Source organism: Gorilla gorilla, chromosome Y (assembly GCF_029281585.2).
Source record: "Gorilla gorilla gorilla isolate KB3781 chromosome Y, NHGRI_mGorGor1-v2.1_pri, whole genome shotgun sequence".
Classification (NCBI taxonomy): domain Eukaryota; kingdom Metazoa; phylum Chordata; class Mammalia; order Primates; family Hominidae; genus Gorilla; species Gorilla gorilla.
In genome coordinates this window covers 51,224,457-51,293,997 of record NC_073248.2, presented here as the reverse complement: position 1 = coordinate 51,293,997, position 69,541 = coordinate 51,224,457, and the positions used below count along the sequence as shown (strand labels likewise).

At 57.4% G+C, this 69,541-nt stretch overlaps 1 protein-coding gene and 1 pseudogene across 1 annotated transcript; one reads left to right on the top strand and one right to left on the bottom strand.

Moving 5' to 3' along the window:
- Positions 1 to 10,072: 10,072 nt before the first annotated feature.
- LOC134757964 (mitochondrial proton/calcium exchanger protein-like) lies at positions 10,073 to 39,898 on the top strand. Its single transcript, XM_063703396.1, is given in 13 exon segments — positions 10,073 to 13,616; positions 18,457 to 18,600; positions 20,039 to 20,176; positions 22,070 to 22,273; positions 27,183 to 27,302; positions 29,030 to 29,161; positions 29,691 to 29,834; positions 30,510 to 30,641; positions 33,355 to 33,489; positions 35,891 to 36,078; positions 37,050 to 37,188; positions 38,280 to 38,377; positions 38,379 to 39,898. Coding segments are annotated over 13 exon segments (1,794 nt in total). The 5' UTR covers positions 10,073 to 13,562; the 3' UTR covers positions 38,545 to 39,898.
- A 5,603-nt stretch (positions 39,899 to 45,501) lies between these two features.
- On the bottom strand, positions 45,502 to 59,468 carry LOC129530303 (fibroblast growth factor receptor 3-like; annotated as a pseudogene).
- Positions 59,469 to 69,541: the final 10,073 nt, after the last annotated feature.

Sequence of the window (69,541 nt, the reverse complement as noted above, 5' to 3'; positions counted from 1 at the left end):
ATGTACTCATCTATACCACTGCCGTATGACTCCGGAGCCGCTGAGGGTCCTCAGGGTGCGTGGCTTTAGCCCCCCTAGCCTCAGGTGCTGTCTGGAGTGAATGCTGTCCCAGGGTGTGCCCACCTCCTCTCTCTCTCTAATTAACCAACTTATTTGAGTTTATGTCCTTATTTGTAAAATTGGAATAAACATAAAACTTGCTAAGAGGGACTCAAGTAAAATAATTAGTGCAGTGGTGTGATCATACTCACTGCACCTCAAACTCCTGGGCTCAAGCTATCCTTCTGTCTCAGCCTCCCAAGTTGTTAGTTGTGCCACACAACACCCAGCTAATTTTTTTTTTTTTTGTAGTTTTTTTGTAGAGACAGGGTCTTGATATGTTGCCCAGCCTGGTCTTGAACTCCAAGGCTCAACTGATCCTCCTGCTTTGGCCTCCCAAAGTGCTGGGATTACAGGAGCCACCATGCCCAGGCACCCAGCTTCAATATTCTTGTCTCTATTCCCCACCCCCAGAGAGATAGATTGAAGTTGCCCTGAATGTATCCTCCCAATTCTTGTATTTTTTTTTTTTTTTTTGGAGACAGAGTCTCAATCTGTTGCTCAGGCTAGAGTGCAGTGGTGTGATCTTGGCTCACTGCAACCTCCACCTCCTGGATTCAAGTGATTCTCTTACCTCAGCCTGCCGAGTTGCTGGAATTATAGGCACCCGCCACCACGACTGGCTAATTTTTGTATTTTTAGTAGAGACTGTTTTCTCCGTCTTGGCCAGGCGGGTCTCGAACTCCTGACCTCAGGTGATCCACCCACCTCGGCCTCCCAAAGTGCTGGGATTACAGGCGTGAGCCACCGCACCCGGCCCCCAATTCTTGTAATTTTTTTTCTTTTTTTTTTTTTTTTTTTGAAATGGAGTCTTGCTCTGTCATCCAGGCTGGAGTGCAGTGGCATGATCTTGGCTCGCTGCAATCTCTGCCTTCCAGGTTCAAGTGATTCTCCTGCCTCAGCCTCCTGAGTAGCTGGGATTACAGGCGCCCACCCTCATGCCTGGCTAATTTTTGTATTTTTAGTAGAGATGGGGTTTCACCATGTTGGTCAGGCCGGTCTTGAACTCCTGACCTCGTGATCCACCCACTTCAGCCTCCCAAAGTGCTGGGATTACAGGCGTGAGCCACCTCGCCTGGCCAATTCTTGTAATTTTTAACAATAATGGCTGGTTAGCCACTGAAACTTTTGGAGTGGTGAGAGGATGTTGAGGGGTGGAACTGCACAGTCTGAAGGGGGAGCTCAGCATTTGGTCTTTCCAGTTGCTGTGTTAGATGTTAGAGCTCTCTCTGGACCTCTTGATGGTGATAAAAGTACTTTTAACACTTCGTGCTTATGTAGCAGATTTTTGATAAATAATAATAATAATTAGCTTTTTATGTGCGATTCTGTCATTTCAGGAACACAAATGTCTTCTGTAGTTACTACTGTGCTTTGTGACAGGGACACTGGCAGGTCTGCTGTAGAAACAGTAGGGATTTCGGAGCCAGCGAGACCCAGGGCTGGACTGTGGAGGAGGTCCCTGAACTTATGAGTGACACACCGAGTGGAGTGCTGCAGGCCCCTGCTATTAACGTCTTAGATGAGTAGGGTTCGTTGTCACAGTTAATGAACTGACATTGATCTGTTACTGTTCACTAAAGTCCATAACATATTCAGATTTTCTTTACTCTCCCGTTCTTCATTCTGAGGTCCTTTTTCTGTCCCAGGACCCATCTGTACTACCCTTCTTGATTGCCTCTCAGGCTTTCCTTGTCTGCAGTGACCTTGACAGCTTTGAGGAGTACTGCCCAGGTGGAGTGTAGGGTGCTGCTCTACTGGTATTTCTTGATGTTTCCTCATAATTAAGCTGGGAAAGATGGTTTTTCAGGAGGAAGACCACAGAGGTGAAGCATCCTTATCACATCACGTCGAGGCTCCATGCTGTCCAAATGATTGGTCACTGTTGATGTTGACCTTGATTAGTAGGCTGAAGTGGTGTTTGTCAGGTTTTTCACTGCCCAGTTACTCTTCTCCCACCTCTCCATATTGTCCTTTTTGGGAGGAAGTCGCTTTATGAGCAGAAGCAGGGTTGACTCTAAGGGCTGTGTGGGAGAGGTGACCTCTGGCCTGAGCCGCCTGGGGACAACAGTGCCATTTGTTGAAACTGGGGAGGACTTGGGGAGGAGCAGAATGAGGAGGGGCGCTAGTTGAGAGTTCTTGGAGGTGTGGACTGTGCCGTGCCCATCAGACCTGTGGGGCGTGTGTATTCAAGTCAGGGAAGAGATTGCCTGGGGAGGAGGTGGAGGTCAGGTAGGGAGGATCTCCCAGGAGCGGCAAGGGTGAAGCCAGATGAAGAAAGGTTTGTTTGTTCTTTGACCTGATCCTGGCACCAGCACTGAGGGCTGAAAACCCTGGAAGTTTCCTGAATGATGGGAGTGTCTGTTTTCATTTGTTTGTATTTTGAGACAGGGTCTTGCTCTGTCACCCAGGCTGGAGTGCAGTAGCTTGATCATGGCTCACTGCAGCCTCTAAGCGATCCTCCTGCCAGCTGATGTTTTAAATTTTTTGTAGACAGGGTCTCTGTTGCCCAGGCTTAACTCCTGAGCTCAGCAGCGATCCACCCGCCTTGGCCTCCCAAAGTGCTAGGATTACAGGCGTGAGTTTGGGAGTGTCTTCTGTTATTCGTTATCACTGCACCTGAGTTTATGCTGATGAGGTGACTCCAGGCAGGCCCTGAGATTGAGGTGCTGGCCATGCTGTGATTAGAGGGTGGGAACTTCCTGCCCCTTCCGGGGAGGGGAGAGGGTTTGGAGATTTAGTTCAGTCCCCGTGGCCAGTGGGCCAATACTGTAATCAGTCATGAAGGCTTGATGAGAACTTCTGGGTGAGGAGGCTGGCGAGGCTTCCCACTGGTGTCCACCCAGCTCCGCAGGACGAAGGATCCTGTGCTCGGGACCTCCCTGGCCTTGCTGTCTGGTTGTTCCTAGGTACCCTTTATAATAAACTGGGATAGCAAGTAGAGCCCATTGCTGACATCTGAGTCTTTCTTGTGAATGATCAAAACCAAGGCGGTCATGGGAACCCTCAAATGTGTGGTCAGCTGAAGTTGGGTAAGCCTGGGCACATGGAGTGGGGGCAGTCTTGTGGGACTGAGCCCGTACCCTGTGAGGTCTGCACTAACTCTGGGTAGTGTCAGTATGGAATTAAATTGTTGGACTCCCAGTTGGAGAATTCGTTGGTGTTGGAAAAAAGAACAGAAGGGCTCCCAGCAGGGCCTGGCCACAGATGACAACTGTGCTCGTGAGGGACACAGAGCAATGATCCCCATCACCCCGAATGGCCTTGACTGGGGGTTCCTTGGAGAGCTGGGGACAGAAGCCGTCAGAACAGGTTTTGGGGAGAGCCTAGTAAGGGAGCCAGTGGGACAGGCAGTGTTAGAGAGAAGGTAGGGTCACTGGGGGACAGACCAGGGAACTCTGGGAGACCTGCCAGCCTGCCTGCTTGCCGGGCTGAGCCCTTGAGGCACAGGAGCTGGCCGGGGCAGGGGTGGAGGGGCTGAAGGTGCCATGGTGTGGGGAGGATAGCGGAGAATGTGCTGGGCCCTCTTCATGTGGAGACAGGTGGGGGCCAAAGCTAGTCTCAGCTGGAGTGAGAAGGGCCTTGGCATGCTCACGTGTGCTGTGCTTTTAATTTTAACTTAAAATGTAACTTGCTGTGTATGAGAACATAGCCAACATTTTCCCCTTAACCCGGCTCCCAGTTCACAGACCGGACTGTTACAAGCCCTAAATGTGGCACGTAGTAGGAATTTCCTTCCCCACAGAACCAGGAGAGTTGCCTCCTGTTAAATGAGGTGAAGTGACGTATCGGTCCACTAGGAGCAGGGTCAGTGCCTCCCCTCCCCATCTTGTCCCTCCTCTCACGGTGGCTCTCGTTGCCGGCTGCAGTGGGCTCCCCCCATCTTAAAGCTGCACTTGCTGCTCCCTGGCTGTTGACTCATTGCAACCCCACTGCCTGGAGGTTCAAGGTCACTGGGCATCTCAGGGTGCTACCTGCTGGCTCCCGGCACCGCCTAGCCTCTGCACAGCCTGGCCTGGCACCTCCGTGGGCTGGTGCCTCTGGCCCTGCTGCTCCTATTCCTGTCTTGTTCCCAGCATGAAGTTTGATCACAATGGGCTCTGAATGTCAGTAGTATGAATGAACTCTGACTTTATGCTTATAGGAACTAGAGCAAGTTAGGGAAAGCATCAAAAACATGTTGAAATCCTAAAAATGTGCTGTACACTTATCACTGTTGTTTATACAAGAAATGGCTTACTCTTGGTGTTTTTGTGGTTCTTCTCTTTTTTTTTTTTTTGAGTGCAATGGCGTGATCTCAGCTCACTGCAACCTCTGCCTCCCGGGTTCAGGTGATTATCCTGCCTCAGCCTCCCGAGTAGCTGGGATTACAGGCACCTGCCATCATGTCCGGCTAATTTTTTTTTATTTTTGTGGAGATGGGGTTTCACCATGTGGGCCAGGCTGGTCTTGAACTCCTGACCTCAGGTGATCCACCCGCCTCAGCCTCCCAAAGTGCTGGGATTACAGGCGTGAGCCACTATGCCTGGCCTGTGGTTCTAGTAATTCTTTTTTTTTTTTTTTTTTTTTTTGAGACAGAGTCTTGCTCTGTCGCCCAGGCTGCAGTGCAGTAGTGCGATCTCAGCTCACTGGAAGCTCCGCCTCCCGGGTTCACGACTGTGCTGGGATTACAGGCGTGAGCCACTGCACCCGGTCCGGTTCTAGTAATTCTTACAGCTCTTGCCCCTTGGGATCATTGCTTGCTCTATAGGGCTGTCTGCATAGAGGTCGTGTTTCCACCACAGCCAGCTGAAGTGAGTGGGGATGGTGCCACCGGTAGGAGTGCTCCCTCCCTAGGGCTGGCCTGCTTGGCTTCCCTCTTGGGGTGTCTGGAGTCAGGATCTACTTGAGGCTTCCCATCTTTTTTTAGGACTACTTTGAGATACTGTTTTCATAACTGGGGCAGACCCTTCACTTAGCAGTGCTCTGAAACCTTCCAACACTCAGAACTGGCTTCCAGAAACTTACAGAGGTTTCTACAAAAGAGATCTGTACTCTTTCAGATTTTTTTTTCTTTTTGAGACGGAGTTTCACTCTTGTTGCCCAGGCTGGAGTGCAATGGTGCGATCTCAGCTCACTGCAACCTTTGCCTCCCAGGTTCAAGCGATTCTCCTGACACAGCCTCCCAAGTAGCTGGGATTACAAGCATGTGCCGCCATACCCGGCTAATTTTGTATTTTTAGTAGGGACGAGGTTTCACCGCTGGTCAAGCTGGTCTTGAACTCCTGGCCTCAGGTGATCCACTCGCCTTTGCCTCCCAAAGTGCTGGGATTACAGGTGTGAGCCACGGCGCCCCGCCTTCTTTCAGACTTAAAAGAAGGTTTCAGGCTGGGCGTGGTGGCTCACGCCTGTAATCCCAACACTTTGGGAGACCAATGCAGGAGGGTCGCTTGAGGCCAAAAGTTGGAGACCAGCCTAGGCAACAAAACGAAACCCCGTCTTTACAAAAATTAGCCTGGCATGATGGTGCACACCTGTAGTCCCAGCTACTTGGGAGGCTGAGGCAAAAGGATCCCTTGAGCCCAGGAGTTCAAGGCTGCAGGGAGCCGTGACTGTACCACTGCATTCCAGCCTGGGCAAAGTCAAATAAATCAAAATGAACAAAAGGCTGGGCACGGTGGCTCATGCCTGTAATCCCAGCACTTTGGGAGGCCAAGGCGGGCGGATCACCTGAGGTCAGCAGTTTGAGACCAGCCTGGCCAACATGGTGAAACCCTGTCTCTACTGAAAAAAAAAAAAAAATTAGCTGGGCATGGTGGTGGGCACCTGTAATTCCAGCTACTCAGGAGGCTGAGGCAGGAGAATCGATTAAACCCAGGAGGTGGAGGTTGCAGTGAGCCGAGTTCACGCCATTGCACTCTAGCCTGGGCGCAAGAGCGAAACTCCAAAAACCAACAACAAAAAAAGGTATCAGTATAAATCCCTGATTTACTACTCATTTATTTTCCCCTGTTCCTGTTACAGGTAGTCCAGGGGATCTTGCTCATCTCAGCTGTGCCAGCACCCTGGGGTTGAGGAACTGCCTGTGAGTAAATCAGTATCACTCTGCACCTGTCTGTTTGAAAACAGGGTTTGAAAATGGTGGAGAGTCACGAGTGACTCTTGATTTTTGAGGGAAACAGTGTATCCTACTTTCCTGTTCTTTGTTTCTTTTAAACTTTTATCTTTCCATTTTGAAAATGATTGTCGCATGCCTCAGTGAATCTATAGGCAGTATAGAAACATTCCTAACCTCAGTGCCCAGTTGCACTTGGAGAGCTGGGGACAGAAGGCTTCCTGTCCCCTAACAGGAATTAAATGGAATTTAATTGTTGGACTCCCAGTTGGAGTGGGCACTGGCCACTGTGCCCTCAAAGTGCCCAGTGTCAGTATTTTGATGTACAGCAAGTCTCATTTAATGTCTGTAGGTCCTTGGAAACTGCAACTTTTTTTTTTTTTTTTTTTTGTTGAGACAGAGCCTTGCTCTGTCACCCAGACTGGAGTGCAGTGGTACATGCTTGGCTCACTGCAACCTCTGCCTCCCAGGTTCAAGTGATTCTCCTGCTTCAACCTCCCGAGTAGCTGGGATTACAGGCATGCCTCACTGCACCTGGCTAATTTTTTTTTTTTTTTTTTTGAGACGGAGTCTCGCTCTGTCACCCAGGCTGGAGTGCAGTGGCGCAATATCAGCTCACTGCAAGATCCGCCTCCCGGGTTCATGCCATCCTCCTGCCTCAGCCTCCCAAGTAGCTGGAACTACAGGCGCCCGCCACCACGCCCGGCTAATTTTTTGTATTTTTAGTAGAGATGGGGTTTCACCGTGTTAGCCAGGATGGTCTCAATCTCCTGACCTCGTGATCCGCCCGCCATGGCCTCCCAAAGTGCTGGGATTACAGGCATGAGCCACCGCGTCCGGCCGCACCTGGCTAATTTTTGTATTTTTATTAGAGATGGGGTTTCACCATGTTGGCCAGGCTGGTCTTGAACTCCTGATCTCCCGTGATCCGCCTGCCTTAGCCTCCCAAAGTGCTGGGATTATAGGTGTGAGCCACCATGCCTGGCAGAAACTGCAACTTTAAGGTCTACGAATAACGTTTTATTATAACTTTGGATGAGAAAAGAAATTGGTTTTCTTATGTCTTTTTGCTTAAGCTTGCATTTTCTTTTTTTTTTCTTTTTTATTTTTTTTGAGACAGAGTCTCGCGCTGTCGCCAAGCTGGAATGCAGTGGCGTGATCTCCGCCCACTGCAATCTCCACCTCCCGGGTTCAAGCAGTTATCTGCCTCAGCCTCCCGAGTAGCTGGGATTACAGGCGCACACACCACACCCAGCTAATTTTTTTTTTTTTTTTTGAGACCGAGTTTTGTTCTTGTCACCTAGGCTAGAGTGCAGTGGTGCGATCTCGGCTCACTGCAACCTCTGCCTCCCAGGTTCAAGCGGTTCTCCTGCCTCAGCCTCCCTAGTAGCTGAGATTAGAGACTCCGCCACCACACCCAGCTAATTTTTGCATTTTTAGTACAAAAGTACAAAATTTTCACCACATTAGCCAGGCTCATCTCAAACTCCTGACCTCAGGTGATCCACCTACCTCGGCCTCCCAAAGTGCTGGGATTACAGGTGTGAGCCACCATGCCTAGCTGCTCCCGTTATTTTCTTTAGTGAGTTCTCCAGCAGTTGTTCCTCCCTGGGGACCAGTTCCCCCAAACCTCGTCCGTCTGGACCTTCCTTCTAGATGAGCTGAACCATTTCACTTCTAAAACAGTCTTTTTGGGATTGTATCTGAAGTGTCATTAAACCAGTTGGGAAGGAATATTACTTTTTTTTTTTTTTTTTGAGACAGGATCTCATTCTGTTCATTGCCCAGGCTAGAGTGCAGTGGTGCAATCATGGCTCACTGCAGCTTTGATCTCCCAGGCTCAAGCCATTCTCCCACCTTAGCCTCCTGAGTAGCTGGGACTACAGGCATTACCAACATGCCTTGCTAAATTTTTTTCTTTTTGGTATTTTTTGTAGAGACGGGTTCTCACTATGTTGTCCAGGCTGCTCTTCAACTCCTGGACTCAAGCAGTCCTCCTGCCTTTGGCCTCCCAAAGTGCTGGGATTACAGGTGTGAGCCACTGCATCCGGCCTGTTTTCTTTGTATAGGCCACATGCATTGCATTTTAGATAATTCCCAGATGTTTATTATTTTCATTATTTCTTTTCATTATCTTTTCTAAGTGATCATTGCTGTCCCGTAAGTTGCTAAGTTGTACAATTTTCTTGTATCTGGCCCCTTTCCTGTTATTTGTTCAGCTCTTGTAGCAGCCCAGGTTTAGTTTATGGCTGTGATCTTAGTACATAGTAATCATCTGCCTCTTCTTTCCCAGGGCTTCTGCTTCTGAGGTGGTTTCATTTCTTAGCTCAGTAGCCAGATCTGTGTCAGAACAGCTGTAGTCAGTCATGCGGTATCACAATAGCAGACAATACAGGATCTAGTGTTTGTGACATATGATGTTAGCTTTTGGGTTTAAGTAATCTTTGTTCTGTCTGTTACTCTTTTTATTAGGAATGGATGTTGAATTTGTCAAGCAACTTTTTAGCATTTAAATTTCATACTAAAACATAAATGCTGGCCAGGCACGGTGGCTAACACCTGTAATCCCAACACTTTTGGAGGCTGAGTCGGGCAGATCATGAGGTCAGGAGTTCAAGACCAGCGTAGCCAACATGGTGAAACCCCATCTCTAATAAAAATACAAAAATCAGCTGGGCATGGTGGTATGTTCTTGTAATCCCAGCTACTCAGGAGGCTGAGGCAGGAGAATCACTTGAACCAGGACCCGGGAGGTGGCAGTTGCAGTGAGCCGAGATGGCACCACTGTACTCCAGCCTGGGCTAACAACAAAACATAAGAGCTGTACTTTATTCACGTAACTTTTTTTAAAGTTCCCAATTTTGAACATCTACTTAAAAATTTAAACAATGAGGACTGTACGGCTGTTTTAATGGACTTGTCTACTTATCAAGAATTATGGATGAGGCCGGGCACAGTGGCTCACGTCTCTAATCCCAGCACTTTGGGAAGTTGAGGTGGGCAGATCACTTGAGGCCAGAAGTTCAAGACCAGCCTGACCAACACGGTGAAACCCCGTCTCTACTAAAAATACAAAAATAACTGGGTGTGATGGTGCGCACCTGTAGTCCCAGGTACTTGGGAGGCTGAGGCAGGAGAATCGCTTGAACCCAGGAGGTGGAGGTTGCAGTGAGCCCAGATTGTACCACTGCACTCCAGCCTGGATGACAGAGCAACACTGTGTCTCGAAAAAAAAAAAAAAAGAAAAAAGAATTATGGATGGTGGTAATGTTTCAGCAGCCAAAAAATTTTACTTTTTATTTGGTCACACAATATAAACACCTTTGCATTTTTAGTACAAAAATACAAAGTTTTCACCACATTGGCCAGGCTCATCTCGAACTCCTGACCTCAGGTGATCCACCTACCTCGGCCTCCCAAAGTGCTGGGATTACAGGTGTGAGCCTTGTAGTCACCAGATAAGTAGCTATAAATGGTAACCATTTACATTAGTTTTTGTAAACAGTTATTTTACAGATGCAGGTAATCCTCAGATGAAATGGCCCAGATCTCTGAGGGTGAGTAGGTGGATCATTTTTTTGGGGGGGTGCGGGGGACAGAGTCTCACTTCATCGCCCAGGCTGGGGTGTAGTGGCACAATCTCGGCTCACTGCAACCTCCGCCTCCCAAGTTCAAGCAATTCTCCTGCCTCAGCCTCCCGAGTAGCTGAAATGATAGGCGTGTGCCACCATGCCCAGCTAATTTTTGTACTTTTAGTAAAGACGGGGTTTCACCATATTGGCCAGGCTGGTCTCAAACTCCTGACCTCGTGATCTGCCCACCTCGGCCTCCCAAAGTGCTAGGATTACAGGCGTGAGCCACTGTGCCTGGCCTTTTTTTTTTTTTTCTGTAGAGACAAGGTCTCACTATGTTGCCCAGGCTGGGTTCGAACTCCTGGACTTGAGCAGCGCTCCTGCCTTGGCCTCGTGTAGTGCTGGGATTACAGCTGTGAGCCATGGTGCCCAGCTGATAGAGCATTTTTTTTTTTAAGACAGTCTCACTCTGTCACCTAGGCTGGAGTGCAGTGGCACAATCTCGGCTCACTGTAGCCTCTGCCTCCCTGCAGCCTCCACCTCCCGGCTTCAAGCAGTTCTCACGCCTCAGCCCTCCAAGTAACTGAGATTACAGGTGTGTTCCACCACGCCCTGCTAATTTTTGTAGTTTTAGTAGAGACAGGGTTTCACTATGTTGGCCAGGCTGGTCTTGAACTCCCAGCCTCAAGTGATCCACCCACGTTGGCCTCCCAAAGCGCTGGGATTACAGATGTGAGCCACTGCGCCCTGCTGGAGTATTTTCGATCCAAGAGAACATCATGGACGTTATGTAGCAGCTTCCAGCCTTCTTTCTCATAGAAACAAAGGCAGAGAAGCAGCACCCAGACTTTGGGTAAGCAAACTGTAAGACAGCAGTTGTGAGACCCAGCAAACTTGAATCTCACTCAGTGGGGAAACCTCAGCTGATGTGAGGCTATTTTTATTTCTAAATCTGTACTTAGCGTGAATGCTGATGGGATTTGCCGGGGGATGTTACTGTGGTGAGGACCAGGCCCCTGTAGGTGTGCCCAACTCTGGATGGCTCCCTGCCTTCACTGAGTCCGCCGTGTGCTTCTCTGCCTGGTCTGTTTTTCCGAGTCTTCGTCTTTGCCTGTCGACACCCCATGACTGCTGGCATCATGCCTTCTTGTGGAAGCCACCATCTTCCTTGCTAACTGAGGGTTGTGGAGTTGTGTAATTCAGCTTGATGCAGGGGGGAGGTGTATTCCCATGTGTGGGCACTGTCATCACCCACACAGGGAGGTGAGCCCACCTCACAGAAGGAACACAGCCTGGCCAGGGGGCAGTCTGAGCCTGCGTGGGCTCTGCTGCATTGTGTGTGGCTCGGCTCTCGGCACGCCTTGACTCAAGACTGCGTGGATTCAGGGGCCCCTTCCTGGCTCAGAGGTGACCCCAGAGCTGAGGAGAACCTAGAGACATGGTGGCTGGGGCTGGACCAGCACCTGGAGAGAGTCTGAAGCTGCCCTCACAGGGATTGGGGAGGTGACCGAGGTGGGGTGCCTGTCCCCCTTCCCACCCCTCCCAGGCCTCATTGGTGTCCACCAGGCACCTTCGATGTGTCTATTTCCCGTATTCTTGAGAACCTCTCTGTGAGGTCAGTGTTGGGTTTGCATGTCTGTAATTGAGGGAAGATTTTGAGCCTGGGAGAGTCCTTGGGGGAGGTCCCCAGACCATTACTGGTGCAGAGTGGAGCCCCTGCTTCTCGGGCTTCCGATCCTGGTGTGTGCTCGCTCTAAGCTGCCCTGGGCTGACAGTGCCCTGCACCAGCCGCACTGCCCTCTCTGGGCTGCAAGCCGAGGATCCCCATCTGAGAAATTAGCAGTGGGTCCACAGAGTTCCCCGCCTGGCTTCCAGCCCTGATTGGTGGCTTCTCCGAGGCTGCAAGGCGGTGGTAATCACGAGAGCCACGTCGTTGGTGGGTGTTCCCACGTTGCAGGTACCGTCCTGGTACTTAGTATCTGTTAACACACAAATTCACGAGGAATGCTCCCAAAGCACAGAGAGGTTAAATTACTCAGTCAAGGTCACGCAGCAGTAAGTAGTGGAGCTGGAATTTGAGCTCTAACAGTCTGCTCCGGAGCTCGGGCCTTGCTGCGGGTGTCAGGCCAGGCACAGAGAGCTGATGGAAGCAGGAGGAGCTGATGTGAAGTTATGCGACACACATGGCCTTTTAGGTGAGCTAGGGCCACCCAGGGGGATTTGTGTCCAATCAGCAGGGGAGTTTCTAGTGTGCCAAGCAAGACACGCAGGAGATCGTGAGGCTGAATGGGCCTTGCGCAGGTCAGCTGTTTGAATTTTGGACTGTAAATGGTGGCGTGGCACCACGCTGCGGTCAGATGATGGTCTCTGTGTTGGCACACAAACCGTAGGTTCTGGGCCAGGCACGGTCTATGCTGCAGAAGCTTAGGCTGCAGTGGCCTCCTCAAGGCCTTTCTGTGGGTGGATATGGCACAGGCGGCCACTGGGGCCGATGCAGCATGGACCGAGATGGGTCTGGGTTAGTGCCAGCCTCCCACTGCTGCCTGTGAGGCCTGGAGCCTGCTCTCTGGCCCTCGCTGGCCTACATTCCAGTTGGGAGAAAGCAAATGTGCACACAGTGTGCGCCTGGTCTCTGAGACGGCCAGATGTCAGCAGGGCACCCGCTCGGAGGCAGCGCTGTGGATGAGAGGTGAGAGCGGTGGAGTGGTCAGGGAGGTCTGAGTGAAGCAAGGGCATGAGCTAGGGATGTCCAGGCGGGCGGGCAGGTGTGAGGCTCTGGGCTTGGAGCCTGCTGGTGCCGGACAGAGTGGGCAGGCGAGTAGAGGAGGAGGAGATGGGCCTTGGCCCTTATTCTTTGGATTTTGTTGTTTTGCTCTGGTGCCTGCGGGCAGCTAGTGTAGAGGTCTGAGGTCAGCGAGCACCCTTACTGATTTGCAGGACTTGTTCAAGAGCCACGGGTCTTTCCAGAAAGTCACTCGTTGGAGGAGAGGACCTCCAAAGTCAACAAAGTCTCTGCTCTGCACTCCATTCCCCCATGAAGTGCCAAAGCAATGCACCCTACCTCCCCAAGTCTCTGGGAGTGGGCCTGGGAGACCCACCCAGGGATCCAGCCTTTGCTGATTGTGTTTGTGTCTGACCTGCCTGCCTTTCTGTGGGGATCGCCAGCCCACGCTCCTGTCCGACGTGGTGTGGGGCTGAGGGGGCTGCACACTGTCCTGGCCTCCCTTCCGAAGGGCTCCCCAGCGGGCAGTGCAAACATCAGGAAGTAGGTGGGATTGTGTGTGGTTGTGACATGGCAAGGCACGGGGCATGTGGGTTTTGCTGCTGTTGGTGTTCGGTGCTGAGCTGTCAAAGGCTAGTGCTGGCTCTTACTACTGTTTTCCACTCTTCCCTTTTCAAGGAATGTTCCGTTTGGCTGCTGCACTCCCATCCAGCCTGTGTCCTCATCCTCCAGAGGCGATCACCTTGGCTGCTGGACTCTGAGGCCCCAGTGCCTTCGCATAGTGTCGAGAGCGCCATGGACCTCTACCTCTGTGGGTTTTGTGGCTGTGGGACCTCAGTGCCTCCCTGTGCGTGGCTGGCACTCTTCGCGCCCTGTTCGCGATGACTCAGTAGTAGAGAAGTCCCTCAAGTCCTTGAAGGACAAGAACAAGAAGCTGGAGGAAGGCGGCCCGGTGTACAGCCCCCCCGCAGAGGTGGTGGTGAAGAAGTCCCTGGGGCAGAGGGTGCTGGACGAGCTGAAGCACTACTACCATGGCTTCCGCCTGCTATGGATCGACACCAAGATCGCGGCACGCATGCTCTGGCGCATCCTCAACGGCCACAGCCTGACCCGCCGGGAGTGCAGGCAGGTAATGGGGACATTTCTAGTCCTTTCTTTTCTTTCTTGCTCTATCACCCAGGCTGGAGTGCAGTGGCGCAATTTCCTGGGCATGGGCGATCCTCCTGCCTCAGCCTCCCGAGTATCTGGGACCACAGGCATGTGCCACCACACCTGGCTAATTGTTTTTTATAGATCCAGGGTCCCACTTTGCTGCCCAGGCTGGTCTCAAGCTCCTGGGCTTAAATGATCCTCCCACCTCAGCCTCCTAAAGTGTTGGGATTGCAGGTGTGAGCCACCGTGCTGGGCCGTGCCCAAATTCTTTTCACTCTGTAGACTGCTTGAAAACTATTTTTAGTGCTTGCTTTCTGTTTGGTAGAGAATAAAAATCGGTAAAACCTATTGCCTACGAAAAACTCGGTTTACCTGTGTATTTCCTCTACCCTCCACCACAACAGTCATCAACATGGAAGACCACGCAGCAGACACCAGCTGGGTGTCCTCTGATTCAGTCCTGATACCGTCTACCCAGAGATAACATCAGATCCCACAGGGTGAGGGCTCTGTCCCCAAGATGCCCCCTACCAGTCTCAAGTCCAGGCCTCTCGGAACTTCTGACAGACTGGCTTCAAGTTAGGTTCCCACCACCCCCGCTTCGTTTTTTTTTTATTATTATCATGATTATTTTTATTTATTTATTTATTTATTTATTTATTTATTTATTTATTTATTTATTTTTTGAGACGAAGTGTCACTGCCGCCCAGGCTGGAGTGCAGTGGCGCGATCTCGGCTCACTGCAGGCTCCGCCCCCCGGGGTCCACACCATTCTCCTGCCTCAGCCTCCTGAGTAGCTGGCACTACAGGTGCCCGCCACCACACCCGGCTAATTTTTTGTATTTTTAGTAGAGACGGGGTTTCACCGTGTTAGCCAGGATGGTCTCGATCTCCTGACCTCATGATCTGCCCACCTCAGCCTCCCAAAGTGCTGGGATTACAGGCGTGAACCACCGCGCCCAACCTTATTTTTATTTTTTGAGGCAGAGTCTCACTCTGTCACCCAGGCCTGAGTGCAGTGGCACAATCTCAGCTCGCTGCAACCTCCGCCTCCTGGGTTCAAGTGATTCTCCTGCCTCAGCCACCTGAGTAGCTGGGACTACAGGCATATACCATCACACCCGGCTAATGTTTGCATTTTTAGTAGAGAGGGGTTTCACCGTGTTGGCCAGGCTGCTCTTGAACTCCTGGCCTCAAGTGATCCACCTGCCTTGGCCTCGCAAAGTGCTGGGATTATAGGCATGGGCCACTGTGCCTGGCCCCCTCTTTGTTTTTAAATTGTTTTGTTTATTTTTGTGGGTACATAGTAGGTATATGTATTTATGGGCTACATGAGGTGTGACACCCACCCCCGCCCCTTTGGGTTCGAGTAGTTTGCTGGAGCGGCTCACAGAACTTAGAGAAACACTTAAATTTATCAGTTTACTATAAAGCATAGTGCAAAGGATGCAGGTGAAGAGACCGTAAGGCAAGGTATGTACGGGGAAGAGGCATGGATCTTCCATGCTTCCCAGGGTGCAACCCCCGGTGAACCTCTACCGTGTTCAGCTTTCTGGAAGCTCCTTGGACCCAGTCCTCTTGGGCATTGCTTCCCTCAGGGAATAGGACGGAACCCTCTTTAGGGAGGGTCTTAAAACCCATAGTCAGGAAGTTGGGAAGATTAGTGACCTGCCTTAGGGCAGGTGAAAGGAGGGTAGAGAGGTCAGAGGCCTGCCCCCAAGGCCTGACACACCTAACATTATCACAAGACTGTAACAAGGGCAGTTGAGCCAGGAACCGATACCTGTCATAACGCCACACCTATGGAAAGGTGCACCTCGCCACCGAATTGAATTGCAACACCGTCTGCTCCTGCTTCAACTCTTTCCCACCAGCAGTTTCCAGCACACACCTCCAGCCACGCTCGATGCCTTCACCCTCTTGATGCCCTGCCCTGGCTCTCCACTGCTGTTTCCTGGGAGGGGCCTGCCTCTGCGCAGTTGCACCTCTGGTGCAGGCCCTTTCTGTCTTAATTGCTTCAAGGCCTGTCTGGAGGGGCTGCGTGCGTCCCTCTGGGTGAGTTGTTTTTATTTTTGGGATCCGTGCTTCTGACCCCAAGGTTCCACATCTGCCATCTGTGATAGAACCTGCTTGCTCACCAGTGCCCAGGCTCTCGGGGCTCCTGGTTTGTCCTCCGGTGCACCAGCTCCTGCTGTCCTTCACGGTTCTAAAAAGATTCTCCATTTTCTGTCTTTGTCTCGGGGCTGCAATCTAGATGTTTTCTTTCTATTTTATTCATTCTCTTTTCAGCTGAAGTACTCTTGTTTAATGCAGTCACCAAGGTTTTATTTTCAGTGCCTATGTTTTTAACTCTAGAAGCTCAATTAGTTTATTTTAAATTAATTTTTTAATTTAAAAGAGATGGAATCTCACTTCAGAGGGGTAAACCTTGTGTGATGTAGGTGGTGAGCTAGTTTCTTCAGCACAGATACTGTTTGCTTCTGTGAGAGCCATGGGACACCATGGGCCTCAGAGAGTGCAGCCCTGTGTGGGAATCGAGTCCACTCTCTCCCAGGTGCAGCCTCATCTCCTGTCCGCTCCATCCTTTCCTCCCAAGAACACCTCATGGTTTCTAGCTCTTGGGGTTTATATTACGTTTTTGTGGCTCTACTATTTATTTACTTATTTTTATTTTTGAGACAGGGTCTCGCTCCCCCACCCAGGCTGGAGTGCAGTTGCAACCTCATGGCTAATCAAAGCCTCAGCCCTCCCGGGCATAAGGGATCCTCCTACCTCAGCCTCCCATGTAGCTGGGACCACAGACGCACGCTGCCATGCCAGGCTAATTTTTAAATTTTTCGTAGAGACTGGGTCTCACTATATTGCCAAGGCTGGTCTCAAACTCCTGACCTCAAGCAGTCCTGCTGCCTCGGCCTCCCAAAGTGCTGGGAGGCTTCCCAAAGCCACTGCAGCCGGCACCAGCCTTCCTTTTTAAAGATAATCCTGGCCGGGCGCGGTGGCTCACGCCTGTAATCCCAGAACTTTGGGAGGCCGAGGCGGGCCGATCACTAGGTCAAGAGATCGAGACCATCCTGGCCAACACGGTGAAACCCTGTCTCTACTAAAAATACAAAAATTAGCCGGTCGTGGTGGCGGGCGCATGTAATCCCAACTACTCAGGAGGCTGAGGCAGGAGAATCACTTGAACTCAGGAGGCAGGGGTTGCAGTGAGCCGAGATCGCGCCCACTGCACTGTATCCTGGAGACAGAGTGAGACTCCATCTCAAAAAAATAAAAAGTAAAAAAAAAGATAATCCTGTGCACTGAAATGTGCTCTAAAAGGTTGGGATTTGTAGTTCTGCTTTTGTGTTTACAAACATTTAAGAAGTTATTTTCTTGGTTGGGTGTGGTGGTTCACGCCTGTAATCCAGCACTTTGGGAGGCCAGTGCTGCAGATCACCTGAGGTCAGGAGTTTGAGACCAGCCTGGCCAACATAGTGAAACCCTGTCTCTACCAAAAATATAAGAAAAAATTAGCTAGGCGTGGTGGCGCATGTCTGTAATCCCAGCTACTCTGGAGGCCGAGGCAGGAGAATCGCTTGAACCAGGGAGATGGAGATACAATGACCCAAGATCGGGCGATTGCACTCCAGCCTGGGTGACAGAGCTAGACGCCATCTCAAAAAAAAAAAAAAAAAAAAAAAAAAAAAACTTGTAAATTTGGATTTTAGTGATGGTTTTGCAATGTATAAATTTACCAAAAATCATCAAATTTATTTAAAATAGTTGAACGTTATGGTATGTAAATTACACCTCAGTAGAACTGCTAAAAAAATTAATGAGGCATATCAAAAAACACATGTGCCAGCTTTAAGGATATGTCCTGCCCAAATATGGCACCGTTTGGGAATAAAGACAGCCGTAAATTGTAAATCAGTCAAAAAATACAGGAGTCCATGGGTCCAGTGCGATAACAAACAGAAAAATGAATGTATAGGAAGGCAGGGTTCTCCCCTCCTGCAGATGACGAGATAGGAGAGTTAGGCAGCCCCTGTTTTGTGCCCATGAGAGTGGAGGCTGGCTCAATGAGTGCGGGGTCGGGAGAGAGGCTGATGAGGAGGAGGACATTGCTGCTCTCAGGGTGTCTCCCTGGGAACGCTCACTTGTTGCCAGTGGAAACGCAGGAGACGGAGGAACTACATGGAACACCTTGGCCAAGGGACCCCTGTGAGCAGCACCAAGGAGGGGCAGCATCACCCGCGCTGTTTTCCAGCAGTTGTTCAGGCTTCACAGGGATTTCTGATTATTTCAAATTGGATGTTTCTTTAATGGCATCAAGTACTAGTTTGTTTATGTCAATGAAATACTCGGGTTTTTTCCTAATGATAGCTTTGTAGTATAGTCTTAGGAAACACAAGAGAAGCCCTCCTTATAGAGCACCCTCCAAGAGAACGTGTGGCTCAGCCTATCCTGGTGACTCTCCACCACACTAGTAATGCCCAGTCCTCAGCCTGCAGCCCTCACTTGCTGGCCCCCGAGCCCAGAGTGCTGGCCGGTGTCCTTGGAGGACTCGATCGCTGGGAGCACCCAGTGGCCCTTGGTGTCAGCACCATACCCTGCTTTTCTGGAGGCTGCTGGCACCTGCTTTGGACCCTGAGGAAGAAGTGGGTTTTGGGAATGGTCTGCTAAGTGGTTCTGGAACTTAGAGTCCTCAGTGGGTCCTGTGAGTCGCTGCCTGAGGTTGTGCCTATAAACCATTATAGGAGAAATGCTCACACCCCTTGCCCCTGTTCCCACATGTGCTCTGCTCCCCTCTGATGGATTCCGCCCCTTCCAGTTTCTCCGGATCTGCGCCGACCTTTTCTGCCTGGTGCCATTCCTTGTGTTCGTGGTGGTGCCGTTCATGGAGTTTCTGCTGCCTGTTGCTGTGAAGCTCTTCCCCAACGTGTTGCCATCCACATTTGAGACTCAGTCACTCAAGGTAAGGGCAGCATCCCAACCGCTTGTTTTAGAATGAGTCTGAAATTCATTGTGATAGCTTCCTTGTTTGTGACTTTTCAGGTGCTAGATATTTTTGAGACTTTATGTATCTTCATATTGTCCTTGTGCTGTGCAATAATTATTTAGTGGATGCTGGGTTTTGGATTTGTTTCTCTTTATTTCGTTATTTATTTATTTATTTTTGAAACAGGGTCTTGCTCTGTCACCCAGGCTGGAGTGCAGCAGTGCGATCTTGTCTCACTGCATACAACCTCTGCCTCCCGGGTTCAAGCGAATCTCCTGCCTCAGCCTCCCAAGTAGGTGGGATTACAGGCGTGTGTGCCACCATACACAGGTCTCGCCCTGTCACCCAGGCTGGAGTGCAGTGGTGCAATCACGGCTCACTGCAGCCTCAAGTTCCTGGACTTAAGTGATCCTCTTGTCTTAGCTCCCGAATAGCTGGGACTACAGGCTAAGCCACCACGCCTGACTAATTTTTTTTGTTTGTTTTTTATAGACAAGATCTGCTATGTTGCCCAGGCTGGTCTCAAACTCCTGGGCTCAAGTAATCCTCTTGCCATGACCTCCCAAAGTGTTATTATGGGTGTGAGCCACTGCTTCCAGCTCAATGTATTTTAAAATACAGGTTTTCTAGACTAGGAACACTCCCTACCTGTGCTATAGGGGAGTCATGAGGTCCTTCTAGGGCAGGGTCAGCCAGCTGCAGCCCACAGGCCAGATCAGGACCCTGCCTGTTCTCAGTAGAGCCCTGTGGGGACCTGCGATGCCCAGTCGTGTGTCTTGTCTGTGAGGCACCAGCAGAGTTAAGCATTTGTTTTAGACCACACAGCCATGAAGGCCAGATGCTTTCCTGTCTAGCCCATTACGGAAAGTGTGCCGATCCTTGCTTTAGGGAATCACACGAGTTTGTTTGGTTTTTTTGGTTTGTTTGTTTGTTTTTGTTTTGTTTTTGTTTTTTTTGAGACGGAGTTTCGCTCTGTCACCCAGGCTGGAGAGTGCAGTGGTGCAATCTCAGCTCACTGTAGCCTCCACCTCCTGGGTTCAAGCGATTCTTGTGCCTCAGCCTCCCAAGTAGCTGGGATTACAGGTGTGCATGCCTGGCTAATTTTTGTGTTTTTAGTAGAGACGGGGTTTCACCGTGTTGGCCAGGCTGGTCTCAAACTCCTGACCTCAGGTGATCCACCCACCTTGGCCTCCCAAAGTGCTGGGATTACAGGCATGAGCCACTGTGCCCGGCCCACACGGGTACTTTTTAAAACCATGAAATAAAAGAGTTTGAGAATGTATTGCACTTAGATGAGAGTCAGTGTTTTGTGAAATGTTTCTGGGAGTGGGGGTCCGGCACAGGCGTGAGATGTTTTCCTTGCCCGAACCACAGTCTGAGCAGTTGGAATGCAGTGCCCTCTCTGCCCTTGCAGGAGGAGAGGCTGAAGAAGGAGCTTCGGGTCAAGCTGGAGCTGGCCAAGTTCCTCCAGGACACCATCGAGGAGATGGCCTTGAAGAACAAGGCAGCCAAGGGCAGCGCCACCAAAGACTTCTCTGTGTTTTTCCAGAAGGTGCTGTGATACATCTGAGTCCCTGTGACCTCACCAGGGAGACTTCCCTGATTTTCTGTTTCCCTTTCTCTGTGCTCAGCAGAGTGGAGATCCCCCAGGTGCTGGCTGGTGCTTGAAAGTTTACCCAGGAGGCTCAGTCGGGGGCCAGTGGAGTGTCAGGAGTCTGGCCCCCATGAGCTCCCAGTGAGTTGAGCTGTGGTGGCTGCGCCTCTTCAGCCTTCGGAATTATGGGTGTCTGTGTCTCATCACCCTGCAGCTGTCCAGGAGCAGTAGAATCTGACCCATGAGGAGCCTCAGACCCTGATGGTGTGAGGTGTGGGTGGCTTGGCCGGGCTCCTCTGCTGGGCATTGCCCTCTGGCTGGAGTCAGTCAAGAAGGTCCCAGGTCCCAGGGGTTGGTCAGAGGCCTGGACTGTGGGAGCAGTGGGGGCTGGAGAGGAGGAGCGGCCCTTGAGGTTTCCTGCGGTCATGTGGTGAGTGAGGTGAGGATGGGGAGAGGGCAGCTGCCACGGATGAGATCCCTGAGGACTAGATGGGGTTGACGAGGCCAGTGTTGTTGGCTTGAGGGACTTGTGCCACTTTGGAGTGAGAAGGATGTGTCTGAAGTGCAGGAAGAGCTTAAACCAGGGGCTAGAAACTCCAGCCATGCGTGTGCGTTGTCTCTGGGGTTTTCCCGCTGCAGCACAGAGGCGAGTGGTTTCCATGGCTGCAAAGCCAGAAATACTTGCTGTCTGGCCCTTGACAGAAAAGACTGCCAGGCCGAGGCCTAACCATGGAGAAGCCTCTCGGGAGGAGGCGACACAGCCATGGGGCTGCTGAGCCCCCCAGGGAGTGGGTGGTGGTTCCACCAAGATGTTTTAGGGGGAGCCATGCTTTGGGAGCCTCACCCAGGATGTCGTGCCTTGCAGAGCAGGAGGAGGGGCCCGTCCCAACCTTTCCTGGGCCGCCCAGCTGCCAAGAAGGATGTGCTTGCAGTCACCTGCATTGGGGTGTGCTGCGTAGGGCTGCCCCCAGGAGCACACCTGAAACAGTGTCTCAGAGCTGGCATCCTGCATGTTACAATTTGAGTTGGGCACCAAGTCAGGCTCGTCCTCCCTCATCTGTCACCTCTGCTAGGTACCCTCCTAGCCCAGCTCTTGGCAGAGACTGAGCTGGTGGCTTGTCCCTCAGGTGGTAGGAACTGCAGAGGATCACCCAAAGGGCCCTGAGTGATCCACGCCAAGGGACTCTAGCTCTCCCTAAAGAGCTAGATGGCCACCCCTCCCCCAAGGCTCAGGCAGTCATCCGTGGGAGATGCAGGTGCACACAGGTGCACCTCTTCCTGCCCCAGAGCAGCAGGGTCCCGGCCACTTCTGTGGCAGAGAGAGGATCACAGGACCTGCATGCAGCAGCCTGTGGGCCCGGGCGTCTCCCCCAGCAGACAGCAGCCTCAGCTTTGCTGGTTCAGGCAGGAGAGGTCCACAGGCCAGATGCCACCTTTCCCCAGGCTAGCCCAGCACCGGAGTCAGAAGTCAGTGGTTTGAGGCCAAGCTGGGCAGGTGACTTGAGGTCGGGTATTTGAGACCAGCCTGGCCAACATGGTGAAACCCCATCTCTACTAAAATACAAAAATTAGCTGGGTGTGGTGGCGCAGCCTGTAATCCCAGCTACTCGGGAGGCTAAGGCAGGAGAATCCCTTGAACCCAGGAGGTGGAGGTTGCAGTGAACCGAGATCACTGCATTCCAGCCTGGGTGACAGAGCGAGACCCTGTCTCAAACAAACAAACAAAAAAAAGAAGTCAGTGGTTTGAGTCCCTGAGGATGAGAGGCAGCACCCTTTGGGAATGTGATTGGTCATGGGAGGGAGCCGGGTGGGCACGTGTCCCGGGGATGACCCTTGTGACCACTTCCGCAGATCCGGGAGACAGGGGAGAGGCCCAGCAATGAGGAAATCATGCGTTTTTCCAAATTATTTGAGGATGAGCTGACCCTGGACAACCTGACACGGCCGCAGCTGGTGGCCCTGTGCAAGCTGCTGGAGCTGCAGTCCATCGGCACCAACAACTTCCTGCGCTTCCAGCTTACCATGCGGCTGCGCTCCATAAAGGCAGATGACAAGGTGAGCCTGGCCATACTCCGCACCACAGCTCTGGTGTTTTACCTTTTTTTTTCCTGATGATAAAAGCAGCATGTCCTCATTGTAGAAACTCTGGACGATGCTGAACGATCGAAAATAAGCTCACTAGGAGTCTTGCCACTTGCAGATTGCAGATCCTTTGAAGATGGATGTCTTTTCTCTGGCAGCTTCTCGGATGATCTCTCTGTTTGGATTTCATCAGATTTATAATAACTTGCTTAGGTGTGTCTGTCTTTGTGATCATCCTGCTTATTGATGACAGTGCCTCTGTGCCTCTCTCCTCACATCAGGGTCTTCATCGAGGGTCCGTTTGCCCCTTTGCCCTGTCCTGTCCATCACACATGCTTGCCTGTGTGCTTCACGCCCTTTTGTGCTTTCAGGGCGCTGCCCTCCTTCTAGGTCTGATTACTGCTTTTTTTTTTTTTGAGACGGAGTTTCGATCTTGTTGCCCAGGTTGGAGTGCAGTGGTGAGATCTCGACTCACTGCAACCTCCGCCTCCTGGGTTCAAGCGATTCTCCTGCCTCAGCCTCCAGAGTAGCTGGGATTACAGGCTCCCGCCACCATACCCGGCTATTCTTTGTATTTTTTAGTAGAGACAGGGCTTCACCACATTGGCCAGGCTGGCCTCAAACTCTGGACCTCAAGTGATCTGCCCACCTCGGCCTCCCAAAGTGCTGGGATTACAGGCATGAGCCACTGTGTCCGGCTGGTTACTCTTTTATTCATACTAGGAGCTCTTAAGATTTCAGTTCTCAGGTAAAACTGTTCATCTTGTCATCTGTCTTTTTGAATGCACTAACCCTAGTTCACATTGATTACTCTAATAACTCGGCGGTCCGTAGGCCTTTTTCTTTTGCTCTCCCTTCTGATTTTGTTTGTAGTGTTTAGTTTTTCCTGAATGCAGGCATTGTCTGTGGAAGACAAAGAGGTTCAGGGAAGTGTTGAACTCTTCCAGGAAGAGCCTGCCTGCATCTCTGGTGAGCAGGTTGAGGGCCAGTCATTTCCATGAATCAAGGCAAGGCCATGTGGGGAGCCTGTATCCCGCCCTCGCCGGGACACAACAGGCACCCCAGCCCTGGTGGTGATGGTATCAGAGAAGGCTGAGGGGGCCAGCCCCTGTGGTGTCAGTGGAGACCAGGTAGGGGGCTTGAGCTTTCCTCTCATCTGACAGTGTATCTGCCACACTCCCCCACCGCTGGGGTGGCCTTGGGGACCCAGCGGAGAGTTGGGACTTTGACCACTGCCCAGCAGGAACAGGGTCACATCTACCATGGTGCCAGTGGGAGCCAGGTGGGAAACAGTACTGAGATGCTTCTGCCCTCCTGCTGGGGGAGACACCTGTGAGAGCCAGAACTCCCACCCACCTGTTCCCAGCGGCAGCAAGCCGCACCGCTGTCCCGCAGATGTCTGTGGAGGCAGGATGGGGAGCCTGCACTTCTTACGAGGCAGCGCTCCCACCACTTCTAAAATATGCCTGGGATTTAGCTTATGGATGTGAGTGAGTGACAACATGGAGAGGTCAATGCCATTGAGAGAAATGTGTTACCCACAGCTCCCCTGTCACTCAGCGCCACAAAACCTCCACACCCATGGGGAGCAGGAAGCTGGGGGGACGACGCCTGCCTTCCTTGTCGGCAGTAGGTGGAGACATGTCTGACTGGGCAGGAAGGGAAACACAGACGTTAGGGTTTGTGGTTGGCCCGTGAAAGCTGGACCGTAGGGAAGTGGAAACAGCTTTGGCCTTGTTAGCTTGGTCCTGGGATTGGTAGACGCCAGATCATCAATTGCAAACTCTGCAAATTAGAACACCTACCGCCCATGCCACCATGCACCAGAGGAGGTCAGCTGCGGCACACTGGAAGTCAGATCTAGATTCAAGAAGCAGGAAGGTATCAGTGAATGAGAAAAACAGCGCCTGGTACCAACCCTGAGATGACAGTTAGAGACCCTGCACCTGGGCCTCAAACAGCCACCAGCGCAGAGCTCCAAAAGCCACAACAGAGTAGAACATGTGAAAAACAGATCTGGGCAAAGAAAGAGAAGAAATATGTTATTAATAATATTAAAAGATATTGAGAGAAGATATTAAGGCCAGGCACAGTGGCTCACATCTATAATCCCAGCACTCTGGGAGGCCAAGGTGGGAGGACTGCTTGAGCCTGGTAGTTTGAGACCTTCCTGGGCAACATAGTGAGACCCCCCCACCTCTACAAAAAAATTTAAAAATTAGCTGGGCTTGATGACTTGCGCCCATAGCTCCAGCTACTCAGGAGGCTGAGGCAGGAGGATTGCTCGAGCTTGGGAGATTGAGCTTGCAGTGAGTTGTGATTGTGTCACTGCACTCAGCCTGGGCAACAGAGGGAGACTCCATCTCTCAAAAAAATTTGAAAAAGAAGAACCAAATGAAAAATTACAACTGAAAAATACAATATCTAAAGTCAAAACCTGGGTGGGCTCAACAGCAGAATGGATAAGATAAAAGACAGAACCAGTAAACATTAAGATAAAATGATAGAAATTACCTGTTTGAACAACAGAGAGAAAATAGTAGAAAACATTGTACAGAGCCCCACAGCCTGTGCTGTAGCAAGTGTCGACCATCTGTGTTATCTGATGTTCCGGGGGAGAAAGGATAGAGCAGGGCTGAAAAAGTACCTCAAGAAATAATGGCTGGCTGAAAACTTCCCAGGCTCAGTTAAAGATGTAAATCTGCAAATTTCAGAAGCTGAGTGAACCCTGAGTAGGATAAATCCAAATAAATTCACAGCAAGTCACGTCAGAGTCAAACTAATGAACCCTGAAGACAAAGGGTTTTTAAGGCAGTGAGAGAAAGGCATCGTGTGTGTGTGTGTTTCATTTATGAATTTATGAATGCCAGGTCTTTTTTTGGGTTTTCGGGGAGACGGTGTCTTGTTCTGTTGCCCAGGCTGGAGTGCAGTCCACTGGCACAATCTCAACTCACTGTAGCCTTGATCTCCTGGACCCAAGCCATCCTCCCACCTCAGCGCCCCGAGGAGCTAGGACCACAGGCCTGTGCCACCACACCAGCTAGTTTTGTTTATTTTTCTTGTAGAGATGAGGTCTTACTATTATGCTGCCCAAGCTGGACTGGAACTCCTGGGCTCAAGTGATTCTCCCACCTTGGCCTCCCAAAATGTTGGGACTACAGGCGTGAGCCACTGTTCCTGGCCAAGAACGGCATCTTTACCATTAGGGGAAAATTTGAATGACAATGGATTTCTCATCAGGAACTGTGGAGACCAGAGGAAGTGGAGCATTATTTTTCAAGTGTTAAAAGAACTGTCAATCCAGGATCTATAACCAGCAAAAATATAGCAATGATGCGGAGCCAAGGCAGTATCAGAGGGAAGGAAGCTAAGACTGTGTCACCAGCAGACCTCCCCTAAAGGAAGGGCTGAGGGAAGCTCCTCGACCAGAAAGGAAACAGTAAGAGAAAGTACCTCGGTGCAGCAGGAAGAGTTCCCAGCAACCAGAGCGAGGGTTGGCATGGCGAGCTGCCCTCTCCCTGCGCCTTCTGCAGCGAGCGGGGCTGAGGGACGGGCTCCACAGTGTGGGTGGAGGCGACGATGCGAGTGGAGGCGACGGCTGAGACTCAGAACAGACAGAGGGGAAGCTTCAGCACTTGCCTTCGTGGGTGGAGCGCCGACTCCACTGCACTACAGTGAGCTGCGTCCGTGGATTGTGTATCGTGATCCCCAGAGCAACACTGAAAATGCTGCACAGAGACTCCAGACCACCAGAGCGAAATCAAACGGAGGCCAGCCAGTCCCCAGGAGGACAGGGAGAAGAAAGCAGACAGAAAGCATCTTCATTCCTGATCAACTGGCGGAGCCCAGCTTAGTAGGCGAAGGGTTCGGCTAAGGAGGGCACGCATGCCGCAGAATGCCGCATGGCAGTGAGAGGCCTAACCCGGCACACCCATAGCACCCCCAGTGGGTCCTCAGGGAACCCCAGAGGTGACTCCTGCATGATCCTGTTCAGAGAGCACTCCAGGTGACAGCAGCAGACATGGAGACAAGCGCATCTGTGAACGGGCAGCACCGGAAGCTGGGGAAGGTGGCCTCTGTCTTGACTGGGTGGGTGGCATGTGCTAATTGCAGTGCTGCTGGTGAGACATTATGCTAGGGGAGGCATCTGATGCATGGGAGCTTTGTTACTTGTTAAAACTGGATGTGTGTCCACAGTTACGTCAAGTTTGGTTTTAGAAGTGGAGGTGGTGGTACTGTCTACCCCACAGGGTGGTTGTGATGTGGAGTGAACTCTGAGATGGTGGGCCCTGCTGCAGAGTCCTGGCGTGGGAGCCCTGTTGCCGGCATCTGCCTAGCAGTAGCTGTCATTACTTCTCCGTGTCTCTCTTCACCTGTTGCTCCCTGTATGCCTTGGTGTCCTCTATCTCTGGGACTCCTGTTTGCTTTTCCAGTTGGTGTCACAGTGACCTTGGGCTGAGCGGAAGAGAGGGGCCCTTTGGGTATGAGGTCAAGATGTGTCTTCAGAGTGTCTGGTTCCCTCGCCTTCCGTCCCTCCTTCTTTTCCATCCTTGGCACACTTTGGCAGATGGGGGACTGGGGGATCAGGAGAAACAGCAGGTGGCAGGAGTGGCCAGGGTGGGGCTGGTTCTGCCATCAGGACAGAGGGTTGGAGGTGGACTTCTTTGTCTCGGGGTTGATCGTGGCCGCTCTGCACTTCCCAAGATCCTGACCCTCCGTCACAGGCTTCCAGTCACTTCTAACCTAGAACTGGGCTTTGGTGGCAGTGGTTTGATTCTTGCTTGGCAAAATCTGTTAGCCACTTACTCTGGAGGGTGTTCACATAGACACTGTCACCCACCAGCAACTGTCCCAGATGATAATTCACTGCTTTGTTTTCTAGCTGATTGCTGAGGAAGGGGTGGACAGCCTGAATGTCAAGGAGCTGCAGGCAGCGTGTCGGGCACGAGGCATGCGGGCCCTGGGCGTCACGGAAGACCGCCTGAGGGGTCAGCTGAAGCAGGTGCGTGAATTCGCCTTGTGCCAGGCCGGTATGGGCTCAAGGGAAACATCAGCCTTGAAAGGCCACTTGGAGGCTCTTCCCAAACTCTGGGCCGGCCTGGCGAGGCGACACTGTGACTTCTCTGGGGACGGCTAGGATGTTTGGGCTGTTGCTCACCCTTCTGCTCTTACCACATTCACACCCCTGCATTCTCACCTTTCATTGCCTTTTGAATATTGCTTTGATTTTTCTTGTTTGCTTTTAGTTGATTTTAAAGACCTTAATAACTTACTATTTTGGTTATCTGTAGTCAGATGAGGACTGGAGTTCACCTCTGAGATGTCGGACGTGTTCACATTTTGATTCTTTCTGAACTGGGGCCATGGAAGGTTTGGGTGGCATGGCACGGTCTGACTTTGGAGCCGCCCCTTCTCTTGGCCACGCCCTGAGCTGGTGCCTGGTTCCCAATGCCATCAAACTGAGTGGCTTGTAGGTCGGAAAGTGACAGCCCCAGCCCCTCACTCTTACATGGAAAGGTTAAGGGGTGCAGGGCTCCAGCCGGTTTCCTCCCGGTGCCCTGGCACTGGCATGCCCTTGTTGGCAGTCATCCTCCTCCCGGGTTTTTCACACAACCTGCAAGTGTAGATGAAGGTGTGTGTACACACTTCTCCTCTCGACACAGACAGTATTTATGGCGTGATCCTGTGGCACCCCCTGCCTTCCACAGCTGCGTCTTCCATTGGATTCCCCAGCAGAGCCTTCTCTGTGTCTGGCATGGGTGCTGACCTCCCTAGCACTCTGCCTAGCCTTCTGGAGCTCCGTGGGGACATGGGCCACACACACAGGGGTGTCTGAGCAGGGGAGCAGGTGCTGTCCCTGCCCAGGCCCCTCGGCCCCCAGGGGAGTGTGGTGCACTCGGGGCCCGAGTGTCATGTGTTCACACTTTTCCTTCTCTACCCACCTCTCGGCGGTGCCTTTCTTCTCTTAGGGTTTGTTCTCATGTTTTGCCCTGTGTTCAGTTTGTCTCTAAACATTGTCACGGTCTTTCTTGCCCATTTGGAGATTGTCTTGGTGTCACTCAAGCAGCCAGCCCCGGAACCTGGCCTGTGCAGAGCCTGCAAGGGCCCGAGTGCTGACCGGCCTCAGTGACACTGCCTCTGTGGGCCCGTATATGTTGACCTGGGCTGGTCTTGTTTCTTTGTTTGAGACAGAGTCTTGCTCTGTCACAGGCTGGAGTGCAGTGGCGCGATTTCGGCTTGAAACAACCTCCGCCTCCCTGGTTCAAGCAATTCTTGTGCCTCAGCCACCCAAGTAGCTGGGACTACAGGTGCTCACCACTATGCCTGGCTAATTTTTGTATTTTTAGTAGAGATGGGATTCGCCATGTTGGCCAGGCTGGTCTCGAACTTCTGACCTCAGGTGATCCGCCCACCTTGGCCTCCCAAAGTGCTAGGATTACAGGCGTGAGCCACCGCGCCCAGCCCCTGGGGTGTTTTTAAGTGAAGAGTTGGTGCCCTGTTCTGAGGCCCTTGGGGTCCTCGCTGTGGGGGTTGCTGACCCCCAAGCCTCTCTGGTGTTTTGTTTACTAAGGCCGTCATCGGGTCACGCAGCACAGCAACAAACAGACCTTGCAGAACTTGAGACACCATCTTCTCTGAGAGCTATTCTGGTGATGAGATGGGCGGACCTGCTGTGGTGCCAGCAGGGTTGGGGGGCTGCCCATCTGCTGAATCTGGCCTTGGTTGCAGTGGCTGGACCTGCACCTGCATCAGGAGATCCCCACATCGCTGCTCATCCTGTCCCGGGCCATGTACCTCCCGGACACCCTCTCTCCAGCCAACCAGCTCAAGTCCACACTGCAGACCCTCCGAGAGATTGTGGTACGTGCTGTCGGAGACCCCTTTTACCTCATCTCTTCATAGGTGTCTCCGCTCTTCTGGGGTGGGGGGAGGTGTGCAAGTGCACTCATTCCTCAACCATGGGCGAGAATCCCCCCATCCACCCAGCCTGCCTCCCACCCCCTCGCTAGTACCCCCACCCAGCCACCTGTCCCCTTCCTTCCATCCCTCCTCACCAGCCCCTTGCCTGCCATCCCCCGTGTGGCACAGTTACCAGTGGTCCCGACCTGGCCACGTGTTGGCTGCTGTGGATCTGGGCCGCGGCCCTTGGAGCTGTGCCAGCAGCACCTGTGCTCCTTCCCACACGTCAGGAGTCATCGGGCGAGCACAGAGGGCGGCCCAGAGGCCTCCCAGCAATTGCAGGCAGCACCTCGGCAGTGCCTTCTGTCCTGTGTGTGTGAAGCCCAGGTGGTGACAGGGGCAGGGGACACAGGACACAGGACAGAGGTGAGGGGCAGCAGGGGCCTCTGGTGGCTTCTGGGCTCACCCACAGATGTACCCTCTTCTGAAGGCAAAGGAAGCGCAGGTGAAAGTGGCCGAGGTGGAGGGCGAGCAGGTGGACAACAAGGCCAAGCTGGAGGCCACGCTGCAGGAGGAGGCGGCCATCCAGCAGGAACACCGTGAGAAGGAGCTGCAGAAGCGCTCGGAGGCGGCGGTAAGCGGTGGTCCTGCTCCGTGCCGCGTGGGGCTGTCCTGAGCTAGCCTCCCCAGAAACCCCCGCACGCCCACAGTCTTGGCCTCCCGCGTGCTTGCCCTGCAGCTCTGTCCTGCATGTTTATTTCCTCCTGGAGTGGTCAGGGAGGCAGGGTCCCCAGATGTGAGGGCTGCAACTCTAACATGGGGACTCCTCGATGGCCACAGTGGTGCTCATGGGAGATATACCTTAGCCGTCTCAGAGGGGCAAGCTTAGCATATGGCAGTGCCCACCCTCTCCTCAGGGACTTGCTGTGAGGGGCGCTGGCAGAGGAGCCTCAGGCTCCCCCAGCCTCTGGGCTCCTCTTCAACGCGGGCCCTGTGGTCCTCTTGGGTCACATGCATGGTGCCCACCCACAGGCTCAGCCTCCTGCTCTGCAAGTGACAGGGCAGCTTGGGGGAGTCTTGGGGAGACCAGAGATGGATAAGGTGCTCTAGCCTGTTCTGGAGTGGGCCCCAGGTGACCTGGCAGCTGCATGGAGCCTCCCTAGGGACCTTCTGTGGCAGGTGTGCTGCCCGATGTCACCTGCAGGCCTGCTCCCAGTGTGGCCTCTGCCATATGTTCTGAGCTTCGGAGAGCGAGAAGACTGCTTCTGTGTGATGGCGGGCCCTGGGCCAGTGTCGCCTTGCCTTTCAGAAGGATGTTGAGCCCGAATGTGTGGTAGCTGCTCCCCAAAGGCCGGGGACCAAGCCACAGCCAGAGATGCCTGACACAGTCCTGCAGTCAGAGACCTTGAAGGACACTGCCCCCGTGCTGGAGGGCTTGAAGGTAATGAGGCAGGTTCTGGGGCCCTGGAGGCTGAGGAGGGCATGGCCTGGCTTTGTGGACAGTTGTGGGGCAGGGATGGGGACAGGTTAGCTGGGGCACCTATAGCCCTCAGTGAGAGGAGATGGTGCAAGGGGTTGAGGATGAGGCCACTGGGCCCCTAGGAGGCTTGGTGGTTAGGAAAAGAGTGAGTCTGGCTGAGCTCTGCACTGTGCCTGGGTGCACAGCAGCTGACGCTGCCATGGACTTAGCACCCTGGCCCACAGTGTGGCAGGTAGAGATGCCAGTCGGCAGGTTTCAGGGCCCTTTGCCAGCTTGCCCAGAGAGTGAAGGGGTGTGGAAGCCAATGTGGCCCCTCAAGGTGGAGCCTCCTCCACAGGCCCAACCTGCTGTCACCTCCTGTGGGGTGATCTGGGCTTGGGGCATCTTCAGACTCCCCATGCGAGCCTGTGAGGTGCAGCCTCCAGGCGCCTGTGCTGCCCACCTGGGGCACCTCCTGGTACCTTCCATCTTGAACTCGCGGGCTGAAGTGCAGTGGCGCCATCTCGGCTCACTGCAGTCTCAGCCTCCCAGGTTCAAGCAACTCTTCTGCCTCAGCCTCCCAAGTAGCTGGGAGTACAGGCGTGTACCACCAGACCCACCAAATTTTTGTATTTTTAGTAGAGAGGGGGTTTCACCATGTTAGCCAGGCTGGTCTCAAACCCCTGACCTCAAGTGATCTTCCCGCCTCAGCCTCCCAAAGTGCTAGGATTACAGGTGTGAGCCACCACGCCCAGCCATAAAAAAAAAATTTGGACAGGCGCAGTGGCTCACGCCTGTAATCCCAGCATTTTGGGAGGCCGAGGCGGGTGGATCACGGGGTCAGGAGATCGAGACCATCCTGGCTAACATGGTGAAACCCCGTTTCTACTAAAAATACAAAAAATTAGCCAGACATGGTGGCATGCACCTGTAGTCCCAGCTACTCAGGAGGCTGAAACAGGAGAATAGTGTGAACCTGGGAGGCGGAGCTTGCAGTGGGCGACAGAGTGAGACTCTGTCTCAAAAAAAAAAAAAAATTTCACTTTTTAGCAAATCAAATAGAACTATTCTGTGAAAAGAATCATGATCACATGGGATCTGTCCAAAAAATGCAAATTGGCTTGAATTTTTTTTCTTTTGTGAAGGGATCTCACTCGGTTGCCCAGTCTGCAGTGCAGACATGACCTTGGCTCACTGAAGACTTGACCTCCCAGGCTCAAGTGATTCTCCTGCCTGAGCCTCCCGAGTAGCTGGGATTATAGGTGCCCACCATCACACCCAGCTAATTGTTGTATTTTTAGTAGAGATGGGGTTTCACCATGTTGGCCAGGCTGGTCTGGAGCTCCTGACCTCAAGTGATCCTCCCACCTTGAACTCCCAAAGTGCTGGGTTTACAGGCTTGAGCCACTGTGCCTGGCCAAAATTTTTAAAATGTAATTTCCATATTAACGGACTAAATTAGAAAAGCTGGGAACGTTTATCTCGGTAGCTGCAGAAAGAGCCTGTGGCAGAACCCAGTATCCGTTCCTGATACGCAGATGTCCTGCACATGCAGGCAGCTTTCTCAGCCCAATCAAAAGCATCTGCAGAAACACCTCCAGCTGCCATCACCCTCAGTGGTGAGACGCTGATGAGGTTGTCTGTCCTCACTCTGAGCTCAGCATCAGCCTGGGGGTTTCAGTCAGGGCAGCTGAATACAGAAAACAAAACCATATAGATCAGAAAGGAAAAAGGAAAACTCTTTATTCACAAATGGAGTGAAAAATCAACTGTGCTTCACTATGGTAATGAGTAGTCAGAGAAGGTTTGAACAGTATGGCACCCCCCAAAATGAACTACTTAGGGATAAATTTGGAAAAAGATATGCAAGTGCTGTCCACAGAGTACTGTAAAATGTTGCTGAGGGAAAGAAAAACCAAACAGAGAGGCTGGGCGTGGGGCCCACACCTGTGATATCAGCACTGGGGGAAGCCGAGGTGGGAGGATCGTCTGAGTCCAGGAGTTTGAGACCAGCCTGGGCAACATAGTGAGACACCGTCTTTACAAAAAATAAAAAGTTGGCCAGATATGTCAGTGTGTGCCTGTAGTCCCAGCTCCTGGGGAGGCTGAGGCAGGAGATTGCTTGAGCTTGGAAGATCAAGCCTGCAGCAAGCCATGATTGCACCACTGCACTCCAGCCTGGGCAACAGAGTGAGACCCTGTCTCAAAAAACAAGACAAGAAACACACGACCACAGGGGCAAATCTCAAAATAAGTGAGTGAGAGAAGTCAGACAAAAAGAGTGCTTGCTGGATGATCCGTCTATCTAAGATGCTAGAAAGTGCACCCGAGTCTGCAGTGGCAGGAGGTGGACCTGAGGTTGCCTGGGGGTCGGTGGCGGGACCCAGTGGGGACACAAAGATGCATTTGGAGGTGACTCTTTGACTGTAGTGAAGGTTTCACAGTACATGTGTCAATTCATAGATGACATGCTTTAAACAAATGCGGTTTGGCATATGAGGGCAGACAGTGACTGCGTGCAGCAGCCAGCGTAGCAGTGAACCTGAACCCTGCTGGTCTCTCATTACCAATGACTGTCCAGTGAGACTCTTGCCCTGGGCTGCCCGTATAATATGAACAGAGCAGCTGGTCACTTGGGAACAGGCCAGTTCTTTCCCTTGGCTCAGGCTCTGTTGTTTGCCCATTTTTATCCCAGGAGGAAGAGATCACGAAGGAGGAAATTGACATCCTCAGCAATGCCTGCTCTAAGCTGCAGGAGCAGAAGAAGTCACTCACCAAGGAGAAGGAGGAGCTGGAGCCGCTGAAGGAGGACGTGCAGGACTACAGCGAGGTGGGTGGGATTTGCTCCCTGGACTCTGAGACTGCACGAAGAGTAAAATCGCTGTACTGGCCCCATAGGTATTACATAATACTTCCGTCAGATACTTGATAAGCTGGCCTAAGAGTATTTGGAGAGGAAAGCACATTATAAATAAACCTTATTCAGTAACCTTTCCACAGCCATTCCGGCTGGACCAATCCTCTGTAATGTGGCTGTGTGCCGTTCTGGCCACAGATGTGTGTGCACCTTTTTTTTTTTTTTTTGAGAGAAGGTCTTGCTCTGTTGCCCAGGCCAGAGTGCAGTGGCACAATTTCAGCTCACTGCAACCTCCATCTCCTGGGTTCAAGCAATTCTTGTGCCTCAGCCTCCCGAGTGGATGAGACTGTAAACATGTGCCACCATGCCCAGCTCAATTTTTTGTATTTTTAGTAGAGACGGGGTTTCACCATGTTGACCAGGCTCATCTCGAACTCCTGGCCCCAGGTGACCCACCTGCCTCGCCCTCTCAAAGTGCTGGGATTACAGGCGTGGCCACCGTGCCTGGCCACATCTTTTAGTTTCTAAACATGGGAAGGTGTCTCATGAAGAGTTTGGTCACTTGACGAGATCTTATTCATGATTACGTGAAAGTGGCTTTTTTCTTTTCTTCCATGGTGATTTTTTTCCCTTTTTTTGTAAATATTACTTCCTAATAACGATTTTTTTTCTTTCTTTCTTTCTTTTTTCTTTTTTTGAGACGAAGTCTAGCTCTGTCGCCCAGGCTGGAGTGCAGTGGTGTGATCTCGACTCACTGCAACTTCCGCCTCCTGGGTTCAAATGATTCTTCTGCCTCAGCCTCCTGAGTAGCTGGGACTACAGGCATGTGCCACCACGCCTGGCTGATTTTTTGTATTTTTAGTAGAGACAGGGTTTCACCATGTTGACCAGGCTGATCTCGAACTCCTGACCTCATGAGCCACCCGCCTCGGCCTCCCAAAGTGCTGGGATTACAAACATGAGCCACTGTGCCCGGCCCCCAGTACGATTTTTTAAAAACTGTTTTCATAGCTCTGTTGGGAATGATAACTGATTTTTCAATTGGCAAAAATAATTGGCCATTTCTAGATTTATGACAGCCCTCATGCCATGTGGGTTCTCCACTGGATGTGAGGTGCTTATCACCAGCTCAGCCTGTTCCTTCCCTCCCCTCCCCTCGCCTTCCCCATTCTTCCTCATGGTGTTTACTCGTGGGAAAAAAACAACTTGGAATTTAAAAGGACGCTTAAGGTTGGGCACTGGTGGCTGAGGCCTGTAATCCCAGCACTTTGGGAGGTCAAGGCAGGAGGATCACTTGAGCTCAGGAGTTTGAGACCGGCCTGGGCAACATGGTGAAACACCATTTCTGCAGAAAATACAAAAATTAGCCAGGCACGATGTTGTGTGCCTGTACTCCCAGCTACTCCAGAGACTGAGGCAGGAGGATTGCTTGCTGGGAGTTGGAGGCTGCAGTGAGCTGAGATCATGCCACTTTACTCCAGTCTGGGTGACAGAGCAAGACCCTATCTCAAAAAACAAAGACACTTAATTTCCTTGATTAATTAGTTCACTGAATTTTTCTTTCACAAGTGTGAAGGAAATTGAGATTCAGAGTAGATTATGTCTTTTGCTTGCAAAGCAGTGTACGAAAATAAGAAATTTGTATGATAGAAATACAATTTTATAACTCTCTGGTTTGAATTAATGGGTTTAATTACCTTTACAAGTTAATTTATTACCTTTTTTTGTTGTTGTTTGAGATAGGGTCTCGCTCTGTCACTCAGGCTGAAGTGCAGCGATGTGATCTTGGCTCACTGCAGCCTCCACCTCCTGGGCTCAAGCCATCCTCCTGTCTCAGACTCCTGGGTAGCTGGCACTACAGGTGTGCACCACCACGCCTGGCTAATTTTTTGTTTGAATTTTGGTAGAGATAAAGTCTTGCTATGTTGCCTGGGCTGGTTTTGAACTCCTGTCCTCAAGTGATCCTCCTGCCTTGGCCTCCCAAAGTTCTGGGATTACAGGCATGAGTCACTGTGCCCAACCAGATTCTTTTTTTTTTTTTTTTGAGACAGAGTCTCGCTCTGTTGCCCAGGCTGGAGTGCGTTGGCATGGTCTTGGCTCACTGCAGCCTCTGCCTCCTGGGTTCAAGCGATTCTCCTGCCTCAGCCTCCCAAGTTACTGGATTACAGGTGCCTGCCATCATGCCCAGCTAATTTTTGTATTTTTAGTACAGGCGGGGTTTCACCACATTGGCCAGGCTGGTCTCGAACTCCTAACCTCAGGTGATCTGCCTGCCTTGGCCTTGCAAAGTACTGGGATTACAGGCGTGAGCCACTACACCTGACCCCCTTTTTCTTTTAAGACAAACTTTTTACAACCAAAATAATTTTATTAGGACTTGCAGGAGATCAAGAAGGAACTTTCAAAGACTGGTGAAGAAAAATACGTGGAAGAATCTAAAGCCAGCAAGAGATTGACAAAAAGGGTGCAGCAGATGATCGGGCAGATCGACGGCTTGATCTCGCAGCTGGAGATGGACCAGCAGGCTGGCAAGCTGGCCCCGGCCAACGGCATGCCCACGGGGTGAGTGGGGTGGCGGGCGCGAGAGAGGGATTGGAGACTCACATAGGGAGGCTGGTCCCTTTGCTGGATCTGAGCTGGGCCCTTCTGGCTCCAAAGGGCACATTGTAGCCTCTGCCTGGCTGCCTCTCCACCTTTGACCAGCAGTCCCAGCCAGGAACCCTCTGGCATGTCAGTCTCTGCCTCTCCGAGAGCAGTTCGTCCCTTCCTGGCCCCTCTTCCTCTTCCCACAGCCCCCTCTCCTCCCGCTCCAACCTCCGCCTCTCTTGGCTTCTGTTTCCTCTAATTACCAGGCTCTCTCTTGCCTCTCCCTCTTCCTGACCCCACCCACGCTCAGTAATGACACCAGCTCGGGCAGTCGGCCTTCTCTGTGCCCGACATGTCCCAGATTCCTGCGCAGCAGTGGCTGAGGGAGCTGCCGTTTTGTGAGTCCCTTCTGGGCGAATGAAACAGCTGTTGGGTGACAGCTGGTGCCCTGCAGGTTCCAAATCTCCACCCCCACACCCACAGTGTTGTAGGTGGGCTGCACGTGGCACCCTGCTCATGCTCTCGTCCCTGCTCTTGGAGGCCCTCATCTGCCCAGGGCACCACAGCCCCCATGATCATGAAAGTATTGCCAAGTGGCCACAGGCCTGAGGAAAACAGCCCAGCAGCCATGGCCCCAGAGGGGTGGCCACTGAGGGGCAGACATGCCCGTGGAAACCCTGGACCTGGTGGTGTTTCTGTGTTTGTGTCCACGCTGGCCCTGGGAGCTCTTGGCAGTGTATGCAGGATGGGATCATACCTTGGGGGTCCGTGCTGGAGGTTGCCTGGCTCACGCAGAGCCGCCTGTGTCAGTGCTGACCACTTGCAGCCACAGGTGTGGGCAGTGAGGCCCCGTGTAGTGCTGACCACTTGCAGCCACAGGTGTGGGCAGTGAGGCCCCGTGTAGCAGGACGCCTGCCCGTGGCCACATGCAGGCTGTGCTTCCACAGGGAGAACGTCATCAGTGTCGCTGAGCTCATCAACGCCATGAAGCAAGTCAAGCACATTCCCGAAAGCAAGCTCACCAGCCTGGCCGCAGCACTGGATGAAAACAAGGATGGCAAGGTCAACATTGACGACCTCGTCAAGGTGGGCCTCGCTGGGGACCACGCAGGCCATCCGCCACCTGCTCTGGAGTGGGGTGGGGCAGGGGGACTGTTCATTGCATGTCCGGCACCCTCCTGGGCAGCTACCCTCTCCTGTCAGGGGTTTGGGTCTGTCACTGAGACTGCTCCTTTAAGCGGCTGCTCTCATTTGAAACATCAGAAGTGAGAAATTATTGAAGTTACAACTCAAGTGTTGAGACAGAAAACGCACCTAGTGGCTACGCATGTCACTGGACCCCGCCCCCAGCTGGTGGCACTGGGGCGCCGGTGGGGGGAGCGGCAGACACCTCTCAGGGGCCCCCGAGGCGGAGAGGTGACTGCACAGGGAGCCTGGGGGCACTTCACACCTGCCGGGGCCCCCCGAAGCTGAGAGGCAACTACACAGGGGAGCCAGGGGGCAGCTTGGGCACCGCCCCGAGGCTGAGAGGTGACTGCTGGGCTGAGCTCCCAAGTGCAGCCACTCAGGTTCCAGGGTAGCCCCGGAGACCCTGGCCCAGGATCCAGTCTCTGAAGGGAAGGCAGGGCTCTAGCCTGAATGCGCACACCAATTTTCCCGATCACTGACATCTCTGAGGGGAAGCTGCCTCGTGGCTCCCGGTGCATGCGTCAGGTTAGTGATTTTCCAGACGTCTAACAGAAGTGTTGGCTGGTTTCTTGCAGTTCAGTTTGGAAGCAAGGATCATGTATCTACTGCACACTGCCCTTCCCTTCCCTGCTAGTCTGGGTGGCAGAGTGGGGACAAGGTCCCTGCATGTCACCCCACTCTGCCCTGGGAAGCCATGGCCCAGGTTCCTGGCCAGAGCAGGAACTCGACCCTGGCAGCCCCGTTGTGCCGTCTGCCACCTGTCAAGGCAGCCCCCTGGCTCCTTTGTCCTCCCACTCTGAGCCCCTTCCCCAGGGTCTGTGGCACCCCTTGGGGGAATTGGTGCTCTGAGGACCCCGGGGCCCGCAGGCAGTGATGGCGTGCATGCTGCTGCCACCCCAGCCGGGGCGGCTGACGGCGCTGGCCCCGCCTCCGCCTCACTGTGCCGTAGGGCGCAGCCACCTGAGCATCTCCCTTTCCCACGTGTGTAGGTGATGGAGCTGGTGGACAAAGAAGATGTTCACATCTCCACCAGCCAGGTGGCTGAGATTGTAGCAACACTGGAAAAAGAGGAGAAGGTGGAGGAGAAGGAAGGCAGAGAAGGAGGTCGCAGAGGTGAAGCTAGAACCACGGGCCTGGGCACCTGTCCTCCTGCTGTGCCGCCACCCTGGCAAGGGCCGTGAGGGCGATTGCTTTGTGGTGATTCTCAGTGGCTCATCTAATATTTTGGCTGGAATAAATCAGAGACTTCCATAACCAAGTAAATTTTAATTTTCATCATTCCACGGAGATTCAGTCTGTCTGGAATCCAGGAACCCCTCCACAGAATCGTGTCTGGATCCACGCTGTGGTGTGGCTGCCACGGCCTCCTGGCTCCAGAGGCAGCTGGGCCGGGCCAAGGCAGGAAGGCGCCCCCACGTGTGTGGCCTCACGTCTCAGCATCTGACTGTGCTGCCCTGTCCCCAGGGAAGAGAATGAGGACCACGTGGACTCCGCCCACACAGAGCTGGCTGCTGTGCCCACCCTCAGGGGCGTCAGGAGACACAGCCTGGCCTCCTCAGGGCTGAAGATGCCTCCATTCGCCTGTGGACCTTGATTTCTAGATTTCAGTGTCAATAGACCTGTCTTCCTGCACACTTTCAGTTGGATGTGGGTCAGTGTGGAGACGGAGGTGTCTGCCATCTCTGTGGCCTCTGGAGAGTGACGTCTCCCTGCTGGGAGTGCTGGTTCTCACGTGCGGTTTCCCTTGTGTATTGGAGCTCTTTCTCGGCTTTCTATTTCCCCCAGTTCTTTAAGCAGTCAATTGGCACAGAGTTTCCCACGCTGGTCTGCCTGCCCCAAGAGCCGCGCGACTCCGACGCAGCCCTGGCCATGGGGCTCCCTTGGGTGGTGCTTGGGCTGCGTGCCACGGGGGCTGCAGTGGATTCACTGTGTCAGGGATGAGCCTGGCTTGGGGGTTGGTGGGGCTCTGAAGCGCATTTGGGGTTTTTGTAGCTTCTAATGTGAGGTTTGGGTCCAGTGCGCCTACAGCAGCATGCCCTTCTCACCCCTTGCGGTGTTGCAGGCTCAGGCCCCTGGGCTCCTTCAGCAAGCAGGCTAGTCAGTGAGGCATGAGGATCTGGCACAGGGCATCCCCTGGGGCTTCAAGGGCAATACCCCCGTGCTTAGGGTTTGCCCTGTGCCCTCTGGGTGGGGCGGCCTCCCCGCACTCGGCACTCGGCAGCATGGCCAGGCTGGCCAGGGCGTGGGCCTGTGGTGTCCTGTGGCACCTCCACCCTCCTGCCCAGCCGGCTGTGTCACACTCATCTTTTTAAGGTCAGGTTGGTTCCTGGCAAAAATGTCCCTCCAGGGGCCTCCAAGCATAGGATTTGGAAGACAGGAACGGCACAGGCGTCCAGGAAAGCAGCTGCGCTCAGACGATGCCTTCTCCATTACTTGAAGCTTCTTTCTGTTCAGCCATTAAAGAAACTTGACAAAATAGGAACAGGAGATATTTCTCAATTGTAAACCTTTGTGCAGGGACAGTTGGCTTCCAGAGGCTTTCAGATTGCAGTTATTTGCGAAGTTGGTTTTAGATCCTTAACTAATATTTATGAATCCTCTCACCCTGTGTAAGTAGCCTGGTGTTCGTTTGTCCAAGTGTACTTACCCTCGAGAACAAGCCTTGCAGTTGCCAGGTGTGTGCAGACGCCTCTCCTGTGAGCCGCATCGCGGGCCCAGTCAGCTGCCCCGGCTCTCATCTTCGTCCTCACCGCCTTGGCTGAGCACTGTTGACGTGAACAGCCACTGCCACAGGCAGCCCATCCCACCGTCCCCTCTGCCCTGGACTCCGCGTGGCCTCCGAAAGCCAGCTTGCCCTCCGGGTGCTGCAGGGGCTTGGCAGGTGGGGAAGGCTCTGGTGGGTGCCTTTGGTGGCTTCCGTGACATCAGCCGTGCTCTGATGCAGGCTTGCTCCCTCGTCATCCTCCCTCATCGTTCTGTGTGCATTTTTCTCTATGTCCTGACCTTTCTTCTTGCACCTAAAAGTGGTGTCTGGATGCAAATGTAAGCAGTGGTGGATCCAGAAATAAGAGCTTTGTGTAATAAGCTTCTTAAAACAGTCCTTTCTTACACCTGCCCAGGGCCAGACCCTCGCTCTTGGCCTTTTTCAGGAGCTAGGACACCTGCGCCTGGTGAAAATGAAACGAATTCCTGATTTAGGAATTCAGTATTACCTCCTCACTCCGGCTAAGCACTCACTTTTTTTTTTTTTTTTTTTTTTTTGATACGGAGTCTCGCTCTGTCACCCAGGCTGGAGTGCAGTGGTGCGATCTCGGCTCACTGCAACCTCCACCTCCCGGGTTCAAGTGATTCTTCTGCCTCAGCCTCCTGAGTAATTGGGATTACAGGCATGCACCACCATACCCAGCTAATTTTTTTTTTTTTTTTTTGAGACAGAGTCTTGCTCTGTCTCCCAGGCTGGAGTGCAATGGCGTGATCTCGGCTCACTGCCAGCTCCGCTTCCTGGGTTCACGCCATTCTCCTGCTTCAGCCTCCTGAGTAGCCAGGACTACAAGCACCTGCCACCACACCTGGCTAATTTTTTTTGTATTTTTATTAGAGACAGTGTTTTACCGTGTTAGCCAGGATGGTCTCGATCTCCTGACCTCGTGATCCGCTCACCTCGGCCTCCCAAAGTGCTGGGATTATGGGCAAGTTTTTATTAGAGACGGGGTTTCATCGTGTTGGCCAGGCTGGTCTTCTACTCCTGACCTCAGGTGATCCACCCGCCTCAGCCTCCCAAAGTGCTGGGATTACAGGCGTGAGCCACCACGCCCGGCCTGAACTCTCAGTTCTAACGCAGGGATTCAGGAATTGGGCTTTCAGACTCCTTCTGCAGTGTCACAATCCAGACTTTTTTAAAATGAAGGGCACCCCGCAGTGGCTCGCAGTGGGTCCCGGTGCTGGCAGGAGCGTGCTGGCGAGCCGGCTCTGTCTTTGTAAATCCTCCGGGGGTCCTAGGGCTGACTCCACCGGACAGCCCGTCCTGGGCCGTGTTAAGCACCTTTTGTAGAAATTGTATTTTTATTAAAACATCAAATCTGTGTTCCTGTAACAGTGCAGAGTAATAATATTTCTGAACCGTTGGGCACGCAGGAGCGAGTGGAAGCCGGCAGAGCTGTCCACGTGGCTGCAGGGGCTGGACCTTGGGGCGCGTGTGGCTGTGAGGCCAGTTCCAGAAGGAGCCTCACCATCCCTGGGGGTTTGAGTGCTGGGCCGCCCTCCATGGGTTCAGCCCTTGGCTTCACACTTCCCGCTCTGCAGGATGAGCCTGCAGGGTCAGGAGACCCACGTCCCCAGGTCCTGTGACAGCGTGAGCTGCTCATGGAACAGTGTGGGACGTTCTCCAGGCCAGTGGCCCTGCCACCTGGTCATGCTCTCCCTGCTCTGGGGACCTCAGTGACTGCTTGGGAGTCCTGGGGTTAGGGGCTGGGACCCTGGCCGAGGTGTCACCCAGGAGGGCCAGCTCTTCTGAAAGACTCCTCAGGCAGCTGAGGGGAAAGAGCACCGAGTACTGCCCTAGGGAGTCCTGGATGAGGCAGGGCCTTCAGCCTGCAGTCCAGCCCACAGGCAGGGCCCAGACGCCCTGAGGGACGTGTGATGGCCTGGGGCCATGGAGGGCAGCCCCCAGCCCGGACCTCTGGGTGCCTACCTGCCTCAGCGTGGCCCGGCTGCAGTAGTGCGTGGATGGTTCCAGCGCCAGGATAGCAGTGTGGTGTCTTGGCTCCCGACCCTTCTCAGTGGACAGAAGCCATCCCTTAGGTGCTCTGCCCACACTGGGACCAGGCCCTGTGGGCACCTCACGGGCTTCTCTGCGGCCCTGGCTGCTGGTTTGTTCACACTGAGGGTCCTCCCTCGGGGCCTCCCTTGACCCCTAGGCCCTAATTAATCAGACAAAATGATGGACCCACAGCTGGGGTGGGAGGTGCTCACTCATGGGGACAGCATCCCAAAGAGCTGTGAACAAAGCAGGTGCCCTTGGTGACCCCAGGAGCCACCAGTTGTGTCCTGGAAGCCGGGCCTCCCATGAGACACGTCCCCCTCAGAAAGCCATCAGCAGACAGCAAGGGCAGGGACCCTGCCAGCCTAGACCACACCCAACCACTAGAGGGCACCCTGGTGGTGGAGGTTCAGTTGTGCTGACAGCTGGGGTCTCTCATGGGCTCACCTTCTTATGGGACAGGGGGAGGCAGCCAGGGAGCCCCTGATGGGGCAGCTTCAAGGACTGTGCCCTGCCATCTGGGGTCGCTAAGGAAGCACTCTGAGGAGGAGGGGGCTGGCCCACCAGCGCCCTCATGGGCCACTGTTCTCCCGGTGGCCCAGCCCTTTGGTCCCCAGCACCCATTCAGGATCCCACTGTGCCCACCAGAGGTCCACCAGAGCCCTGACGGGAGAGGGGCCTTAGGTTGTAGCAGGGACACTGCCCAGCCAGCGCTGGGGGGCGCTCCCGGCCTGCGCTTCGAGCCCCATGCTCTGCCTGCCTTGGTGTGGATGCTGGAACTGCCTGCCTGTTGGCCTGGTCCCCCCACTGCCCTGCGGGCCTCAGCCTTCAGGCCCATGTGGGCCTCCCCATCCTGCCACTGTCACCAGGCATCCCATGGCCAGGCCTGCCTCTGGGGCCCAGCATGGGGTTTCTGGGCAAGTGGGGGCATTAGGGATGCAGTCCCTTGTGAGGCTACTTCCACCAGGCCCGCGCCCACACGTACTTCCCTGAATGGGGTTGAGTTAAACCCTTGCCTGCCCAGGAAACGGGCCAGGAACGCCCCCTGACCTGAAAGGTGAGTTTGTAGCCAGAGTATTTTAGAAGCTAGAGTTCATGCAGCTCATGGTTGGGAAACCCTGCTCTTGAGCCAGCAGAGGGGAGGAGAGACAAGGAGGATGGCAGAGGGGAGAAGTGCAGAGGGAGGACAGCAGAGAAGAGCAGAGGGAGGATGGCAGAGAGGACAGCAAAGGTGGGCAGAGCAGAGGGGATGGGGTGAGGAGAGCAGAGGGAGGACGACAGAGGTGGGACAGCAGAGATGGGAAAAGCAGAGGGGAGGATAGCAGAAGGGAGGACAGCAAAGAGGGTGGTGGGGAGTCAGGAGAGATGGTACACCCCCTCCAGGAAGCCTTCCCAGACTTGTTCTCACCATGTTGTCCTCCCACCCTGCTAGGGCTATGAACTTGGGCAAGGGCCTGGTTCCATCTCTGGGTTCTCAGCACCCCCATCAGCACCTCATCTGCCCAAAGGTGCTTTATCACTGTGGGGGACCCTGATGGAGCCCAAGGCAGTGGGGGCACTGGTTGCCCGGCCTGGGAGGGCAGAGAGCTGATCTGGAGGAGAGTGACCGCCTGTGTAGCCCCCAGGGCCCCATGAGGGCTTTGCTTACTTTTGGCTCCATAGGGGGATGCCCAGAAAGCTCCCCAGCTGACTGGGAAGGTGGATGCCAGGAGTGGGGTGATGAGGGAAGGTCTGCCTCAGAGCTAGTGAGACAGGACCCTCCCCACCACCACCACCTCAGGAACCCACAAGCTGGGAGCATCCAGGGCAGTGCACCCCCCCAGGCACCCTGCTCCCTTCCGCCAGGCCCCTCCCATAAACACTCCTTGCTCTTGGGGCTCCCAGCCCACCAGTGATTTTCGGTGATGCTGCCAGCATCCATCCCGCGCAACTGGGACCACCTGGCAAAGTGACCCCTCCCTCCCCTATCCCAGAAGAACTGGAGACAGAAAGAACAGGGCCAGGTTAGCAACCAAGTGTCTTTATTTTTTGGAAAGTTCGTCGCTGGGTTAACAAAATCGCACCTGCCGGTTTGGGTGACGCCTCTGGCCACCATGCACTGGGCCCCAAGAAGAGACCACCCTGAGCCATGGCCCTGCAGGCAAGCAAGGGACAGCTGCCCGGACTCAGGGCCCAGTAACAGTACAGAACGAACCAACTGAATTCACAGCTTCCCTCCAAGCTTTGAAAGGTAGCAGTCCAGGCTATAAAACTCTAGAAGCATTGCATAAGAAGTGTTAAGTCTACAGCAAATACATCTTGTAAAAACTCAATAAATTATATATATAGATATATATAAACTTGTAACATCTAATAACATCGGAACCTGCACGCAGGGCCGGCCCCTCCCTGGAAACCGTCTCCCTGCCTGGGACACACAGCAATTAGAAGAATTTGTATGAAAATACCAGCTTGCTTTGAAGTCCAAAAAATAAATCTCCTAAAGGAAAATCCTATAGAAATCTAATTCTCCTGAAAAAGGACAAAGGAAATAAAATATCTTCACTGGAATCACCTCCAACTATTAACAACCTTTTAGGCTTGGAGGGGATCCTCCAGCTCCGGGGCAGGCTGGACGTACATTCTTGGCCGTCCCTCTATTGGTGGGATAAACCTTCTCGGTTGTCAATAAGTTAAAAATTAAAACTCTCCGCCATGTGGCTGGCTAAATGCTGGAAGTGTTGGGGTGTGGGAACAAGAGTGCCAGGGGCCCATAAATAGCTTTACAAATATACAGGTCCAGTTTTAAAACAAAACTGCGGTGCCAGAAAAGGCCCTGGTCCTCTGCTTGCATGGGTGAGACCCCCTGGGGCCTCCCTCCCCACCCGCCCCGCCCAGGGCCATGCCTGCCTCCTGTGCCCCCAGGGTCGCAGGCCTCCGTTGTACCAGCCTTTTCCTCTTCCATATATTTTATATATATGTATGTATATATACCATATACACAGCATCTATTTATAGAAATATACACTAGTTTCCGGAATAAACCTTTTGCATAAAAGGTAAAGGCTCCCATCTTCAGGTACCCGTAATTTCAGTCTCTGAGGGGCAGGGTGGGAACTGGGAAAGCCTGGAGGTGGGGAGGTGGTGCCACTAACACCCCAGGCACAAGGTGCTGGACATGTGGGGCTTCCCTGCAGGCTCAGCTTTGGGTGTGGGAGGGGCCGAGGCCCACCCTGTGATGTCCCGTGGTGCAAAGGCAGAGGCCGGAGCCATGTCGGGCCCAGCTCCCTGCCCCACGGGGGTCCCACCGGGTGGGCCCACTTACATTCTGCACTGGGTCCCCCCAGAACAAAGGCCCCTCGGTGCCGCAGCACCAGTCAGGAGGCCGTTGCACAGCAGCGGGGACACCCAGGGTACCTCTGCACCTGGAGACAAGATGCACACGCACACAGGCACATGCAGATGTGCACACACACACATGCACACGCACAGACCAAAGCTCTGTGTAGCCGTCTCTCCATCTGCACTGAGTCTCATGCCGGGGAGTGGCTGTGCACCAGCAGCAGGGTGGGCTGCTAGGGACCCCCTCACATTGTTGGGGACCAGTGGCCCTTCACGTCCGCGAGCCCCCACTGCTGGGTGGGGCCGGGGGCAGCAGGCCGTGGGCAAACACGGAGTCGTCCCGAGGAGCTGGAGCTGGAGCTGGGGGTGTCCTGGCCACCCGGGGAGTACTGCTCGAAAGGCGCCGACAGGTCCAGGTACTCCTGCTGGCGGGAGGCGGGGTGAGCGCTGTGCCACCGAGCCCCTGTTCGCACAGCCGCCTCTGTGCCCAGGCTGTGCCCCAGAAGGCCCGCCCCACACGTCAGCACTCTGGGGGGCGGGATGGCCGGGGACGGCAGGGGGAGGGGCATAGGCGGGCGGCACCAGGCCAAAGCCAGCACTCACGTCGGCGGACGTCACGGTAAGGACACGGTCCAGGTCCTCCACCAGCTGCTTGAAGGTGGGCCTCTGCGAGGGCGCGGCTTGCCAGCACTCCCGCATGATCATGTACCTGCGGGCAGGGCGCTCAGGAGTGAGCCCCGCCGCTTCCCACCTTATTCGGGAACAGCCTGAAGGGCTGCCGGTCCCTCCCCCGCCCAGCCCCGGAGGGACCCCCACCCCTGAGGACCCAGTGGAGGGCCAGGGATGCCACTCACAGGTCGTGTGTGCAGTTGGCGGGCTTGTCCATGCGGTGGCCCTCCTTCAGCAGCTTGAAGAGCTCCTCCACAGGGATGCCGGGGTACGGGGAGCCCCCCAGCGTGAAGATCTCCCAGAGCAGGACCCCAAAGGACCAGCTGCAGGGGAAGGTGAGGTCAGGCTGTCCTGAGACTCCCAGGACAGACACCTGGGCGGGCACCAGGGGAATAGGCCAGGGCTGCACTGCTGCCCCCAGGGAGGGGTAGAAACCACACCCAAGAGCTCCAGGGCACAGGCCTGGGGGCTGCAGCTGGGGTCCTGGCTCTGCCCAGTTCCCGCTTCCACCCCTGAAGCCTGAGGTCTGGAGGACACGTACACGTCACTCTGGTGAGTGTAGACTTGGTCAAACAAGGCCTCAGGCGCCATCCACTTCACGGGCAGCCGGCCCTGGGAGAGTGTGGGAAGGCGGTGTTGGCGCCAGGCATCCTCCTGGCATGACCCCCACCCCCTCACCCCAGGGCCGGGCTCACATTGGTTGTCTTCTTGTAGTAGTCGAGGTTGTGCATGTCCCGGGCCAGCCCGAAGTCTGCGATCTTCATCACGTTGTCCTCGGTCACCAGCACATTGCGGGCAGCCAGGTCCCTGTGGATGCACTGGGGAAGGGGTGGGAGGCAGGGCTGAAGCCTCTCCACCTCTCCCCGCTGCTCCCAGCATCTCAGGGCAGGGCCCAGCCTACTCCACCCACACCTGCCGCCCTGCTCACCTTCTGGGAGGCCAGGTACTCCATGCCCTGGGCCACCTGGTAGGCACAGGACACCAGGTCCTTGAAGGTGAGCCGCTCCTCGGGCGGCCTGCAGGTGTTGAAGGAGTAGCCCAGGCCCGGGGGCCGCCGCGCCCGCAGGAACTCCCGCAGGTTACCCTTGGCCGCATACTCCACCAGCACGTACAGGGGCCCTGGGGACACGGGCTCCTCAGAGGGGCTGCCAGGCCCAGGAGGGCCGCCCACCCGGCACCACCGCCGCTACCACACCTACCGCCCTGCGTGCAGGCGCCCAGCAGGTTGATGATGTTTTTGTGTTTCCCGATCATCTTCATCATCTCCATCTCAGACACCAGGTCCGACAGGTCCTCGTCAGTGGCATCGTCTGTGCAAGGAGCGAGGGCCTGTGTCAGGCGGCGGCGGCGCCCCCGGCCCTGCTCTGCACCCCTGGCTGCCCCCCCCCAGCCCCGCTCTGCACCCCCGGCCGCCCCCCCAGCCCCGCTCTGCACCCCCGGCCGCCCCCCCCCAGCCCCGCTCTGCACCCCCGGCCGCCCCCCCCCAGCCCCGCTCTGCACCCCCGGCCGCCCCCCCAGCCCCGCTCTGCACCCCCGGCCGCCCCCCCCAGCCCCGCTCTGCACCCCCGGCCGCCCCCCCCAGCCCCGCTCTGCACCCCCGGCCGCCCCCCCCCAGCCCCGCTCTGCACCCCCGGCCGCCCCCCCCAGCCCCGCTCTGCACCCCCGGCCGTCCCCCCAGCCCCGCTCTGCACCCCCGGCCGCCCCCCCAGCCCCGCTCTGCACCCCCGGCCGCCCCCCCAGCCCCGCTCTGCACCCCTGGCCGCCCCCCCAGCCCCGCTCTGCACCCCTGGCCGCCCCCTCCTCACCTTTCAGCATCTTCACGGCTACGGTGACAGGCTTGGCGGCCAGGTCCTTGTCAATGCCGATGGCCTCCGCCATGACCACCTGGCCGAAGCAGCCCTCCCCAAGGGGCTTGCCCAGGGTCAGCCTGGCAGTGGAGGCAGAGGGGCCATGAGTGTGCAAACTCGCCCACTCTCAGCCCACCACGGTCCCCACCCCAGCCTGGCCCAGAGCCACCACCTCCAGGAAGCCCTCCATGCTCCCCCTACAGCCTGCTCATAAGGACGAAGAGCGTCACCCACAGCCTCCCGCCCTTGCTGCCCCTCCAGACAGGGCACCTTGAGAGGAGCAGTCCCTGCCATGCACCCAGTCCCAGGAGCATCTCCATAGAACCCCAGCCACACCCAACATCCGCCACATCACTGACGGCCCCTAAACCCAGCCAGGCCTCTGACTGGTGGCTGTTTCACCCCCACCACCAAGCCCCCTACAGCCAACGCTGGCCCTCAGCACCACTGACCGGGCCCGAGACAGCTCCCATTTGGGGTCAGCAGGCAGCTCGAGCTCGGAGACACTGGCCAGCGTGGGGCCCTCCCCTGAGGACAGCCTTGCGATGCGCACCAGTGATGTGTTGGAGCTCATGGACGCGCTGGACTCCAGGGACACCTGCTTGGGTCAGCAGGGGCAGGTTGGCGCCGCGTGGGTGACAGGGCGTGGAGGTACAGCCGGGGGTCAGTGCTGGGCCAGAAGGGGGGGTGTTGACTTCCACCAGCATTGAATGAAGATTTTTAGAATGTTTCGTGCCCCAAAGTACCCTAGGCTCTACATGGTGAGCAGAGACAAGGAGAGGGGAGCCCGCCTGGCTGCAGAGAGGACTCACAGCCCAGGACCAGCGTGGGCCGAGGGGGGGGCTCCAGGAGGCCTGGTGGGCAGGCAGCTCAGAACCTGGTATCTACTTTCTGTTACCTGTCGCTTGAGCGGGAAGCGGGAGATCTTGTGCACGGTGGGGGAGCCCAGGCCTTTCTTGGGGGGGCTGCGCAGGCGGCAGAGGATCACAGCCGCCACCACCAGGATGAACAGGAAGAAGCCCACCCCGTAGCTGAGGATGCATGCATACACACTGCCCGCCTCGTCAGGCTCCACCAGCTCCTCCTCGGCTGCAAAGACATGGGCGTTGAGGCCTGGCCTGGCCCCCACCCCCCGACGGGGCTCCCATGGATGCCCCTGGCCCAGAGCCACAGGCACCACTGGGAGCGGGAGGGGGCTCAGAACCTCAGCACCTGCCTTGTCTGGAGGGTCTCGCAGTCAGTAACGCCAGTGAGTCTAGAGGGCCAGACCCTGGAGAGGAGGAGCCCAGCAGAGCCAGCCAGTCCCACACCGCCACCAGGCGCCCGGGAGACACCAGAGCCACAGGAGGGGCCTTTTGGGGACCCAGATGGGAAGTGGGCTCGAGGGGGCTGAGGGGGCCCCTCTGGGACCAGGACCGGGCCAGGCCAACTTTGTCCCCACACTGGGCACAGGGCCAGGAGTGAGGGCTCAAGGAGCGGGATGGCCATAAGTCACAGGATTCCCGTCCGTCCTGGCAGCTTTGGCGTGTCCCGAGCCAGCGTCCCCCAGACAGTGCGGAGCAACAGGAGCAGCAGAAGCCGGTACCTGGCAGCACCACCAGCCACGCAGAGTGATGAGAAAACCCAATAGAATTGCCCGCCAGGCAGGTGTACTCCCCGGCGTCCTCAAAGGTGACGTTGTGCAAGGAGAGAACCTCTAGCTCCTTGTCGGTGGTGTTAGCGCCCGCCGTCTACAAAGAGAGAGCAGAGCGATAGGCGAGCGCCAGCACCGCCCTGCGGCCACCGCACAGAGTCCACACGGCAGGATCCAGCCGCTGCAAGGAAAACGCCGCCACCACCAACTCCTCAGCCACCGCCAACTTGGTCACCGCCACGCGGCCGAGGGCCCTCCGCCTGGTACACCGGTACTGAGCCCGAAGCCAGGCCCCTCCACCGGCGAGTCCTCTGTCACAGGTGAGCGGCAGGCGGGCAGGCAGCATGCGGGTTAGCGCAGAGCCGGGCAGGTGCAGGTGGAGGATGGACACAGGGACACACAGGCTGCAGAAGCGAGCAGGCAGCGGGCGAGGGTGGAGAGAGGCGCAAAGGGGTGCTCACAGATGGCACGGAGCCGGCCCGGTGGGCACCGGGCACCTCCTGTGGGGGTCGCAGGCGTGCGGGAAGGGTCGGCGCAGGCCACGGGGCTCGAAGCGGGTGGTCACCATGGAGGCTGGAGCTGCCAGCCTTGCCGAGGCGGCCCCGAGTGGAGCGCGAGCCAGGGGCGGGAGCGAGCAGGGCTGGGCGTGCGGGGCGTGCAGGGCGTGCGGACAGGGCCTTGGAGCTGGAGCTCTTGTGCCGGCCGGCATGGGACAGAGTCGTTACCTGCTCGGGGCCCGTGAACGCTCAGCCAAAAGGCCTTCTCGGCCACGCCTATGAAATTGGTGGCTCGACAGAGGTACTCGCGCCCCCGTCCCGCTCCGACACATTGGCCAGGCGGAGGCGCACGTCGGCCTCCACACTCTCACTGATCCAGGACTGCGGGGACAAGAGACCTGGCTCAGGCACGCCCCTGAGGCAGCCCCGCCGGGCACGAGGCAGGATGTGGGAGACCCCCAAGGTACAGATCGAGGCTGGGCTGCGTCAGCCCCAAAGGCTGCCTGGAGGAGGCGTGGAGGCACTTCGAGGTGGCTGTGGTTTCACAGGATGCACGTCTCTGCCTCCACCCCAACAACCCAGCCCAGACCCTCAGACAACCTCTGGTCACTGGCCTGCCCTCCCCCGGGCTCTTGCAGAACCTGTACCCTGGACAGGGCCCGAGGCGGCCTCTCTGGGCGGGGTCGGGACTCCACCCTCGCCCTGCGCCTGCTCCCCGCCCCCACGAGACCGTCTTCTCTCTGAACAGATGTTTCTCTTTGGGCTTTGAGTGTCGCAACCGTCCCAATTCAGTGGCCCCCACCCGGCAGCCATGGGAACAAAGCTAAGGGCTTCAGGAGGCGGGCAGACAGTGAGCTTGGGCCCCACTGCACACAGCTGACGAGAGCCAATCGGCCAGGTCGGGGCTCAGCCACCGCCTCTGAGGTCCAGAGGGGGCCTGGAGGGCTTGGCCACACTGCCCTGTCCTGGGGCACCACTGCTGCCCAAGCCGCACCCACCCCCAAGAAGCCCGTGGGCAGCTCCATGTCAGGGACTTCAGTGGCTGAGGTTGGCCCTCTGCAGACACGGAAACGGGTCCTAACGCAGCTGCCTATGGCCCTGAGGTGTGGGGTGGCTGAGACGTGGCCCCACAAGCAACCCCACAGCTTCTGCCCCCGAAGCTCCAGCCCCTAGACCCAAATCCTCACGCAACCCCCAGCCAAGGGGCACCCTTGGGGCCAGCCCAGGAGCCCCAGCGGCGGCACCCACGTGCACACGGTGGCCCACCTTGAGCACGGTAACGTAGGGTGTGCCGTCCGGGCCCACCTTGCTGCCGTTCACCTCCACGTGCTTGAGCCACTGGATGTGGGGCTGTGCGTCACTGTACACCTTGCAGTGGAACTCCACGTCACTGCCCAGCACCGCCGTCTGGTTGGCCGGCAGCCCCGCCTGCAGGATGGGCCGGTGCCGGGAGCGCTCTGTGGGGGCAGATGACGCTCAGGGGCCACCCCCTCCCTCACCACCACCGCCACTGCCGCCCCCGCCCCCGCGCTGCCCCAGGGCCCTCACCCAGCACGTCCAGCGTGTACGTCTGCCGGATGCTGCCAAACTTGTTCTCCACGACGCAGGTGTAGTTGCCGCGGTCCGAGGGCACCACGCTTTCCATGACCAGGCTCCACTGCTGATGCCGCAGCTGCACCGGGACGCGGGCGGGCGAGTGAGCGGAGGCAGCGACCACCGCCGCCTGCCAGGCCCAGAGCCACCCCGCCGCGCCCACCTTGATGCCTCCGATGCGGTGCTCGCCGCGGAACTCCCTGCCGTTCTTCAGCCAGGAGATGGAGGGAGTGGGGTTGCCGGCGGCTGGGCAGCGGAAGCGGACCGTGTTGGCGGCCGGCACGGCCAGCAGCTTCTTGTCCATCCGCTCGGGCCGTGTCCAGTAAGGGGCCCCTGCGGGCCGAGGTGCGTGTGAAGGCCATGACCCGAGTGGGAGCAGAGGCCCTTCTGAACAACCCCCTCCCCAGAGCTGCCCCTGCCCACCCCCAGCCTCAGTTTCCCGTCCTGTGTAGGAAGAGGGCGGGATGAGGTTCCCAGGAGCCTCCACATCTTGTCCCCTCCCCAGGGCTTTCTCAGAGCTGGGCCGTGTGTCCCCTCCCCTCCCCTCCAGGGTGCTCTGTCCGGACCTGTGAAGTCACAGGGCACAGGGCATTGTCCAGGGGAGCCCACCTGCCCAGAGAGGCGTGCCAGGGCCAGGCCCACCAACGGGGAGACTGAAGACCCAGGGGGCAGGCCCATCTAGTGGACAAGCCAGGACCTGGGAGCAGTTTACCAGGAGAGGAGCCCAGTCGCCTGCAGAGCCAGGAGCCTTGGAGGCAGCCGGGCAGCATGGGCCCACGGGAATCAAGACCCTACACCACCCTCTGCAGAGCTCCAAGTCTGGCGGGCACCCAGAGACGGTGGCACCCTGGAGGCCCTGCCTCCTCCCATCTCGATGTCCAGGGCTCCCACCACCCCTCTCACAGCCCAACTGGTTTTTCTCCTTCCTCAGGGCTGGTGCTGCCTTCCTGCCGGGACTCCAGGCAAGGATGGGCTGGCATTCCCCAGGAGGGAAGCAGCCCTCCCCTCAGTGAGCTCACTGCCAGCCCCCTCCAGGGACATGCCCATCAGGGGCACTGAGGCCCAGCAATCAGCAATGTGGACAGAGGCTGGAAAGAGGCACCCCACGGTGCTGAGCTCCCTCCCAGGCCTCCTGAAGACCCCCAGGGTGAGTTCCCCCAGCTCAGTTTCTCTCATGGACTCAGCCTCCCCTCCTCACCTGCTCACCCCACTGGCCCAGGGACCCAGCCCACACACCATCAGTCCGCAAGTCGTAACTGCCCCCCGTGTCTGTGCCACGATGACCCTCATCACCTGCACGCACTCCCCTCAGAGCTCCCTCCAAAACCAGAAGCCCCACCTCCCCGCCCTACAACTTGGCAAAGTCCACCTGCCACCGTTCCAGGCCGGGATGCCAGGCATCGTCCCCGACTGCTCTCTCACAGCCGCAGCCCACCAACCAGCCACCCTCCTGCCACTGGTTGTGGCAGGCGTCCCGGCGCCCTCATCCCGGGTCCATCCACCCCACGGCGGCCACCTGAGTGCCCCGCCCTGCTGCGCTCATGTCTGCGGGGTCCATCTCACCTATAGCCAACACCAGAGCCCCACAGGCCAGCCCTGGCCTCCTCCTGCTCCTGGAACCCCCAGGGCCCTGTGCCTCGGTCTCCCCATCAGCAACACGGTGTCCCCTTGCACCCAGCCCTGCCACCAGGGTCGGGCATCTACAGCCATGTCAGTGGCCCAGCCCCTCCTGCATCCTGAGGGGACCGGACCTTCGGGGTGACCCCAGGGAGGTTGTTCCGGGGCCTCAGTCCCTCAGCTGCCTGTGGAGGGCAGGGCTTGGCGGTGGCAGCAGGCCCCACCCCGGCTGGCCTGAACCCTGGACCCTGCTGCCACCTGTGTCCACACCTGTGTCCTCAGCCTCGTCCTCCCCGTCTTCGTCATCTCCCGAGGATGGAGCGTCTGCAAGGCAGAGACGGCCGCATCCGATGTCCAACCTGCCCCAGGAAGCCCCCAGGTGCTCCTCCCAGATGGGGCAGGGTCCCCCATTTGGGCAGCACTTCCTGGGGGTGCCCTCCTCTCCACCAATGACCACAGAGACCCCCAGCCGCTCCTGACCCATGCGGGGACTCAGGGAGCCCGGCACTCGGCTCCTTTCTGTAGCTGGCGTGGCCCCAGAGCTCACCTGTCACCTGCACACTGAAGTGGCACAGTACACGCTGCGTGAGCCGCTGCCGGCAGCTGTAGGCCCCGGAGTCCTCGTGGGAGGCATTCAGCACCTGCAGCCGCTGGGGCCCCACCAGGACACGCTCCGAGGGCACCAGCCCTGCGCCATCCTTGACCCAGACAGTGGGCCCCATGGGAGCACCCCCGGGCGGGGGACAGCTCAGCTCCACAGCATCCCCGCTGCCGAAGACCAACTGCTCCTGCTGGCCGGGCTCTGGGCCCGGGACTTCTGTGGGCAAGATGGGCGACCATGAGGCAGGCACCCCCAAACCCGGCACCATTTACAGACACAGCAGTGGAGGCCTCAGCGGCCCTGAGTGAGGAAGGCTCTGACCCAGATCCAGGGTCCCACCAGACCAGGGGCTGGAAACTGTGTCCCAAAAGGGCCAAAGGTCTCTATCTTCAGCTTTGCCAACCAGTCTGTCCCAAGGACTCCGGTCTGCCTCGGTGTGACAGCCGCCTTCCCCACACAACCTGCAGCCAACCCCACAGCGGTGGCCCCATGATGCTTCACTTATGGACATGGAGAAATCAAATCTCAAAGTGTCACAAAGTGTGACTCTTCGTTCTTTTAATTTGTTCAATTGCTTGGAAACATAAAATCCATGCTTGTCTCACAGGCGGCACCACAACGGGCAGGTGCTGCGGGCAAAGGGGACAGGCTGCCCTTTGCTGGCCTCTGACTGAAATGGAGCTCAGAGGGGGTGCCAGGGTTGGCCAGCCAGCCCCCTCGTGGTGCAGATTCACCCCAGGAGGGGTCCGTCCTCAGTAGCCCCCGCACCCCATATGGGCCTGAAAAGCAGTTCAAATGGACAGCCAGGGAACAGAACAGGCGAGAAGGAAGGAGGTGCAGGGTCACGTGGCCGTGTGGACGGATCTGGGGGGCGATGCACGGGTTCACCGGGCAGAGCACAGGCCGGAGCAGCACGAGGGGGCTGGGGCGGGGGTGGGGGCTCCCTGGGGTGGGCAAGGTTCTGTATCCTGCAGCTCCTGTGGAAGCTCCACACAGCGGTCATGACGGAAAACACACCGAGAAGAGCAAAGTACAAACACGGCGCTGGGTCCGGCCAAGTGGGTCTCACAGGCCGGGGAGTGGGGAGGCCCAGGCGGGCCCTCAAGGGGGCCGGGGGGTGGAGTCCTGCTGCCTGCAGGGGGACTGGGGCCCCCTCACAGAGGACGACCAGGCTGGGGGCAGGAAGCTGTGAGAGCCAGGGCAGGTCAGCAGCCCTGGCCCCTCCCTGGGGGCTGAGAAGCTGGGGTGGGGGCCCACCCAGAGGGGCAGATGTGCAGGTGGCCCCTGGGTCCCTCCCCAGTAGCTGCCCAGCTCCCCAGAGCCACCAAAGCCTGTGACCCAAGGACACACCATGGGCACGGCTGGGGGGACAATCGCCCCTAGGCCTCCCTGCCAGGGCCAGACAATGCATGCAGGCGGGCGTCCTGGGCTTGGGGCCGGGACGGGGGTGGGTGGTCCCCCAGGCAGCCTCCTTCTTCAGACCCAGCTGGGCGGGTTGCGCCATCACATGTCATTCTGCAGACGCGTGGCCTAGGTTCGGGGGCCCAGCTGCCCACTCTGGCCACACCAGTCCCTGGCTGCCTGGCCAGGCCCTCTTCTGCCCAACCCACCTGATCCAGCCGCACGCGCCCAGTGCCCAGGATGACCCTGCCAGCCAGAAGGGCCCACACTCATCCCCTGAAGCATCCGAGGGAGCCCTCGCCCCACAGGGACCCACAGCTCAAGGACTGCCCCTGTGGGGACCCCGCAGTCAGGGGGGCTCCTGGCCTGACCTCCAGCCCTCCGGTCCTGGCCAGTGTCTTGTGGGGACCACCCAGAGCTGGGAGCTGCTCGAGGCCCCCCAGAAGGCTGAGAACAGGCTGGTCATGGCAGCCTCAGCTGCAGGCCCTGGCCCAAGGGCAACAGCCGGTTGGTTCCGGTTTGGTCTGAGTGGCGACAACAGGTCAAGCCATCCACACAAGTATTTGCTTCAGCCTGGTCCAGCACGGGGGGACGGGGGACACAGCAGCCCCAGGCCAGCCACACCGGTGTCCATCTGCCCGTGTGTGGTGGGGAGGGTGCAGCCCTGACTGCCCCCCCACTGCCTGCCTGCTAGGTGCCAGCAGAGGCCAGGGCACCCCAGCAGGGGCTGGGTGGCGAGCACCAGGTGAAGGACAGTGTGACACGGGGCATGAGTGGGCACTATAAGTTCAGGGTCTGACTCCCACTGGGAAGTCAGCAGTTGGGTGGAGCCCCCATACCCGACCCAGCTGCCAGGCATGGGGAGAGCTATAGCCCCCCAGCAGCCCTAGGAAGGGTTCTTTCTTTCTTGATCAACAAAAGGGAGGCCCCACTGACACCACACAGACACTGGTGCCCAAACACGTTGGAGACAAAACTCCTGCTGTACCCGAGGCGGGGTAGGAGGCAACGGGTCCCACCTCCCATCCTTCTATGGATCTCACAACACATGCTCCCGCCGGCGCCCCAACCCCACACAGTGCCGACCTCAACTTGGGCTCCACATGCCAACGACAGCCCTCTGCTGTGTCCCAGAGGGGCTGTGCTGGACCTGGGGGGCGTTTCCTAGTCCCAGAGTCTCCACAACTCTGCCACTCACTGGTCCTGTACCTCAGTTTCCCCCACTGTGGCACAAAGTAAAAATCCCACCCCACAGGCCCAGGAGCTCAGGGAGGGCACCAGGCCCTGAAATGGCTGCAGGAGTGAGGGTAGGGGTGAGAGGCGCTCCCTGCCCTGGGTCTCTGGCCCCAAGACTGATGTCCATTAGGCCAGGGTGCTGGGGACGGCCAAACTCTGGCCTGGGGAACCTTTCTCCAGGCTCTGGGTCTCTGCAGTGGAGGCCCAGTGCATGTGAGCGAGCATGGGTGAGAGGATGGGGGGGCCTTGCTCCATCATAAGCCCCTCGGGTTGACCCCAGAGAACAAGGATCAAATCCAGACTCACTTCCGGAGCTGGATGCCCCAGGGGTTTATTTGGGTTTTGGGGTGAGATGAGGGCCTGGGGTCAGGAAACAACACATTCTGGTTTCGGAGGCACATGAAGTTCTCTGCAGCTCTCTGGGGTACAGGAGGTATTGCCAGGTAGGAGCTATAAAATAGCCTAAGAGGAGGGGGCCCCCAAAAGTCCAGCCTCCCTATCTCCCCACCTGGAGTTTCACAATAAAGTCAGGAAAAAAGGGATCCGGAGGCTGGGCAGGCTAAAGAGGGCTTGCCAGGGTTATCTGGCCTAATCCTTCAAACAGCCTGCCATTATCAGTTATCTTGGACAGGTAAGGAAACTGAGGTTCGAAGAGGGCACCTGAGCCTGAGCTGGCAGCCTGGAGGTCCAGGCCGACCCCTACCCCACCAAAGGTGGCTCCACTCCCGGCTCACTCACTCCTGAATCACTCAGGTGAGGGCTGCATGCCTCCCTAGATGAGGTGACTTCAGACCCCCCTCCTCCAGGAGACCCTAAGCCCCTGGGCTCCCACTCAAGCTCAGCTGTAACAAGGGGTGCCCCAGCCCCAGATCTAGCCCCAAGGGAGACCTGAGGGGTGGGGAGCTGGGGCGTGGGTAACAAGGGTTCCTAGGGTCACACAAGGACCCGGAGGCCAGGCTCAGCCCAGGTTAATGAACCACCCAGAGGCCACGCGGCTCAAAGTCCAGCCCTGCAGAGGAGGAGTGGGGGAGGCTGCAGCCAGCACCTTCGGGAAAGGCCCTGCACCCCCAGACCCCTGCTGGGTGGGGTGGGACTGTGGGAGAGCCGACCTTGTCTACCTCCCTGCACCCTGGGGGGTCCCTCCAAGTCCCAACCAGGAATACGGCCCCCTGGGGAGATGGGGGCTGTCCTGGCAGGGCCTGGGGTGGCCAGGGCAGTCCAGTGGCCAAAACCTTTCCCGCCGCCCTTGACCCCTGAGAGCCAAGGCTCCATAATTTATGTTCCCAGGCAAGCACCAGCCTAGACCTCAGTACATTTCACGAGGTCTTTGTATTTTTACTGCCCGGCCCATCTTGTTAAGAAACCGGATTAAGTTTATTGACCGATCAACTCACTACCTGTTTCACCAGCTCCACTGCGGGCGGGGACACCGCCCCGGGGGAGGGGTGGGCGGGGCGTTCCAGGAGCGACTGGGGGAGGCCCCTCGCGCCCACAGGGGGACTAGGAGAGGCCTCGCAGCCTGGCCGCCGCCCTTCCCCGGGGCTGGCTGACATTCCCGGGCCGTAAGGAGTAATATCTTTATCTGAATGAGAATGCGAAAGCCAAGCTCCCCCCGCGGCCGCCCCTCCGGCACCCCTGGAAGCGGGGCCGCCCGAGCAGGCGCTAAAAGCGCGCGCTGACCTCCCGACGGCCCCTGTCATGCCGCTGAATGACACGCACATTCAAGCGCCGGGCCACTTTCATTCATAAAAAAATGACATTGTTCCGGGAGGCTGCAGCCACCGACGAAGAAAGGGGCGCGGGGGCGCGGGCGGGGCGGCCATCTTCCTCGGCCCTCCAGGTGCCCTCCCCGGCCCGCCGCGCCCGCAGTCGCTCACACCTCCCCGCGAGCCGCCATCAATGCGCGGTCTGTGGCCGCGTCGAGGTACAAAGAAGCGGCTGTTCGGGCCTGGGCCCGGGTGGGGCGCGAGCTCACCGGGCCAAGGCCTCCCTCCGCGCGGCCGCCGGGCTGGGCTGTGCGCGCCCCCCTCGCCCGTCCGGAGCCGGCAGCGGGTGTACGCGGCGGCGGCACCGGAGCTCTCGGCCCGGCCCACGAGGAACCGCGGCGCGTGTGCAGGTCCGGCCGGGCGCCCCTTCCCCTCCCCTCGCCCCGCGGGACCTCCCTTCAGACCCTCGACGTCCCGCGGGACCTGGACCGCCAGCCCAGTCTAGGGCCCGCGACGCTGGGACACGCGCCCCTCGCTTGCCTGGAGCTCGGCGCGCACCCACGGGGAAGCGCCCTCGGCCCCCAGGCAGGGGCAGGGTCGGCAGCGGGGACGCTGGAGGCTGCTGCCTCTTCGGGCGGGCAGGGGCCGGGCTTCGCTGACGCGCACTCCCACCCTCAGAAGTCCGGCCTCTCGCCTTGGCCGAAGCTGGCCACAAACTAGGGCCCGGGGGAGGGGGACGCCAACAATGGGAACTTTCCGTCTGCGCAGAACCCGAATAACAACAGCGGGAATCGTGGAAATGGGGCCCCCCGCGCCCTCCCGACAGGCCAGGGCTAGGGAGCCGCAAGGGATCGGGGCTGCGGACGCCAACCCCCAGCCTGGCTCCCCGTGGTGGCCTCGCACTTGGAGGGTATCTGCGGCTCCGGGCGCCCCATAAGTCGCCGCACTAGCTCTGGCCGCGCTCTCCGGCAAGGAGGCAGCGGAATCCGGGCTCTAACCCCGGGGCGTCACTCACACCCGGCGGCCCCTCCGACCCGGGGCCGGTTCCCGTCCCCAACGCCTCTGCCCGCACGGGCCGGCCTCTCCCGTGCCTAGTGGGTCCCTTCTTACCTGCCGCTCGCCCCACGACGCGCTGCTCCGTCCCCAAGGACTCCGAGGAGGCGCCGGCCACGATGGCCACGGCCACGCAGAGCGCGAGGGCGCAGGCAGGGGCGCCCATGGCGGGGGCGGGGGCCGCGGCGTCCTCAGGCAGCGCGCGCGGGCATGCTGCCCCCCACGGCCCGGCGCGGGCACCGGCGGGAGGCGGGCGCCGCTCGGGAGACTGCAGGAGGAGGAAGGCAGCTCGTTAGAGGGGCGGACAGGGACGAAAGCGGCGGTGGCCGCCTCCTCCCCGCCGCGGTCCCTCCCTCCTCCCCCTTCCCTCCCTGGCTGCTGCAGAGCCCTCCCAGGGCGGCGGCGGCGGCGGCGGCAAACTTTCCCGCGCGGGAAGCCCGCGCCCCGGCCCCCTGCAGGGACCTCTGTGGTTCCGCGACAGCCGCGCCCCGACCCCTCCGCGAGCACCGCTGGATCCCTCCGCGCGCCTGCCCGGCCCCAAGCACCGACCGGGCGAGCGCCGGAGCCCGGCTCGCTACGCGCGGCTCCCGCTCCGGCTCGCTGTCCGTGGGCCCAGCTCCCGCCCCGTCCCTCCGGCCGGCGGCCCGCCGGTGCGTCCGTGCGACCGGCAGAGCAGGACCGCGCGGCACCAGCTGCCCGCGACGCCGCCGCCACCGCGCACTGAGCCTGCGCTGCCCCGCGCGCCGCAGCCAGTGGGGGACGGTCCGCGCCCCGCCCCAGCCCCGCCCCGGCCCCGCCCCGCTCCCGCCCGGTCCCCGCCCGGCTCGCGGGGGCGCAGGGCACGCCCCCTCGGGGCGGAGCGGGGCATCCGAGGGGGCGTGGCCGGGCGGGGGGCGCCCGGCGGTCTCGAGGGCGTGGGATCCGGGGCAGGCGGGCTAGGCCCCCAATCGCACCGCGGGGCGGCCCAGGGGGCGGCGGGCACGGGGCGCACCGAGGGCGAGGGCAGGCCTGTGTTTGCACAGCGCGCAGCTCGGGTCCCCTGGGGCTGTGCTCAGGAGCTCAGAGGGGAGGTCTCGGCGGGGGTCGGGATGTCAGGAGGCTTCGCCGAGATGCCGCGGAGCTGAACCCTGTGTGGTGTGAGCGGCAATTCCTCAGGTGGAGGAGGGCAGGACGGCATTCCAGGCTGAGCCTCCCGTGTGCGCGGCAGGTCTGGGGCAGCCCGGCGCGGCCTGCGTACCTGACTGGCGAGGTGCAGAGGCTGCTTTGACTGACCTGGGGCCGCATGCAGCTAAGCCGCCTGAGAGCCCCGCCCGAGGGGTCTCTACCCCCCGCTCCCCAAGGACACAGGCCTGGGGCTGGCTGCCTGCCCGACCTAGGATGAAGAGCAGGGGCTGGATACCCCTGGCTTGGGGAGCACAGCCCGGCTCTGAGGGAGGGTGACAGAGAGCTCGTGGCAGAGCCTGAGCTGGCCCGAGGTTCTGGGCTCCACGGGGTGGGCTCAGAGTCCAGCTGAAGAGGGTTGGGACTGGTAAGGTGGGTTCCCAGGAGGGGAAGGTGCTGCCCTGCGGGGGACGCTGGGGGTGCCTGGGTCCCCTCACCCCACATGACTGTTGGCTTCTGTGTCCACCCTCACAAGGAAAAGGCCATCTGCTCCCACCTTCAGGCAAAGCCCAAGGAGGTCCGGGGCCCATGGGAGCCAGTGAGCTGGCCGGGAGGGCCGGCCGGGTCTGCTGCCTGCCTGGCTTGTGGCTTCCAGGACTGGAGGTGCTCATCAGGCAAATGGGTGCTGAAAGCCTCTCAGTGACTGGCTGCCTGCTGACCCCACCCAGCCCATGCACAGCCTCACCATGAATCTCCCAGAGGCCAGGGTGTCCCTGGGCTGACCTCAGGGACTTGGAAGGGCCCTGCTCCCAGGAAGCCCTCATGCCCACCCCTCTGTGCCCACCTGGTACCTCAGCACCTGTCCTTGGCCACCCTCTTTTCCTGCTCTGGCCAAGCCCATGTCCCCAGACCGTCTCGGGGCCCAGGCTCACCAACCTCCAAGTGCACTGTCCAGCCCCCTCCAGTGCACAGCCCCAGGTCACTGCCAGCCAGGTCCCCTCCCAGGACACCGTTCCCCAAGGCACAGCAGCACATTGGCCCTGCTCTTTTTTTTTTTTTTTTTTTTTCCTTGAGAGGGAGTCTTGCTCTGTCACCCAGGCTGGAGCGCAGGGGCACAGTCTCAGCTCAAGCAATCTCTGCCTCCCTGATTGAAGTGATTCTCCTGTCTCAGCCTCCCAAGTAGCTAGGATTACAGGTGTGCACCACCACACTCAGCTAATTTTTGTATTGTTAGTAGAGACGGGGCTTCACCATGTTGGCCAGGCTGGTCTTGAACTCCTGATCTCAACTGATCCACCTGCCTCAGCCTCCCAAAGTGCTGGGATTGCAGGTGTGAGCTCTCTTAACCAACTAAGTCATCAGGTTCTGAAAGCACCAGCATGCGTGTGGGTCCTGACCTGACCGTCTTGCCCCTTCCCCTGGTGGACTGGATGGGACTGTGGGAAGGAGCTCATGCGTGGACAGGTCTCCCTCAGGGAACAGCTACTGAGTAGGGCCCCTCCTGTAGGCAGAAGGGCTCAGTGGAGCTGTAGGCTCCTTTCCCAGTACCTCCAAGAAGGACTGACTCCCTCTGCACCCACGGCCGCGGGTCTCTGGGAGGGGAGCATCCGTGCATCTGTGAACACATAGCTTTCTGCTTTCTTCCTCACCAGGATCCTCTCCTTGGCAGAAATGCCCAGTAGGGGTCTGTTCCCCATGTGTCCCTTCCCCAGCCCCTCTCCCATTTGTCCTTGAAAGCCTGATCCTACAGACCGTATCTCTCAGGGTCCCTTGCTCTCCAGCTTCTGGGTGGGTTTGACCAGTGGGCAGTGCTGGCAGGAGGAGGGACTGGGGACCAGGCACTTTCACAACCCACTCCCTCCCTTTGTCCCTGCAGCCCTGGCCCAGGCCCACCACCTCTCCCTCCGGTAGCAGCCGGGGACTCCTTTGTTCAGTAGCATCCTGTATTTCTAGGTTGCCCTCACAAATTACTGCACACTAGTTGACTTAAATTTACTTTCTCATAGTCTGGAAGAGCAGATGTCTGGAATCAAGGTGTAGGCAGGGCTGCACTGCCTCTGAAGGCTCCAGGGAAGATCTTTCCTGCCTTTTCCAGCTCCTGGGGGCTCCAAGCGTCCCGGGGCTCCAAGTCCCTTGGTTCGCAGCCGCATTGCTCCAGCCTCTGCTTCCCACTCTGCTATCTTCTCTTCCATCTCTTATAGGAACACTTGTCATTGGATATAGGGCCCACTTGGATAATCCAAGAGGATCCCCCATCTCAAGATTCTCACCTTAATTACATTTGCAAAGATCCTTTTCCAAATACGGTCACGTTCACAGGCTGCAAGGGGTGAGGACATGACCATGTATTTTGGGGGCTGCCGTTCTGCCCACTACGCACTGCGTGGCAGCTGCCTCCTCTGGTGCCCTCCACATTCTGAATGGCTTCTCCAGTGGCACTGTCTGGGAGCAGTTAGGTCAAAGGGCAGGAGCATTTCCATGGTGCCGCTAATTTTGCCAAATTGGTTTCAAAAGGGTCCTAGTGCCGCCACGGCCACCAGCAAGGAGTTGCTGCCCACTCTGCCCCAGGACTGTCAGGGCCACGGGAGGTCTTGCCTGAAAGCTCGGATTAGTATTGTCTGAATAACTGTATTGTTCAAATGGATCACTTCCAAGCCCACAGGTGCAGGTGGCATTCCCCCGACACTGAGGTGAGGCCAGGCCGGCTGCTTGACTCCTGAATTTCGGTGACTCTGCACATTAGCTGTCAGTAGCCACGATTTCATCACAGTGCCCTTGCTCAAGCGTTTCCACAGACCCTTTGCAATATTACCTGGCTTCATCCTCGTGGCACCTGATGAGGTAGGCCCTTCTGGGGCCTTTGGGGCAGGGAGGGCAGGCGAGGACTGGGGGAGCCTGTTGAGGGTCCGCATGTGCAGGAGGCTCCAAGCAGGTGCCGGCCGGACAGGAACTTCCCATCTGCTGGACTCCGGTTTACACCTCCCTACCCACTCCCCCTGCACCCCCACCCACCTCCTGAGGCCCACACCCAGGGGTCCCCCGTTAAGGTGAGTATGGGAGGCAGGGGCTGAGACAAGCGGCGCGTGCAGCTGACGGCCCGGCCCAGCCCAGCCCTGGCGGTGACTCAGAGCTGGGCGGCCTGGCTTGCTGGGGCCTGTGTGGGTGAGTGGCAGAGGGTGCCTGGGAGGGAGGCCCATCCTGGGTGCAGGGCCTCCGCAGGTTGCCCATGGCCCCGCTCAAACCCGCGTCTCCTGCGTCTCCCTTGCAGGTACTCAGAAAATGGCAGAGACGCCTTCAGCAGAGAGGACGTTCCCAGCACAGTCTCAGATCCACACCGCCTGTTCCCCACAGCACTCTGGGCAGGCAGCTGCCGCCTTTCCCGACAGGGAGGTGGGCAGGGAGGCCGAGGCTTGGAACCCAGGGCAGGCGAGCTGCCAGAGAGAGCCTCCTGTCCAGCTCCCCTCTGGGATCAGAACCTGGCCTAGGGCTGGGGCTGCTGCGGGGAGCTTCCCTCGGCCCTGCCATGAGGCTGAGTGGAAGGACAGGGGACACGGAGGTCCGCAGTGGGTATCAAGTCCCTTATGCCCACGGGACCCCCTGGGAGCCATGCGATCTCCCCTCGGAGCTCCCCATCTCCTACCACCTTCCCCAGGAACCACTAGTGCCCTTCCACACTGGCAGGGCACAGGGTTGGGTGCCAGGGATCAGGGCAGGCCACCATGGGATGGAGGAAGAAGGGCCCCTGGGTAGCACTGCTGAACTGGGCTGGGCTGTTAGTGGGGCTATAGCTGTTATAGTTTATGGGTAGTTTCTGCCTTCTATTTTATTTTTGAGACAGGGTCTTACTATGCTGTCCAGGCTGGTCTTGAACTCCTGGGCTCAAACAATCTTCCCGTCTCAGCCTCCCAAATACAGGCATGTGCCACCATGCCTGACTTTGCCTTTTAAATTTATTCTCACAAAATTTGAAAATATTAAAATAAAAAAACAAACCTTGATTTGCTCATTATAACAGAAATGAAATTTTAAAGAACATGAAGAACATGAAGAAGAAAAAATATTCCAAATATTCCAAAATCCCTAAGCCAACGCAGCTAGCAAGACCCTTAATTTTAGCTCTGAGCTTCCTGGCAGGCTGAGGAAAAAGGGTAACGAGTCATGAGCTGCTGGGAGCCTGTTGTCTTGGATATGCCGGGACAGTCCCAGTTCAAACATTCTGGCCTTTTTGCCGTTTGGTTCACTCAGACCACTAGACCTCAAGTTCTGACTTTGGTTTGGAAAATGTGGCTGCTCCCAGATGAGCAAAGAAAGGAAACCAGAGCTGTCTGCAGACACAAGAGAGAGGTGTAGAGACGGGGGCGGGGGTGAACGTTCAGGCTCCCCCTGGGCTCCTGCCCCAGCCTGGGAGTGGGGGAGGCCCAGCTCCCTGCCTGGAGTCTGGCACAGGAGGGCGGCTCGAACCGTGTGGAAGCAGCAGGAGGTGGTGGTGGGGTCCCCCACAGGGGTGGGTGGGGCGGGCAGTGGAGGGCTGGCCAGGGAGGGGTTAAGGCTGGGCAGCTCCCAGGATGGCGGGGGCCAGGCCGGTAGCCGCTGAGCAGCTCAGAATCTATTTTCCTAAGCACTTGGCATTTGCCTGAAACCTCAAGTGTATTTTCCCTAAGTTTTATTTTTTCTTTGACCCCAAACTCTGATAAATTTAAAGGAAATTTAATTATGGTGTTTTGGGTCCATTTACACTTAAACCCTCTCAGCATTTTTTCCAAGACCCTTTTGGAGTTCAGCACGCCTTGGGAGCCTTCTAAATGAGCGTTTTTATTATTATTATTTTTTGAAAAGGCTTCACTCCCCACTTCTGCCCCCCTAGCACCAGCCTTCCTGCCAAGAATAAACAAGCCCCGACTCCACAGGCTCCGTCTGAATTAGGAATCCAGGCCTCGGGGCCGCCGGTCCAACCCCACGTCACACCCTCCTCCCTCCGCGGCCTCCGCCCTCTTCAGGATGCCCCTTCCTCTCAGCCCTGCCCGCCACTCCGGGTGTCACCTGGCCAGCCTCGGCCAGAGCCCCTTCTCAGGGCCTCGCCTGGCCACCCTCTGCCTGCCCGTCCCCAAACCATGGACAACCTCAGTCGTGCTTCCGGCCAGGGCCCAAGAGTCCAGAGTGGCCAACTGGGCCCAGCAGGCAGCTGCCCACGAGAGGCTGGAGATCCCGTCCAGCCCAGCCGGGGTGTGGGGATGGCCCCACCCCCACAAATGGGTTGGCTTGGGGCAACCCCACACCCTGTGTGGTTGAGAACCTGTGGATGGCAAGGTGCGGAGTGCTGGTGGCTCCTGACAGAAACTTCATGCCAGCCACATCACCATCACCCACTTGACAGGTGGGGAAACTGAGGCACAGAGCCACAGGCAGCAGGAGGCGCTCAGTGGCCTGATCTGACAGCCCTGCCCCAGGGAGGTTTCAGCTGAGCTTGGGAAGGGTGGGGTGTTCGCCACAGTATTTAGGGAGACCCGAGAGTGGGCCAGAGCCCCCTGCCCCAGGCCAGGTGCCCAGCAGCATGAGGGAGGGCAGCCCTGCCCCACCCGGCCCCACCCCCAGCCACTGCAGGGCGCTGCCCCCGTAAGGCTGCATGGGGCTGACTAGAGGAGGCAGCTGTTTGGCTCTGACCCCCTGGGCGGCCTCCTCAGGAGCCCTGCCTCCAGGTGCAGCCTTCAGCCAGGCCCCCACCCGGCACGTTCAGCAGGGGCACAGGGCCCTGATGCTCAGCCCCAGAAGCCGGCAGATGATGGCGGAGGCTGCGGCCAGAGGCCCTTGGCCTGGGAGTGGGGTCGGGAGGCTCCGGGCTGCAAGTGCAAAGCCTGATGTCTGAGGCGGGTCCTGGTGGGCCCGGAGGACCTCGCCCAGTTCCAAGGTCTTGGGTAAGAGGCACCTGCTGGAGGCCTCAGTCTCCCAAGCTATGAGGGACTCTATTCACGCCTGCTGAGAGGGCAGTGGGGAGAGCAGGGGCAACCTCCGCAAGTGCCCAGGAGGAGATGGCCCGGGCGCCAGGGCATGCCAGGGAAGGGGCGTGGCTCTGGGGACTCCAGCTCTGGGGGAATCTGGGAGAGAAGGCCCTGGCCAGGCCCTGATGATCGCAGACCTGGGCCACCCTCCCAAGCCCTCTCCAGCCCTCAGGAAGTGGGGCGTGGCTGGTCCCTGGAGACCTCTCCTAGCCCAGCTATTGACCTGTCAGAAACAGAAGCCACCTCTTGCCAAGGTGAGGGCCTGGCTGGCGTCTTGGGCCCCTTGCTGCGGTGTGCGTGGGGCCTCGTCTGCCCGGATCCGGCAGGGCAGTCAGGGTGAGGGCCAAAACCAGCGCCCCTGCAAGAAGTCTGCTCTGGCCCCAGCCTCCCGGGGGTACGGAGCTTCTGCAGGTCCCCCAGCCCTTATGCTTCCTGCCACCTACTCCCACAGAAGCCCTCCTGCCACTCCAGCTCAGCCGCAGTCACTGGGAAGGGGTGTCTGTTGAAGCCACAGGGTTGCCCCATTTTACAGTTGGGTGTCGTGAAGCACCTCACGAGGGGTATATTCTAACAGCCGTTGGCTGAGGGTCTGCTCAGGCACTGGGTAGAGTGTCCCCCAATGCTTCCGCTCAGCAGGAGATGTGGGCCGTGGGTGCCTTAGGAGGCTGGCAGGGCTGGGATGTCAGCGCCATCGACACCTCATCCCTGTGCAGCTCCCAGCCACGCTTCCACCCTCCCTGATCACCTGTGGCCAGCCCCACCCTCTGGGCTCCTCCATCTATGGGCCTGCCTTTCCAGGGACCCAGTCCCAAGGCTGACTGGGGCCCTGATGGACAAGACGACCCTTTCTGCCCCAAGCTTGGGGCCACCTCTGCCTCCAGCTCTCGGAGGCCCCAAGGCTGGGCAGGACAGTGGAAGCAAGGTCTGCAGCCCCTAATAGAGACATCTTCGCCTCCTGAGGCCTCCCTTCCCTGCCACGCCTGCCTGCCTCCCCCGGCCCCAGTCTGCTGACAGCTTCATTGTCCACTGACCTGGGCAGGGGAGGGACTGAGGGCATGGGGGTGCTGACCGGCACCAGGCAGAGGCAGGCGCCTGGGAGAAGGTGCCTACGCAGTGTGCACCCAAGCCACACATAGCTGGTGCCCACGCCTATGCCACACCTGTGCCACACTATAGCCCTGGTCAGACAGGGCTGCCCAAAGGGCCTCAAACCTGCTGAGCCCCAGCTGTGGAGTGAGGGCCTCAGGGGTCTCCCAGGGGCACAGTGAAGGGGATGGGAACTGGGGGGCGGGGGAGGTGCCCCTTCCCAACTAAAGGGGACAGAGAGCTGGACACAGAGGCTGGGGCTGGGGAGGCTTTGAAGGCACAGTGAGGACCAGCAGGTCCTGGGGTGGGGGCACATGGAGTGCCCGCCAGGCCTGGGCTCAGACTGCACCCACCCAGCTTGCAGCTGAGCAAGGACCAGTCACTGTCAGGGCCGGGGTCCACCCAGGGCTGGAGGGGCAGGGCAGCGCACACTCGGGAGGGCGGGTTGACCAGAGCCGTGGGTCCCAGGCCCGGGGTTATCTCAGGATGGGGGTCTGTGTTGCCTCAGTGTGGATCAAAGGGGCAGCTTATCAGGCCAGCCAGGCCAGGGCTGGCTTCCCACGGCCGCCCTTCCGCCCGCCCAGCTCCCCTCCCCGCTCCCAGCAGCCTTTGCTCCCTGCGCCTCCCTGCCCATGGGGACCTTCCACCCTCCCTTCTCTGGGATGCCTTCTGAGGCCTGCCCAGGCCCTGTGGCTCTGAGGCTTATCCCCAGATTCACCCCTCAAGGATCTGGTCTACAGCCAGGCCGTGACTGACCCCCAGGAGTGGGCAAGGAAGCAGCCTGCAGGTCTATAGTGGAGGGCCACAGGGATCAGTCCCTGGATGACAGGTCCGTTCATCTGGAGGCAGAAGGCAGGGCAGGCAGAGCGCATTCAGGCAGCGGCAGCTGTGTGCCTAGGGACCACAGGCAGAAGGCAGGGGCGTGGCACTGGTTCTAGGGTGTGAAACCGCTGGGGCTGGGTGGCCACATCCCAGGGGGGCACCCACCCTCTCAGAGGACGTGCCCAGGGCACATGGAGCCATCCAGGTGCCCCTGTGGAGCTGCTTTGGGCCCAGGGGATTGGTGTTGCCAAAGAGAAGCTCTGGGAGCCCCTACACCAGTGCCGCCCGCCTGCCTGGGCATGGAAAACTGGGTCAGAGCAAGGCTGGGCAGGCTCCCTGTGCCAAGGCCGCCGCCTTGCTGTGCCCAGCCAAATGGGCATCCACAGCCAGGGCAGGGGCTTCAGGTGGCAGCACAGCCTGGGGCTCGAACCCGTGCCTGTGTGCTCACATGGTCACGTGTGCATGTGCTGTCACGTGTGATTGTCCCAGGGACACAAGTAATGTCAGAGGCTTCAGCTGACAGCCTTGGCTCAGGCCCCACATGCCCCGACCTGGCTCCAGACAACCTGTTGCCAGTGTGGTGTCCAGGATAGCCGAGTTTCCAGGCTAGCCCACAAAAGCTGCGTGTCCCAAGTGTCCTGCCCAGCTCTGGCCAGCTCAGGAGAAGGCCCCTGCCTGTGATCCTTGTATCTCCGGGGCTCGGGGAGATAAGTGAGTCAGAAGACAGGTGAAGAAGCTCAGCTTCGGGAGGACAGACCCTGCCCTGGGTGCACAGCAAATCAAGCATAGTCGCTTCCTGGCTGAGCACCTCAGGACTGCCCATCAAGCACCCTCCCTTGGGTCAAGCTCGTCCTCCCTCCCAAGCAACCCCCAGCTTGCTGCACCAGGACACACCCCCATCTTCCGCATGGCTGCCTCAGAGAAGCTGCCAGGGTTCTGCAAGAGCTGTGCCTTGGCCTTGAGGCTGGCCCGGCCGTGTGGGGCTCATTAGCCCTCGAGGCTCATCCTCCTGGTGGTGCAGGAACTGCAGGACACTGTCACGGGCACCTCAGGACTGAAGCCCTGGGCCCCATACCCCTGCCCAGCCTCTAACCTGGTTCCTGGAGGGTAGGGACTGAAGAGAGGGACGGGCTGCAGGTGACCCCCATCCTAGGTGCCAAGGGTGGAGGCCGAGCCCTCCATCTGCCCACAGAGCCCTGCTGCACCACTCTCTCCTGAGCATGGGGCACCTTCTTTCTCTCTTTGCCCTGGCTGCCAGGAAGCTCAGACCAAGCCAAGGGTCCAAGGGCAGGCACCTCCCTCCACGGAGTTTC